Source organism: Phyllobates terribilis, unplaced genomic scaffold (assembly GCF_046119375.1).
Source record: "Phyllobates terribilis strain yellow unplaced genomic scaffold, ASM4611937v1 Scaffold_10__3_contigs__length_209671492, whole genome shotgun sequence".
NCBI classification, from domain to species: Eukaryota; Metazoa; Chordata; class Amphibia; order Anura; family Dendrobatidae; genus Phyllobates; species Phyllobates terribilis.
The window spans coordinates 180062780-180134868 of NW_027362770.1; the positions used below are offsets into that span (position 1 = coordinate 180062780).

Sequence of the window (72089 nt, forward strand, 5' to 3'; positions counted from 1 at the left end):
AGAAAAACATCGCCGGATTCAGGAGAACAGCGGCATTTACACCAGATACGAAAACTGATATATTTACGACATGCGAAAAATCCTTTAAGGACCGTTGAGAGGTGGGGAGGTTAAAAACAGACAGAAATCTCATCAGGAAAAGGGAGACTCCGAGATGTGATATCCTCGCACCAAGATGAGCTGGTAGGTAGACACAGCAGAAAATCTGAGTAAGCAGTGCTGCAGTATAAAGCATGGCGGACGGAGAGAAAAGCAAGCACCGATCGTGGCCGTTGTGTCGAAATCTTTCACCCTTGATCCAAATTACGTATCATGTGACTTCAGAACCCTTCCCCAAGGAAATAAGTGAGAGTCACTGGGGGGTGACGGCGGTGTGGGGCATGCTGGGACTTATAGTTCTGCACAGGTTGTATTTAAAGGCGCAGACGGGATAAAGGGCATTGGTACTAGACTCACCCAGACATCCTAAACCAGAGCAGAGCATCATGGTCATAGTTGGGTTTCTGTTACACTGGGTCAGTGCAGAATAGAAAGTTCTGCAAGTTTCTGATAGACTTTCTGCAGCAGTTTCTCCCCACTGTGAGGACTCTGCTCGCTGTTAAGAGGGTTTGTTACAGTGTATCAGCCCTGTCCACAGCAGATTCAACTGTAGCAAACCCTCAGCTTCCATAGGGCCTGTACATGAAGTCAGAATGGCATTGGGAATGGCAGAATGCAAGAGGTTGTGCGGCGGCTGCGGCTGGCTGCAGTGGGGGCGGCTCCTCCAGCAGCGGCGGCCGGGGGAGGAGGAGGAGGAGGCTCCGGCGCTGACAGGGGAGGAGGAGCCGCGCTGCACCGCATTGACATCGCACAGCCCGGGCTCAGCAGCAGCAGCAGCTCCGACACAGAGCGGCGGCAGGAACTTTACTAACTCCCCCGGAGCCCGGACTGTGCGCCCCCCGGAGCCCGAACTGTGCGCCCCCCGGAGTAGTGCGGAGCGGAGAGGAGTCTGCACTGTGAGTACAAGCGGGGGGAGAAATGTCCCCGGGGGTCTGTACCGTCTACTTGGGGTCTGTACTGCGTACTGGGGAGTGTGTGCCGTGTATTGGGGGTCTGTACTGTGTACCCCAGTGTATGAGCCGTGTACCCCAGTGTGAGTGTTGCTCCCAAATAGCTTAGCTGTACTACCAAACATGTGAACCTCAATATATGAGCTGTGATTCTCTGTCCCCTGTACCGGCCCTCCTGTGCCGTGCTGTCCCCTCCTGTGCCGTGCTGTCCCCTCCTGTGCCGTGCTGTCCCCTCCTGTGCCGTGCTGTCCCCTCCTGTGCCGTGCTGTCCCCTCCTGTGCCGTGCTGTCCCCTCCTGTGCCGTGCTGTCCCCTCCTGTGCCGTGCTGTCCCCTCCTGTGCCGTGCTGTCCCCTCCTGTGCCGTGCTGTCCCCTCCTGTGCCGTGCTGTCCCCTCCTGTGCCGTGCTGTCCCCTCCTGTGCCGTGCTGTCCCCTCCTGTGCCGTGCTGTCTCCTCCTGTGCCGTGCTGTCTCCTCCTGTGCCGTGCTGTCTCCTCCTGTGCCGTGCTGTCTCCTCCTGTGCCGTGCTGTCTCCTCCTGTGCCGTGCTGTCTCCTCCTGTGCCGTGCTGTCTCCTCCTGTGCCGTGCTGTCCCCTCCTGTCCCGTGCTGTGCCGTGCTGTCCCCTCCTGTCCCGTGCTGTGCCGTGCTGTCCCCTCCTGTCTCCTCCTGTGCCGTGCTGTCTCCTCCTGTGCCGTGCTGTCTCCTCCTGTGCCGTGCTGTCTCCTCCTGTGCCGTGCTGTCTCCTCCTGTGCCGTGCTGTCTCCTCCTGTGCCGTGCTGTCTCCTCCTGTGCCGTGCTGTCTCCTCCTGTGCCGTGCTGTCTCCTCCTGTGCCGTGCTGTGCCCTCCTGTGCCGTGCTGTGCCGTGCTGTGCCCTCCTGTGCCGTGCTGTGCCCTCCTGTGCCGTGCTGTCCCCTCCTGTGCCGTGCTGTCCCCTCCTGTGCTGTCCCCTCCTGTCCTGTGCTGTCCCCTCCTGTCCTGTGCTGTCCCCTCCTGTCCTGTGCTCTCTGTCCTGTGCTGTGCCGTGCCGTCCCGTCCCCTCCTGTGCTGTGCCGTCCCGTCCCCTCCTGTGCTGTCCCGTCCCCTCCTGTGCTGTGCTGTCCCGTCCCCTCCTGTGCTGTCCCGTCCCCTCCTGTGCTGTCCCGTCCCCTCCTGTGCCGTGCTTTCCCGTCCTGTGCTGTCCCGTCCCCTCCCGTCCTGTGCTGTCCCGTCCCCTCCCGTCCTGTGCTGTCCCGTCCCCTCCCGTCCTGTGCTGTCCCGTCCCCTCCCGTCCTGTGCTGTCCCGTCCCCTCCCGTCCTGTGCTGTCCCGTCCCCTCCCGTCCTGTCCCGTCCCCTCCCGTCCTGTGCCGTGCTGTCCCGTGCTGTCCCCTCCTGTGCCGTGCTTTCCCCTCCTGTGCTTCCTGTGCTGTCCCCTCCCGTCCCCTCCTGTGCTGTCCCCTCCTGTCCTGTCCCCTCCTGTCCCGTGCTGTCCCGTCCCCTCCCGTGCTGTCCCGTCCCCTCCTGTGCTGTCCCCTCCTGTGCTGTGCCGTCCCCTCTGCACTGTTCTCTCCTGTACTGTTCCCATATACTGTGCTCCCCCATCCCCCACATATACCCTTGTGCACAGCTGTACTGTACCCTGCACCACGGCGCTGCTCCTCCCAGTCCTGCCATGTCCATGTGTGCCCGCTCAGCACCCCGCTACGAGCTATTGGTGTCGTCTATTTGCCTAACCTGCCACTGTCCATAGAAGTAAAGTGTGTGCACTGTGCCCCCCCGTTCTCCATCCTCCCACCTGTACTGTACTATAAAACATCCCATCCTCAGGGGCTGACCCCCACCCTTCGCAGGACTGTGCCGCTCATGTATTTGGGGGCCCCAGGCAGTCCTCACATGTGATGCCCCCTGTGGACAGGAAGCCACGATTGTTCTCACTCTGCAACTTTGTTACACAACAGTCAGAAAACAATTGTGTGTTGTTTGGAGCGGCTGGAGGAGCCAGAACATCCGACTACAGTAATCTGGAGGCCAGACGGCAAGTAATCCCGGAGAGGGATCAACTCACACCCCTTCACTGCCAGACCCGAGGCGAGAGACGGAAATGTGTGTTCCCCATGGTGTGCACCTGTATGTGTGTTCCTCATGATGTGTGAGTGTGCCCGATAGTGTGCTAATCTCTGTGTATTCCCCACCGTATGCGGCTCTATTTGTATTCACCTTAGTGTGTGCACCTCTGTGTTTTCTTCAAGGTGTGTGCATCTGTGTGTTCCCCAAGGCACGCCCCTCTGCGCGCGCGGGTTCCCCCATGGCGCGCCCCTCTGCGCGCGCGGGTTCCCCCATGGCGCGCCCCTCTGCGCGCGCGGGTTCCCCCATGGCGCGCCCCTCTGCGCGCGCGGGTTCCCCCATGGCGCGCCCCTCTGCGCGCGCGGGTTCCCCCATGGCGCGCCCCTCTGCGCGCGCGGGTTCCCCCATGGCGCGCCCCTCTGCGCGCGCGGGTTCCCCCATGGCGCGCCCCTCTGCGCGCGCGGGTTCCCCCATGGCGCGCCCCTCTGCGCGCGCGGGTTCCCCCATGGCGCGCCCCTCTGCGCGCGCGGGTTCCCCCATGGCGCGCCCCTCTGCGCGCGCGGGTTCCCCCATGGCGCGCCCCTCTGCGCGCGCGGGTTCCCCCATGGCGCGCCCCTCTGCGCGCGCGGGTTCCCCCATGGCGCGCCCCTCTGCGCGCGCGGGTTCCCCCATGGCGCGCCCCTCTGCGCGCGCGGGTTCCCCCATGGCGCGCCCCTCTGCGCGCGCGGGTTCCCCCATGGCGCGCCCCTCTGCGCGCGCGGGTTCCCCCATGGCGCGCCCCTCTGCGCGCGCGGGTTCCCCCATGGCGCGCCCCTCTGCGCGCGCGGGTTCCCCCATGGCGCGCCCCTCTGCGCGCGCGGGTTCCCCCATGGCGCGCCCCTCTGCGCGCGCGGGTTCCCCCATGGCGCGCCCCTCTGCGCGCGCGGGTTCCCCCATGGCGCGCCCCTCTGCGCGCGCGGGTTCCCCCATGGCGCGCCCCTCTGCGCGCGCGGGTTCCCCCATGGCGCGCCCCTCTGCGCGCGCGGGTTCCCCCATGGCGCGCCCCTCTGCGCGCCCGGGTTCCCCCATGGCGCGCCCCTCTGCGCGCCCGGGTTCCCCCATGGCGCGCCCCTCTGCGCGCCCGGGTTCCCCCATGGCGCGCCCCTCTGCGCGCCCGGGTTCCCCCATGGCGCGCCCCTCTGCCCCCATGGCGCGCCCGGGTTCCCCCATGGCGCGCCCCTCTGCGCGCCCGGGTTCCCCCATGGCGCGCCCCTCTGCGCGCGCGGGTTCCCCCATGGCGCGCCCCTCTGCGCGCGCGGGTTCCCCCATGGCGCGCCCCTCTGCGCGCGCGGGTTCCCCCATGGCGCGCCCCTCTGCGCGCGCGGGTTCCCCCATGGCGCGCCCCTCCGCGCGCGCGGGTTCCCCCATGGCGCGCCCCTCCGCGCGCGCGGGTTCCCCCCCTGTGATCTGTCGTATACTGTACAGATGTGGTCCCCACAGCAGTGATTCGGCGGTGAGGGCGCTCTGCCCTCCTGGCACGTGGTAGAGGGCACTGCAGTCATTGCCAGCCACCTTGTAATCACGGGGGCGGCTGACGACGGGCTGTAAGGAGCCGAGCTTGTGATCTTCACAGTAACACTGGTCCTGTTCCCATTCCTGGTGGTCCACGCCTGGTGGTCTGTGCTCCACCCGTCACCGGATGACCTTCACTCTGGTGCAGGGTGTGATTGGGGTGTTGTACCCGCAGCTCTGACACAGTCTGCGATTGTAACAAACCCTCAGCTGTGAGGTCTCGCAAGATTTTTTAACCCCTCGATGTAAACAATAATGATTCCATTCACTCGACAGCGAGCGGAGTTTTTGAAAACGATGAAGAATTATATATTATTTCATCCGATATCTAATCCAGAAAGTCATCGACCGACCGATAATCCAGAATATTGACGGCCGCCCATCAGTTCGGTGCACATTATAGTGGGTTTATTATTTTGAACGGTGTATAATTCACATATTTCTACTCAGAAACCACTTTGAAGTCTTTTACTCCCTTCCATGTTTCTGGCGCGGCTGTCGTCCGTTACTATGGAGCGATAATTACTGGTATCTGCTTCATTTCAACATGTCTGCCACATCGGCCAATCAGAGCTCAGTTTTCATTCTGAAACCTGCACTGGAAAATTGAAACATGGGCTCTGATTGGTTGCTATAGGCAACGAGGCCTATAGCATTCCTGAGGCCCTGTCTGTATCTTAGGTTGCAAGTCTGGCAAGAATCACATCAGAAGGTGACCACATTGGACTCCTCAAGACCATGGAGCTCTGGAGTGGTCACCGGTGATGGCTGGGGACTGTTGCTAGGCAACCTGACTTGTCTGGTTTACTACTATTAGCAATGAAATAAAATTCTTAATTGACCCGTCCCTCTATTATTCCTCCTGGACATATCAGTAAATTGACAATTGAGCGTTACCACTTTACCCCTTTAATTGACAGATTCGGTTACACTTTGTTTTCTGGAGTTCCCCTCGCATTCGTAGTTAATAATCGTGTCCATATAATGTATAGTTCTGCCATCACCTTCCTCCCGCCACGTTACGTGTGAGTCTGCGTCCTGAGTAATATGGCGGCACTGGATTACGGCGGGGGGAGGGGAGCTCGGCCTCGGTGGAAGACACCTGTATAACTGTTTTGGCAGAAACCTACATTTAGGTGAAATCGATGTTTCTGTTTTGTTTTCGTACTTTGCATTTCCATGGCAGCGCGGCGTCCTGTGTACAAGGAGCAGGAGCTAATCTGCTGGACAAGGTGACTGGTGTCTTGTTGCCAGCTATGCGCTAATTCCAAATCCCATTGTTCTTGGCCGGAGAAGGAATTCTGAGATTACCATTAGTCAAAGTCAGAGAGCAGCGAGGAAAGAGACCACAGGGGGGCTACAAGCCGCAGTCTCCTGACATATCCCGGGAAGTTATACACAGGTGAAAAGTGTTTGTGTAATACTGCCCCTATGGACAAGAATATAACTACTATAATACTGCCCCCTATGTACAAGAATATAACTACTATAATACTGCCCCCTATGTACAAGAATATAACTACTATAATACTGCCCCCTATGTACAAGAATATAACTACTATAATACTGCCCCCTATGTACAAGAATATAACTACTATAATACTGCCCCCATGAACAAGAATATAACTACTATAATACTGCTCCTATGTACAAGAATATAACTACTATAATACTGTCCCCTATGTACAAGAATATAACTACTATAATACTGTCCCCTATGTACAAGAATATAACTACTATAATACTGTCCCCTATGTACAAGAATATAACTACTATAATACTGTCCCCTATGTACAAGAATATAACTACTATAATACTGTCCCCTATGTACAAGAATATAACTACTATAATACTGCTCCCTATGTACAAGAATATAACTACTATAATACTGCCCCCTATGTACAAGAATATAACTACTATAATACTGCCCCTATGTACAAGAATATAACTACTATAATACTGCCCCCTATGTACAAGACTATAACTACTATAATACTGCCCCTATGGACAAGAATATAACTACTGTAATACTGCCCCTATGGACAAGAATATAACTATTGTAATACTGCCCCTATGGACAAGAATATAACTACTGTAATACTGCCCCTATGGACAAGAATATAACTACTGTAATACTGCCCCTATGGACAAGAATATAACTACTGTAATACTGCCCCTATGGACAAGAATATAACTACTGTAATACTGCCCCTATGGACAAGAATATAACTACTGTAATACTGCCCCTATGGACAAGAATATAACTACTGTAATACTGCCCCCTATGTGCAAGAATATAACTACTATAATACTGCCGCTATGTGCAAGAATATAACTACTATAATACTGCCCCTATGTACAAGAATATAACTACTATAATACTGCCCCTATGTACAAGAATATAACTACTATAATACTGCCCCCTATGTACAAGAATATAACTACTATAATACTGCCCCCTATGTGCAAGAATATAACTACTATAATACTGCTCCTATGTACAGGAATATAACTACTATAATACTGCCCCTATGTACAAGAATATAACTACTATAATACTGCCCCCTATGTACAAGAATATAACTACTATAATACTGCCCCTATGTACAAGAATATAACTACTATAATACTGCTCCCTATGTACAAGAATATAACTACTATAATACTGCTCCTATGTACAGGAATATAACTACTATAATACTGCTCCTATGTAGAAGAATATAACTACTATAATACTGCCCCTATGTACAAGAATATAACTACTATAATACTGCTCCTATGTACAAGAATATAACTACTATAATACTGCCCCTATGTACAAGAATATAACTACTATAATACTGCCCCTATGTACAAGAATATAACTACTATAATACTGCCCCCTATGTACAAGAATATAACTACTATAATACTGCCCCCTATGTACAAGAATATAACTACTATAATACTGCCCCCTATGTGCAAGAATATAACTACTATAATACTGCTCCTATGTACAGGAATATAACTACTATAATACTGCCCCTATGTACAGGAATATAACTACTATAATACTGCCCCCTATGTACAAGAATATAACTACTATAATACTGCCCCTATGTACAAGAATATAACTACTATAATACTGCTCCCTATGTACAAGAATATAACTACTATAATACTGCTCCTATGTACAGGAATATAACTACTATAATACTGCTCCTATGTAGAAGAATATAACTACTATAACACTGCTCCTATGTACAATGTCAGTACTGTGTTATTAGATGTGGCTCTGGGTTGTGATGTCGGTGAGGTGTTGTAGCAGAGTTGGTTGTGTTCGGTGTACTATATCGCGGTGTCCTTGGTCCACTGCGGAAATGACTTTAACACTTGTGCTTTCTCTGGAACAAGGGAAGGTCAGCTGTAAATTAGTTGACATTGTCCATTGCTTACCACTTCTAGATTTAAAGGGCCAGTAGCCTTAAAGTTGGTAGCCTATAATAGTGCAGTAACATAAGTGTCAGCTTTGGACTTGCTATGACACTAAAGAGAGCCTGAAATGGCTGATAACAGTGAACAATAGACTGCATTGACCTGCACAGTCTGGATGGTAATGTGCTACAGTGGTGGCCAAAAGTATTGGCACCCCTGCAATTCTGTCAGATATTTCTCAGTTTCCTCCTGAAAATGATTGTAATCACAAATTCTTTGGTATTATTCTCTTCATTTAATTTGTCTTCAATGAAAAAACACAAAAAGAATTGTCCTAAAGCCAAATTGGATATAATTCCACACCAAACCTAAAGAAGGGGGTGGACAAAAGTATTGGCACTGTTTGAAAAATCATGTGATGCTTCTCTAATTCGTGTAATTAACTGCACCTGTAACTTACCTGTGGCACCTAACAGGTGTTGGCAATAACTAAATCACACTTGCAGCCAGTTAACATGGATTAAAGTTGACTCAACCTCTGTCCTGTGTCCTTGTGTGTACCACATTGAGCATGGAGAAAAGAAAGAAGACCAAATAACTGTTTGAGGACTTGAGAAACCACATTGTTAGGAAGCATGAGCAATCTCAAGGCTACAAGTCCATCTCCAAAGACCTGAATGTTCCTGTGTCTTCCGTGCGCAGTGTCATCAAGAAGTTTAAAGCCCATGGCACTGTGGCTAACCTCCCTAGATGTGGACGGAAAAGAAAAATTGACGAGAGATTTCAACGCAAGATTGTGCGAATGGTGAATAAAGAACCTCGACTAACATCCAAACAAGTTCAAGCTGCCCTGCAGTCCGAGGGTACAACAGTGTCAACCCGTACTATCCGTCGGCGTCTGAATGAAAAGGGACTGTATGGTAGGATACCCAGGAAGACCCCACTTCTTACCCCGAGACATAAAAAAGCCAGGCTGGAGTTTGCCAAAACTTACCCGAGAAAGCCGAAAACGTTTTGGAAGAATGTTCTCTGGTCAGATGAGACAAAAGTAGAGCTTTTGGGGAAAAAGCATCAACATAGAGTGTACAGGAAAAAAAAAAAGAGGCATTCAAAGAAAAGAACACGGTCCCTACAGTCAAACATGGTGGAGGTTCCCTGATGTTTTGGGGTTGCTTTGCTGCCTCTGGCACTGGACTGCTTGACCGTGTGCATGGCATTATGAAGTCTGAAGACTACCAACAAATTGTGCAGCATAATGTAGGGCCCAGTGTGAGAAAGCTGGGTCTCCCTCAGAGGTCATGGGTCTTCCAGCAGGACAATGAGCCAAAACACACTTCCAAAAGCACTATAAAATGGTTTGAGAGAAAGCACTGGAGACTTCTAAGGTGGCCAGCAATGAGTCCAAACCTGAATCCCATAGAACACCTGTGGAGAGATCTCAAAATGGCCGTTTGGAGAAGGCACCCTTCAAATATCAGGGACCTGGAGCAGTTTGCCAAAGAAGAATGGTCTACAATTCCAGCAGAGCATTGTAAGAGACTCATTGATGGTTACCGGAAGCGGTTGTTCGCAGTTATTTTGGCTAAAGGTTGTGCAACCAAGTATTAGGCTGAGGGTGCCAATACTTTTGTCCGGCCCTTTTTTGGAGTTTTGTGTGAAATGGTCAATGATTTGATTTTTGCTTCATTCTCTTTTGTGTTTTTTCCTTGCAAGCAAATTAAATGAAGAGAATAAGACCAAAGAATTTGTGATTGCAATCATTTTCAGGAAGAAACTGCGTATTATCTGACAGAATTGCAGGGGTGCCAATACTTTTGGCCAGCACTGTATGTGACTCCTAAACTGGAGCATCTCCTGGAAGTGATGTTATTATTCCCGGTCAGGACTGGAGTAGCGGAGCCGCGCGCCCTGCTGACATGGCAGCTGCACACATATTGTCTAGACGTCTCCTCCAGAGGCTGAGATTACTTTATAATTTCATTTTGGCCATTTTCCTGCAGAGCCGCACTGTGGAAATGGCTGCAAACACCGAACAAAAAAAAAAACTAAGTCAAATACATTACGGGCACAAAAGAGCAGCACGACTGACGCTGGGTGCAAAAAAAAATATGACCTATTGCAGGAAAGCCTGTAGATTGCGGGGAAAGGGAAATATGCCGCAGCCACATTTCACGCCACCGTGTAGAGAAATTCTATAATGTGTCTGCATCCAACTGAAAAGGACTATAAGGGAGGAGCATGAGGAAGACAGTCCTGTTACTTAAGTGTTCACGGCCCATCAGTATCACTGCGAGTGTTCTTGGTTATGCTGAGAACACGCCCACTGATTCTTATTGGCTGAGGGATATTATTCTTTTTTAAGCACCTCCTTCAAGTCCTTTCCAGCTGGATGCAGACACAGTATAGGAGCTCACGGCCAATCGGCATCACTGGGAGTGTTCTTGGTTATGCTGAGAACACGCCCACTGATTCTTATTGGCTGAGGGATATGATTCTTTTTTAAGCACCTCCTTCAAGTCCTTTCCAGCTGGATGCAGACACAGTATACCACCTTTTTTTGGTAGTGCTTAATTTAAATTCTAGTCAGACCGGGAAAACTGGACAGAATTTTTTTTTTCTTGCTGCCACGATGTTCCCCCTCCTTTTGTATGTCCAGGCTGAGCATGTTGGGAGTGATAGTGCTGTCTCTATATTTGCTGGGTATTGCCCCGATTGTTTACCTCTTCCACTGCTGACGCCGGCAGAATCTTTCGGTTCAGGACAATCCTGGATTACTCTTCTGTTGCCGTCATGTTTTTTTTTTTCACAGGGCCACAATTAGAAATGACACAATGCCAACCTCTGTTTTGTGCCGTCCGTAAACGTACAGGAGCGAGTTTCTTTAGATAAAGGGTTGCACAGGATTAGAAAAACATGGCTGTTTCTGTTAGGAAACAGCGCCACACCTGTCCACAGGTTTTGTGTGGTATTGCATTTTAGCGTCACTTCTGTGGAGCTGAGCCGTAATACCAGATACAAACTATAAACTTATGGCTCTTTTCTGAAGGAAAGCCGCCATTGAAAAAAAAAAAAATCTTTGATTATCCCTTTAAGGGAGACATATCACCAGGTCAAAGTGTCCAGTCTTTGCACTTACTTTATTCCTATTCTTCCCCTGATTATTTTGTTTTTTGTTTTTTTTAAATCCGCCCTACAGTTCTAGAGATATTGACCTTTTTATTTAGGGCTAATTTTTATGATCTTTACAAAGGGGGTGTGTCTCTCACAATTCTGTGGGCGTGTCTTTAGGGGGCTCTGAGCACTACCCATGTGTAAACACCATAAAAATTAACATCCAATATCTCTGGGACCGTATGGCGGATTTAAAAAAAACAAAAAGCGGAATAATCAGGAGAACAGCGGGAATAAAATAAGAGCAGAAATTGGTCACTTTTTACCTGGTGACGGGTCCCCTTTAAATGACTTTACAACTTCATCCCGTGTGCAGTAGGTTCTTCCTCAGGATCAGGTCGGACCAGATCTTCTTGTCTTTCGTTCTTCGCTCGCCTCCTGTAATTCTCTTCCTATTTCTGGCTCGGTTTAAAGTTAAACACGAAACTCAGATTTAACGCTTCAGTGATCGAGAGAAAGACGTGGAGAGAGGGATTATGGGAGTTTTGTGCGGATCAGAATCGTTAAAAGAATACCCGCACCCTATTTGATGCGTCAAACTCAAATACACAGAGGCCAAAATTAAAAACTTGGACAAAGTCACCGACCAACCTTGATATTTATTAAAAGCAAAGTCTACAATCAAATATAACGATGAACCTTTTCATATGGAAACAAACTTAAAGGGGTCGTCCCACGAACAAAGTACATTTTAATTAATAGATCTTAAGAGTCGGATCACACGACAGGAGCATTGGGTATTTCCTCACGGGCAAGGGTGTACATAGAAATCTTGGGTCCCCATAACAGAAGCCAATAAATTATGATGCCAACAATAGTTCCCCGTCTCCCCCCAAACACGGTATTATACCCACACAGTGAGTTCTCCCATAGTATCATCCACATGCACGGTATGATGACCCTGATGTACCCCCCTTACCCCCCCGGCAAAGTATGGTGACCCCAACATTGTATGGTGCCCCAACTGTGATTCCTACATAGTCCTCCATACAGAATAATGGGCCCCACACAGAATAATGGCCCCGCATAGTCCTCCATAGAGAATAAGAATAACGGGCCCCGCATAGTCCTCCATAGAGAATAAGAATAACGGGCCCCGCGTAGTCCTCCATAGAGAATAAGAATAACGGGCCCCGCGTAGTCCTCCATAGAGAATAAGAATAACGGGCCCCGCGTAGTCCTCCATAGAGAATAAGAATAACGGGCCCCGCGTAGTCCTCCATAGAGAATAAGAATAACGGGCCCCGCGTAGTCCTCCATAGAGAATAAGAATAACGGGCCCCGCGTAGTCCTCCATAGAGAATAAGAATAACGGGCCCCGCGTAGTCCCCCATAGAGAATAAGAATAACGGGCCCCGCGTAGTCCCCCATAGAGAATAAGAATAACGGGCCCCGCGTAGTCCCCCATAGAGAATAAGAATAACGGGCCCCGCGTAGTCCCCCATAGAGAATAAGAATAACGGGCCCCGCGTAGTCCCCCATAGAGAATAAGAATAACGGGCCCCGCGTAGTCCCCCATAGAGAATAAGAATAACGGGCCCCGCGTAGTCCCCCATAGAGAATAAGAATAACGGGCCCCGCGTAGTCCTCCATACAGAATAACGGGACCCGCATAGTCCTCCATACAGAATAACGGGCCCCATGCTCCAGGATGGCGATATAATTCAAAGTGCGATGGGGGTGGCTTGCCGGCGTTGCAGGCCAAATGTGTAATCACTCTGCAGTCCAGATTTTGACATGTATGGCTTAGACCCTGCTGTCAGCACAGTCTCCCGCTGTCCCACCTGACTGAGGGAGACGTTGATATCGGAATCTCCCAGTAGTGCAGCCTCAGGCGTCGGGCCTGTATCCCCATATTATCATATTTCAGCCTAGATATAAGATATTGGGACACAGTTTTCACATTTTTAATGCACTTTAAGGGGATTTTTGTCATTTCTTCTGTCACGTCTCCTTTAAGATGATATTTTTATGGGGTATTTGCTGCACGTCCCGCAGCACGTAGCAGGCGATGCTCCCAGAGATGTTTTTATTACGCGGCATTGTATAATACGAGGCCCCCGGGTCGGTGCCAGTTCTCTCCTTGTGTCTGAAGTAAATACTTTCCACTTGGCTGCAAGTGTCTGTGTTGCTGTAAATTCCATACGCGGCCTCTCCCACCCTCCCGTGTAATGGCCGCTCACAAGAGGGGGAGCGCCGGCCTGGAGGAGCGCACCAGAGTAAACTTACCGCACCTGGGATGAATTAAGGGCAAAGATGGCTGCCAGAATTTTAACGAGGATCCGTTAACGCTGACCGCTCATCTGCAGGCGGAGGATGATGAAGTAGTAATCCTCCTCAGCTGGCAGCCGACCGGAGATATTGGGGTCTATTCACGCGTATTGGATTTTTCCCAAAGTGCTGCAAAAAAAACTTAGTTGCCCCCCATTATTGTCACCCCTTCATTTTTTGCATAGACTGTACAATATCTTCAGAAATAAATGGAAACATACCAAAGTTATATCCTCAGGATTTTTTAATTAGTGATCAAAAGTAATACAAAAATAAAACATTATCAACTTCCATGTTACAATTTTAAAGAAGAAACAGAATAAACAGCATGTGCAGCAATAAAGGCCCCCATAATTAATACATGGTTGCCCCCCTAATTAATACTTGGTTGCACACCCTTTGGCTTTGCTGACAGCCTCCAGACGTTTCTTGTAGCCATCTATAAGCTTCTTGCACTTCTCAGCTGGAGTTTTCTCCCATCTTCCTTTGCAGTTTGTTCGAGCTCTTGAATGTTTGCAGGATCTTTTTCCCAATGGCAGATTTCAGCTCACCCCAAAGATTTTCAATGGGATCGAGGTCAGGACTCATTGCTTGCCATTTTAAAACAGTCCATTTTTTCTTTCAACCATTCCTGTGTACTTTTGGATGTGTGCTTTGGGTCATTTTCTTTCTGGAGGACCCATGATCTTAAAATCTAAGTTTTCTTACACTTGGTAGGACATTTCGCTTTAAAATCTCTTGATAATTCTCTGATTTCATGATTCCTGTGATAGTCAAGGCCTCCAGTATCAGAAGCAGCAAAGCAACCCCACAGCATTATGGATCCTCCACCATGCTTAACTGTTGGTAAGGTGTTCTTTTCCTTATAAGCTTCATTGCTCTGTCTGTAAACAAACTGTTGCTTTGCATTGCCAAAAAGCTCTATTTTTGTTTCATCTGTCCCCAGAACATTTTTCCAGAAGGATTGTGGTTTGTCAAGGTATTCTTTGGCATAGATCAGTCGTTCCTTTTTATGTAATTTCTTCAGCAATGATTTCTTCCTTGGCCTTCGCCCATAAAGCTCTGCTTGGTTTAGGCGTATGGTACTTGTTGACACCATGACCCCAGACTGTTCCAGGTTGTTCCAGGTTGGCCTTCAGGTCTTTGGATGTTTGACCAACCTTTGAAGACATCTCTTGTCAATTTTCCTCTTTCCCCACTTCCAGGGAGGCTCTTGACGTTTTCATGCTTGGCAAACTTCTTAGTAACATTGCACACAGTTGAAACTGGGATCACTTTGGAGATGGCCTTATACCCTTTGGAAGTCTTGTATTTGCTAGTAATAGCACTTCTGATGTCCTCAGACAGCTCCTTTGTCTTCACCATTTTGACAAAGGAACAGGGCCTACCATGTGGCTTTTTAAAACACCAAAGTCATCATTCATTGGCTAATTCATGTCACATGGGCACCGACAATCACAGGTGAATATTTTTTTGTGATTTCTCACAGGTGAGTCTATAATAATAAATAATAATAATAATAATAAATGTGTTTCCATACTAAATTAATGTAAAGGTTCCAATACCAGTGACACAGCAAGCTTTAGGTTTTTCTATTTTTCCCTCCCATTGTTTTTTGTTTTAAATTGTTTATCATTTGCTCTTTTGTATTTAGCACGAGTCTCTACACAAAACAATGATTCATTTTTTTCAGGAGATATTTCACGTTATGTACTTAAACTTCAAGGGTGCCAATAACGATGAGCAGGACTGTACGGTATTCAGAGAAATAACGCCTGTGTAGTAGCGCCGCTCTCTGCTGTAGCACCTGTGTAATAGCTCTGGTCTCTGCTGTAGCACCTGTGTAATAGCTCTGGTCTCTGCTGGAGCGCCTGTGTAATAGCGCTGGTCTCTGCTGGAGCGCCTGTGTAATAGCGCTGGTCTCTGCTGGAGCGCCTGTGTAATAGCGCTGGTCTCTGCTGGAGCGCCTGTGTAATAGCTCTGGTCTCTGCTGGAGCGCCTGTGTAATAGCGCTGGTCTCTGCTGGAGCGCCTGTGTAATAGCGCTGGTCTCTGCTTTAGCGCCTGTGTAATAGCGCTGGTCTCTGCTGTAGCGCCTGTGTAATAGCGCTGGTCTCTGCTGGAGCGCCTGTGTAATAGCACCACTCTCTGCTGTAGCGCCTGTGTAATAGTGCTGGTCTCTGCTGTGGCGCCTGTGTAATAGCGCTGGTCTCTGCTGTGGCGCCTGTGTAATAGCGCTGCTCTCTGCTGTAGCACCTGTGTAATAGCACCGCTCTCGCCTGTGGCGCTTGTGTAATAGCGCTGGTCTCTGCTGGAGCGCCTGTGTAATAGCGCTGGTCTCTGCTGTGGCGCCTGTGTAATAGCGCCGCTCTCTGCTGTAGCGCCTGTGTAATAGCGCTGCTCTCTGCTGTGGCGCCTGTGTAATAGCGCCGGTCTCTGCTAGAGCGCCTGTGTAATAGCGCTGCTCTCTACTGTAGCGCCTGTGTAATAGCACCGCTCTCTGCTGTAGCTCCTGTGTAATAGCGCTGGTCTCTGCTGTGGCGCCTGTGTAATAGCGCTGCTCTCTGCTGTAGCACCTGTGTAATAGCACCGCTCTCGCCTGTGGCGCTTGTGTAATAGCGCTGGTCTCTGCTGGAGCGCCTGTGTAATAGCGCTGGTCTCTGCTTTAGCGCCTGTGTAATAGCGCTGGTCTCTGCTGTAGCGCCTGTGTAATAGCGCTGGTCTCTGCTGGAGCGCCTGTGTAATAGCACCACTCTCTGCTGTAGCGCCTGTGTAATAGTGCTGGTCTCTGCTGTGGCGCCTGTGTAATAGCGCTGGTCTCTGCTGTGGCGCCTGTGTAATAGCGCTGCTCTCTGCTGTAGCACCTGTGTAATAGCACCGCTCTCGCCTGTGGCGCTTGTGTAATAGCGCTGGTCTCTGCTGGAGCGCCTGTGTAATAGCGCTGCTCTCTACTGTAGCGCCTGTGTAATAGCACCGCTCTCTGCTGTAGCTCCTGTGTAATAGCGCTGGTCTCTGCTGGAGCGCCTGTGTAATAGCGCTGGTCTCTGCTGGAGCGCCTGTGTAATAGCTCTGGTCTCTGCTGGAGCGCCTGTGTAATAGCGCTGGTCTCTGCTGGAGCGCCTGTGTAATAGCTCTGGTCTCTGCTGGAGCGCCTGTGTAATAGCGCTGGTCTCTGCTGGAGCGCCTGTGTAATAGCGCTGGTCTCTGCTTTAGCGCCTGTGTAATAGCGCTGGTCTCTGCTGTAGCGCCTGTGTAATAGCGCTGGTCTCTGCTGGAGCGCCTGTGTAATAGCACCACTCTCTGCTGTAGCGCCTGTGTAATAGTGCTGGTCTCTGCTGTGGCGCCTGTGTAATAGCGCTGGTCTCTGCTGTGGCGCCTGTGTAATAGCGCCGCTCTCTGCGGGAGCGCCTGTGTAATAGCGCCGGTCTCTGCGGCAGTGCCTGTGTAATAGCGCTGGTCTCTGCGGGAGTGCCTGTGTAATAGCGCCGGTCTCTGCGGCAGTGCCTGTGTAATAACGCCGGTCTCTGCTATAGCACCTGTGTAATAGCGCCGGTCTCTGCTATAGCACCTGTGTAATAGCGCCAGTCTCTGCGGGAGCGCCTGTGTAATAGCGCCGGTCTCTGCGGCAGTGCCTGTGTAATAGCGCTGGTCTCTGCGGGAGTGCCTGTGTAATAACGCCAGTCTCTGCGGGAGCGCCTGTGTAATAGCGCCAGTCTCTGCGGGAGCGCCTGTGTAATAGCGCCGGTCTCTGCGGCAGTGCCTGTGTAATAGCGCTGGTCTCTGCGGGAGTGCCTGTGTAATAGCGCCGGTCTCTGCGGCAGTGCCTGTGTAATAACGCCGGTCTCTGCTATAGCACCTGTGTAATAGCGCCGGTCTCTGCGGGAGCGCCTGTGTAATAGCGCCGGTCTCTGCGGCAGTGCCTGTGTAATAGCGCTGGTCTCTGCGGGAGTGCCTGTGTAATAGCGCCGGTCTCTGCGGCAGTGCCTGTGTAATAACGCCGGTCTCTGCTATAGCACCTGTGTAATAGCGCCGGTCTCTGCGGGAGCGCTTGTGTAATAGCGCCGGTCTCTGCGGGAGCGCTTGTGTAATAGCGCCGGTCTCTGCGGGAGCGCCTGTGTAATAGCGCCGGTCTTTGCGGGAGCGCCTGTGTAATAGCGCCGGTCTTTGCGGGAGCGCCTGTGTAATAGCGCCGGTCTCTGCGGGAGCGCTTGTGTAATAGCGCCGGTCTCTGCGGGAGCGCCTGTGTAATAGCGCCGGTCTCTGCGGGAGCGCCTGTGTAATAGCGCCGGTCTCTGCTCCGGTGTCTGCGGGAGCGCCTGTGTAATAGCGCCGGTCTCTGCTCTAGCGCCTGTGTTTTTTTTTTTTACAGTGTAGATACCCAGTGCTGGGATTTAGAGGTCTAGTGCTGGGGGCACTGGGGATTAATCTACTTGAATGAGTCTTAAGTGTTTCCTGCTGCTTCTTCTCTCCCATGACAGGTAGCCGGATTGTGGGGAGATTAGGACGGTGTCTCTAGAGCCGCTGTCGCCACTGTCTGCCATTATTTGCCCAGTAGCCCGGTGACCACTCCGCAGGGTCAATCTCCATTATTCCCGTTAGTTTTCCTAAGCCGGACAACACTGAGCCCGTAGCTCGGATTCTTCACCCCGCAGTGTTTTCTCAGTAAACCGCCCTCGCCCCCGGCCTACAGGGGGGGAATAAAAAGCTTTTGTTTCAATCAGCCATTGTCACAATTGTATTTGGTGGTTGGCGATTTAAAGGACAGCTTCACTTATTATTATTATTATTATTATTATTAGCAAATAATTCCAATTAGAAATGTAGTCTAGCTCTTCTGATTAACGATGTTGCTTACCCCATGTGCAGGGCATTGCAGTAGCTTAGGTATCCATGGTTGCGACCACTTGCATAGTGACAGTTACCTGTTAATGGTCATAACCATGGATATCTAAGCCACTGCAATGCCCTGCACATGGGGTAAGCGACATAGCTAATCAGATGTACTAGACTACATTTCTAATTGGAATTATTTGCTAATATTTTTATCATTACACCTGTTACATATTGGGATAGGGTCTTAGAAAAGGGAATACTTCTTTTTTAACTCCCAAAGTTCTCCGTTCACATCTAAAGCCACTTTTCATAATTTTTCTGAGAGCAGTGCATTGTGGGAGATGAGATAACACCCCGTTATAGCCGTTAAGTCATATGTCTGACAACTCTGAGGAAATAAATTATACTTGACAACCCTCCCCGGATAAAAAGAGGAGTCTTTGTTGTTTCTAAGGGCAACTATTCAATTTGTGAACGCAGCTCTGGATGTGACTGGAGTAATGTGGCTACAAAATGGCGATTGTGTGGTAAATTCACGGATCAGACAGTAAAATATATTCATTTTTTGGGGGATTTTCATGGTGTTACGTCGGCGGCTGCTATATATGGGGGTCTCTGGGGAAAGCGTTGATCACGGCTCAGTATGGCGGCAGATGGTTCATCTAGATTAGGATTTATCCGTGAAGAATGAGGAGCTCAACAAAAATGAACATATTAAGCTTTTACGTCTGGAAATCGGTCATTTTTGCGGCTGTTGTGGAACTACAACTCCCATCAGAGCGTAACATCGATTAATGGAGACTCACGCCCCCCCTGTTGCTGCAGCCAAAGTCCCCCGGGTGGCCCGATCCTATAAAGTTGGGTCATACATTTTGCGCCCCTTTTAAATATATAATCCCAAATTATAGCCAAAAATAATTGTTCAGCTCAGTTTAAATAAAGTTTATTGAGAGGAACACAGCTGGCTTTGTTGCTTTTAGCAGCCAATAGGAGATCAGCTTTCATTTTCTAAACTGCAGTGGTAAAATGAAACATGGATTCCGATTGGTATCAAACTGGTTACTATGGGAAACCAGGCCTGTGGTGTATTGTGTAGTTTCCAACCTTCCTATAGTGTGAATGGTGGTCGTGCTGGAACTTGTAGTACACTAATCACTAGTGCACGACCTACCATGCCATGTTGGGGCCTCATGACAGCTTGTAATTCATGTATTGCTTCCAATCCAACTCTCATATAATGTGGAGTTCCCCTTTAAGCGACTTATTACATAACCCGGCAGTCAGGATGGTAATGAGACGCGCGTTCATCATTCTCGTCACGTCCGTTAACGCTCGTGAGCCATGCGGCTGCGAGAGGACGAGACGCTGGAGGCTTTATCCTAGTCAGAGCTTTAAATATGAATGAAATGGCTGATAGTACAGAATGTTCTCCATAGGCGAGCGCTGCTCTGGAGGATAATACAGGAGGTAACTCAGGGTCAATAATGTAATGTATGTACACAGTGACTGCACCAGCAGAATAGTGAGTGCAGCTCTGGAGTATAATACAGGATGTAACTCAGGATCAGTAATGTAATGTATGTACACAGTGACTGCACCAGCAGAATAGTGAGTGCAGCTCTGGAGTATAATACAGGATGTAACTCAGGATCAGTAATGTAATGTATGTACACAGTGACTGCACCAGCAGAATAGTGAGTGCAGCTGTGGGGTATAATACAGGATGTAACTCAGGATCAGTAATGTAATGTATGTACACAGTGACTGCACCAGCAGAATAGTGAGTGCAGCTGTGGGGTAGTACAGGATAAATAATGTGTGGAGAAGGGACTATTCTTGTATAATCCTTTTCCAAAAATTGGAGACAGGTTATCCGGTTTATTTTCGGCCTCGGTCGCCCTGAGCTGGAACATGGGATCAGATCCTACTACAAGTGACCTCACGTCTCAGGAATGACTCGTGTCTTCACGTTCTTCACTTATGTCTCATCCTCCAGTTTCCATCCTGACAGAGTCCATCACTAGTAAGGTTTTGGCTGTTCTGTCCGACCATCTTTGTGTTTTTACACTTCTCCACAATCCTCTTTTGCTATTCAGGATTCTGGGAAAGATGGGTGACCCTCGGGACGTGTTCAGACAGACTTCATGTTGCTGTGTGCACTTGGGGGGCTGTGACTGGCAAAACCCAACATCTGTACCGTAGGATACGAGCTCTGCAGATAACACGGGGGAGGAAAGACTGAGTCAGCGCCATGTCTGCGGCTCCCATATAAAGAAGGAAATCTGGAGCGGAGAGATCAGGAAATCCATTCACATACGTATCCGCATTCAAACATGGCCCCCCACATCATGTAATCGCTGGGGGGGGGGGGGGGGGTGTAGGCGGCAGGACTTAAAGGAGAAAAAGTTCAGGGGAAATGAGCAACCGATCCTGAGAATGATGGAATTTGCAAGCAAAATGGCAGGGGCCTGAGAAAGGGTTAAAAATTAACAAATGCTCATTTTCTCGAGTCCTGTCTGCGCTTCAGCTCTGCAGCCTCGCGCCGCTTCAGTTCCGCAGCCTCGCGCCGCTTCAGTTCCGCAGCCTCGCGCCGCTTCAGTTTCGCAGCCTCGCGCCGCTTCAGTTTCGCAGCCTCGCGCCGCTTCAGTTCCGCAGCCTCGCGCCGCTTCAGTTCCGCAGCCTCGCGCCGCTTCAGTTCCGCAGCCTCGCGCCGCTTCAGTTCCGCAGCCTCGCGCCGCTTCAGTTCCGCAGCCTCGCGCCGCTTCAGTTCCGCAGCCTCGCGCCGCTTCAGTTTCGCAGCCTCGCGCCGCTTCAGTTTCGCAGCCTCGCGCCGCTTCAGTTTCGCAGCCGCCCGCCGCTTCAGTTCCGCAGCCTCGCGCCGCTTCAGTTCCGCAGCCTCGCGCCGCTTCAGTTCCGCAGCCTCGCGCCGCTTCAGTTCCGCAGCCTCGCGCCGCTTCAGTTCCGCAGCCTCGCGCCGCTTCAGTTCCGCAGCCTCGCGCCGCTTCAGTTCCGCAGCCTCGCGCCGCTTCAGTTCCGCAGCCGCCCGCCGCTTCAGTTTCGCAGCCGCCCGCCGCTTCAGTTCCGCAGCCGCCTGCCGCTTCAGTTTCGCAGCCGCCCTCTGTGCCCCATGTGACCATATGGGGGTGACATGCGTCGTGCCTGGAACAAATTTTGGGAGATTTGCTTGTTTCTTTCTTTTGAGGTCACCTCCATAAATCCGTCAGAATTCGCCATCATATGATTTGGGGCGGCGCAGAACTCCCCGTTGTTTTCCACAGGGCCGCGGGGTGACGTTTTCCATCTGCAGCAGTCACATCTGTTAGACATTTCCACTTCCCGCACGCTGCAGTCTTCTCTATTTTTAGGATTTCAACGCTCCGAATGAGGTTTTACCAGAAAGACCCAAAACACGTGTTCCACCCCGATCAGGGAGGGACTGGGGTGACGACTCACCTGTCCTTTACCGGGAGGGACTGCTCATTAATATCCATTATGAAATTATCACCTAAAAATAGACCTGGTTGCACCATTTATTCACCGCCCCTCCCTGTATCTTATTTAGGGCGTAAGAGCCCTTTAAATCTTTCTTAAAGAGACAGTGCACGTGTATTCTTGTCTTCAGAGCGTGATCTATTTCTCTGTTATCAGCTGTTTCTAGCTGGCAGATAGTGTGCTTCTCCGCTTTATTACGCTCTTACACTATTATAACCTGCTGAGTTTATAAACAACTTTTAAATTGTTGGTCATGTGACCGTTCAAGTAACAGTCACTGATCTCCGCGATCGATGTCAACCCCGACATCTAGGGACATTAACAGCGGCCCCAGAAACTACCGGGGGCCCTTTTAAAGGTCATTTCATAAAAGCAATAGGGGCAGATTTATCAACACTGCATTTGTTGCTCCTAGCAACCAATCACGGAGCAGCTTACATTTTGCCAGAGCTGTTTAAGGAATGTAAGCTGCGCTGTGATTGGTTGCTATGGGAAACAAAGGCCATTTTGATCAATGAGGCCTAAATGCATGAAACCTTGTTACTATGATTGCGTACGACCGTCATGTCACAATTTTTAGGTCATTTTTCCAAAATGGCTTCCCATAGTTATATCTGTTTATGAGAATTCTGCGTGACAACTAACATGGCCGCCACTCCAACCGTCACACTTATGGCGGCCATCTTCCCCAGAGTTTGAATTGGCAAATTTAGTCTGATATTATGAGTCATGTAGGAGTGAAGCGACTTGCGTAACTAGGCCCGATGACCGTGGAGAGGGACTGGTGGCCATATTGGCTTCTGCATTTCCTTATATACTGCGATACGTCGTCCATATTGTCCCATCATCACTAATAGATCATCATCTACTAAAACCACAAGTGAATGTTGGGGTGATCACAAGTATATGCAGATAGCAGCCCCCCCGAAATAGCAGCCTGAAGTGGAGAGCGGCCCCAGCCGCCGGAGATAACTGAGTATTAATACCGCCATTATCTCCCCCTCTGCCGTGTTACATACACAAGTTTAGAAGAAACTTCCACTGATAACTTCTCCAGATGGAGATGGCGGATGAGTCACTGATTGTGTGCCAGAGCTTAATATAGATCCCCCCGGAGAAGATGAGCGATCGGAGATGGAGAAAGCTTCTATGTATATATCCCAACATATGGCGGTATTATAGTAGTTATATTCTTGTACATAGGGGGCAGTATTATAGTAGTTATATTCTTGTACATAGGGGGCAGTATTATAGTAGTTATATTCTTGTACATAGGGGGCAGTATTATAGTAGTTATATTCTTGTACATAGGGGGCCGTATTATAGTAGTTATATTCTTGTACATAGGAGGCGGTATTATACTAGTTATATTCTTGTACATAGGAGCAGTATTATAGTAGTTATATTCTTGTACATAGGGGGCAGTATTATAGTAGTTATATTCTTATACATAGGGGGCAGTATTATAGTAGTTATATTCTTGTACATAGGAGCAGTATTATAGTAGTTATATTCTTATACATAGGGGGCAGTATTATAGTAGTTATATTCTTGTACATAGGGGGCAGTATTATAGTAGTTATATTCTTGTACATAGGGGGCAGTATTATAGTAGTTATATTCTTGTACATAGGGGGCAGTATTATAGTAGTTATATTCTTGTACATAGGGGGTAGTATTATAGTAGTTATATTCTTGTACATAGGGGCAGTATTATAGTAGTTATATTCTTGTACATAGGGGGCAGTATTATAGTAGTTAAATTCTTGTACATAGGGGCAGTATTATAGTAGTTATATTCTTGCACATAGCAGCAGTATTATAGTAGTTATATTCTTGTACATAGGGGCAGTATTATAGTAGTTATATTCTTGTACATAGGGGGCAGTATTATAGTAGTTATATTCTTGTACATAGGAGCAGTATTATAGTAGTTATATTCTTGTACATAGGGGGCAGTATTATAGTAGTTATATTCTTGTACATAGGAGCAGTATTATAGTAGTTATATTCTTGTACATAGGAGGCGGTATTATACTAGTTATATTCTTGTATATAGGGGGCAGTATTATAGTAGTTATATTCTTGTGCATAGGGGGCAGTAGTATAGTAGTTATATTCTTGTATATATGGGGGTGTCACATGACTCACTGACCATTATGGGATGATTTGTCCTCGTCTTGCTCGCACAGCTGTAGTTTGTGTCAGTGTGTCAGAGACAGAATACCTGTGCACCCGTCACATGTGGCACCTTGTTTATTTGTGAAGGTTTGAAGGTTTTTGACAGGATTGTTGTAAAATTCACAAAGAAAAACTTGATGGGACCTCACAGTGTGAATACCCCCTTATGTGCCCCCGCATTACTGGCTGTTCCCATCCCCCTCATCCTCATCTTCACCATAAATTAGACACTGCTCCCACTTACCCCCCTTCCCGGGATCCCATTAGATGTGCTGAGGCAGCAGGTCTGTGGCCCGGGCCGGGGGTCCGCAGTAATAAGTGCGGCCCTATAGTGAACAGTCAGGACTCTGAAATTGTTGGAAGAGGATCTATAAGAAATTATATAAAGGCTGGATGAAAGTGGGAAAGCTGGGTGACAACCAACATGGCCGCCACGGGTCTAGTTCCTCTGTTAACAGGCGATCGCCCATGTAAGGTTAATGATTGAATTACGGGGTGTTGACAAGTCCTGATCCATTGTCATGGCTCAGCACTGTCTGCAGTAGGGGGCGACCATTGTGACATTTTATTTCACTTTCCACTCTCTATTACGAGGATCTTCGGTCCTAACACATCTGCTGGGATTTGATTTATGGGGAGAGGAATTATTAACGGAGCCCGGTAGCGAGAGGTACAGCTTCAAAATTCTGCCCCCTCGTGGCGAAAGTTTCATCCACGGCCACAGGTGTGGCTGAGTTACCTAGGGGCAAAGAATATGGCCTCTGCTCTAATCCCAGCAGGTTAGTCCCTTAGATGGCGCCGTTGGGATTAGAGGCTGTATACAGGAGCCGAGGAGCGATGTACTGCAGGTGGAGGCTGTATACAGGAGCCGAGGAGCGATGTACTGCAGGTGGAGGCTGTATACAGGAGCCGAGGAGCGATGTACTGCAGGTGGAGGCTGTATACAGGAGCCGAGGAGCGATGTACTGCAGGTGGAGGCTGTATACAGGAGCCGAGGAGCGATGTACTGCAGGTGGAGGCTGTATACAGGAGCCGAGGAGCGATGTACTGCAGGTGGAGGCTGTATACAGGGGCCGAGGAGCGATGTACTGCAGGTGGAGGCTGTATACAGGGGCCGAGGAGCGATGTACTGCAGGTGGAGGCTGTATACAGGAGCCGAGGAGCGATGTACTGCAGGTGGAGGCTGTATACAGGAGCCGAGGAGCGATGTACTGCAGGTGGAGGCTGTATACAGGAGCCGAGGAGCGATGTACTGCAGGTGGAGGCTGTATACAGGAGCCGAGGAGCGATGTACTGCAGGTGGAGGCTGTATACAGGAGCCGAGGAGCGATGTACTGCAGGTGGAGGCTGTATACAGGAGCCGAGGAGCGATGTACTGCAGGTGGAGGCTGTATACAGGAGCCGAGGAGCGATGTACTGCAGGTGGAGGCTGTATACAGGAGCCGAGGAGCGATGTACTGCAGGTGGAGGCTGTATACAGGAGCCGAGGAGCGATGTACTGCAGGTGGAGGCTGTATACAGGAGCCGAGGAGCGATGTACTGCAGGTGGAGGCTGTATACAGGAGCCGAGGAGCGATGTACTGCAGGTGGAGGCTGTATACAGGGGCCGAGGAGCGATGTACTGCAGGTGGAGGCTGTATACAGGGGCCGAGGAGCGATGTACTGCAGGTGGAGGCTGTATACAGGGGCCGAGGAGCGATGTACTGCAGGTGGAGGCTGTATACAGGAGCCGAGGAGCGATGTACTGCAGGTGGAGGCTGTATACAGGAGCCGAGGAGCGATGTACTGCAGGTGGAGGCTGTATACAGGAGCCGAGGAGCGATGTACTGCAGGTGGAGGCTGTATACAGGAGCCGAGGAGCGATGTACTGCAGGTGGAGGCTGTATACCGGGGCCGAGGAGCGATGTACTGCAGGTGGAGGCTGTATACAGGAGCCGAGGAGCGATGTACTGTAGGTGGAGGCTGTATACAGGGGCGGAGGAGCGATGTACTGTTGGTGGAGGCTGTATACAGGGGCGGAGGAGCGATGTACTGTTGGTGGAGGCTGTATACAGGGGCGGAGGAGCGATGTACTGTTGGTGGAGGCTGTATACAGGGGCGGAGGAGCGATGTACTGTTGGTGGAGGCTGTATACAGGGGCGGAGGAGCGATGTACTGTTGGTGGAGGCTGTATACAGGGGCGGAGGAGCGATGTACTGTTGGTGGAGGCTGTATACAGGGGCGGAGGAGCGATGTACTGTTGGTGGAGGCTGTATACAGGGGCGGAGGAGCGATGTACTGTTGGTGGAGGCTGTATACAGGGGCGGAGGAGCGATGTACTGTTGGTGGAGGCTGTATACAGGGGCGGAGGAGCGATGTACTGTTGGTGGAGGCTGTATACAGGGGCGGAGGAGCGATGTACTGTTGGTGGAGGCTGTATACAGGGGCGGAGGAGCGATGTACTGTTGGTGGAGGCTGTATACAGGGGCGGAGGAGCGATGTACTGTTGGTGGAGGCTGTATACAGGGGCGGAGGAGCGATGTACTGTTGGTGGAGGCTGTATACAGGGGCGGAGGAGCGATGTACTGTTGGTGGAGGCTGTATACAGGGGCAGAGGAGTGAGCCCCTGAAGGAGGGGGATGGAAACTGATTAAAGATTGAGCAGGGCCCCCAGTAGCACAGAGCATTTCAGGAGAAAAGTGTTATCAGGAGTGGACATATTAGAAGAGCAGGACAATGAGGGAAGGCGGGAATGCCATGAGGCGAGAAGGAAAGAGCAGCACAGAGTATTTCAGAAGAGGCTTGTGCTGATCATTGAAGCTTTGGGCACCCAGCAGAACAGAGTATTTCAGCAGAGGGGTGAGCTAGTCTTCTGGGGGGAGGGTTGTCATTGGCCTGTGTGATCTGAATGGTGTAAGGGTGGACAGGCCTGTATGTGACATCAGAGGGGGGGCATGGAGGTAGATGTGAGGTTACACAGCAGCACAGAGTACTTCAGCAGAGCAGTTTGCTGACAGCTTGCAGGAGAAGGACGTGTGATGATAGGAGGGGAACACACAAGGTTGTAATTGCCAAAACAGATGTCACAGCAGCACAGAGTGTTTCAGGAAAGGGCCGTTTCCTCTGGTTTTGCACTATAGGGGATGTTGTGAAGATTCGGCGCTTGCCCTGTAACATGTCAGAGGAAGAGGGAGAAAAGACAGAACTCCGGTCCCCATAGCAACCGGCCGACAACGGAGCGAGCGGTGATTCAAAAACAAGAGTCCGAGGTCGTCCATAACGAGTACGGGTAGAGGGCCCCGGACCTGCCGGACAGGGAGGTGGTGCCTCTATGGGTGTTATGGGAGAATGGCGCCTCCACTGTCCACAGGTCGTGTGCGGTATTACACCTTTTCTGGCAGAAGGCCTTGCAGGCGGCCACACGCGGGGCGGCTCCATCACTGTGGGGTCTCCCCTCCATATTGTGCAGTACAGATAACTGCGCCCCTAGATGACCGGCATATCTCAGCAGGGCGCCCCCCGCTGGCGGCAGCCCAGGAATGCCGCGGTTTATCTGACAGCCCCTTCATAGGAGTTAACACGTGCGAACGCACCCTGCAGATCTCGCCTCTGTGATATACAGCTCAGCCCCGCGCTTTAGTTACGCTGTGCTGAAATCCTCTGTGCTGCTGTGAGGCTGACAGTCCGGGATGCATACGGCACAGATATCCCCTCTTCTCCCGTGTCGCCCCCTCCACCCCTCGATCTCGGGGCTGTTTGTTTAGGATCCTGGAGCGCAGGATTGAATTGCAAGATGTCAGCAAAGTGGACCGGGGTGTGGGGTGAACGCGGGGCGCTGCCTGCTCACGGAAACGGCCTCACCCCGGTCGGCCGGCGCACCGCTGCTCTTGGCAGGTAGAAGGATCCTTAATTTCCTCCAGATGGTTGTCAGCAGAGGCCTGCGTTAGTGTGTCGGGGGCGGACGGACGGGTTTTAGGGGCGACTCCCCGCACCTCATCCCTCTAATCTGCATTTATTATACTGGTCATGAATCAGGAGGATCAGGAAAAAAGAAGAAAAATTACTAAAAAGTAACTGTCCTGTTTTATCTCCGCAGATTTGACATGACGTGAGCGCCAGACTGTGATCCTCATCATGGAACTCAAAGTGTGGGTGGACGGGGTCCAGAGGATCGTCTGCGGGGTGACGGAGGCCACCACCTGCCAGGAAGTCGTCATCGCCCTGGCACAGGCCATAGGTGAGTCTGGGCTGGAGGGGGAGGGGGGTTACGTAATATAACTGTGCCAGTGACTGGGAAGTTCAGGGGTTAAGTGGAATGCCGGAGCCCCAAGAAGAGAAGCAAAACCTCTGATCCGACGTCCGAGCTACGACTGGTGGAATATGCCAATGGCAGAAGAAGCAGATGGCGTCCAGACTCACCGAGCGCAGCTGTGGAGCACCAGACGGGCGCACGGGCCCTCGTGTTCTAATCTTGTCAAGGTCCAGTTGGACACCTGCTCCCAGAACGCGGGCGGGATACCGGGGGTACAGCCTCATATGTATTCCAGCTCTCATCTCCTAGTAGACATCAATCATCTCTCCTGATCTCCTCGTAGACCGCCATCTATCTCTCCTGATCTCCTCGTAGACCGCCATCTATCTCTCCTGGTCCCCTCGTAGACCGCCATCTATCTCTCCTGATCTCCTCGTAGACCGCCATCTATCTCTCCTGATCTCCTCGTAGACCGCCATCTATCTCTCCTGGTCCCCTCGTAGACCGCCATCTATCTCTCCTGATCTCCTCGTAGACCGCCATCTATCTCTCCTTGTCCCCTCATAGATCGCCATCTATCTCTTCTGATCTCCTCGTAGACCGCCATCTGTCGCTCCCAATCTCGTAGACCGCCATCTATATCTTCTGATCTCCTCGTAGACCGCCATCTATCTCTCCTGGTCCCCTCGTAGACCGCCATCTATCTCTCCTGGTCCTCTCATAGCCCGTCCTCTCATAGCCCGCCATCTGTCGCTCCCGATCTCGTAGACCGCCATCTATATCTTCTGATCTCCTCGTAGACCGTCACCTATCTCTTCTGATCTCCTCGCAGACCGCCATCTGTCGCTCCGGTCTCCTCGCAGACCGCCATCTGTCGCTCCCGGTCTCCTCGCAGACCGCCATCTGTCGCTCCCGGTCTCCTCGCAGAGCGCCATCTGTCGCTCCCGGTCTCCTCGCAGAGCGCCATCTGTCGCTCCCGGTCTCCTCGCAGAGCGCCATCTGTCGCTCCCGGTCTCCTCGCAGAGCGCCATCTGTCGCTCCCGGTCTCCTCGCAGAGCGCCATCTGTCGCTCCCGGTCTCCTCGCAGAGCGCCATCTGTCGCTCCCGGTCTCCTCGCAGAGCGCCATCTGTCGCTCCCGGTCTCCTCGCAGAGCGCCATCTGTCGCTCCCGGTCTCCTCGCAGAGCCGCCATCTGTCGCTCCCGGTCTCCTCGCAGAGCGCCATCTGTCGCTCCCGGTCTCCTCGCAGAGCGCCATCTGTCGCTCCCGGTCTCCTCGCAGACCGCCATCTGTCGCTCCCGGTCTCCTCGCAGACCGCCATCTGTCGCTCCCGGTCTCCTCGCAGACCGCCATCTGTCGCTCCCGGTCTCCTCGCAGACCGCCATCTGTCGCTCCCGGTCTCCTCGCAGACCGCCATCTGTCGCTCCCGGTCTCCTCGCAGACCGCCATCTGTCGCTCCCGGTCTCCTCGCAGACCGCCATCTGTCGCTCCCGGTCTCCTCGCAGACCGCCATCTGTCGCTCCCGGTCTCCTCGCAGACCGCCATCTGTCGCTCCCGGTCTCCTCGCAGACCGCCATCTGTCGCTCCCGGTCTCCTCGCAGACCGCCATCTGTCGCTCCCGGTCTCCTCGCAGACCGCCATCTGTCGCTCCCGGTCTCCTCGCAGACGCCATCTGTCGCTCCGGGTCTCCTCGCAGACCGCCATCTGTCGCTCCCGGTCTCCTCGCAGACCGCCATCTGTCGCTCCCGGTCTCCTCGCAGACCGCCCATCTGTCTCCTCGGGCCACTGTGTATCTCCCTTTTTCTTTTGTCGTAATCATTGGATTTGCCAGACTTTACTACAATATTTCTGGACAACTTTACCGCCCCCCTCGTTGGCTGGGACCCCGGCAGTCACAAGCCGAGTCCGTCTCCTTTTCATCTCCGCGTTTGTTCCAACAACTGAGCCCAACTAAATAAACATTTCTGAGAATGCGAACATCAAAATGTCGGCCATGTTTGTTTTTCAGGTCACATGAATGGGGGTCAGCGCTTTGTTCTCATAAAAAGCTGTGGGATTTCATTACACAGACACACATCCCTCCTCATTAAAGCCCAACCTTAAATCCGGGGGCACTGTGCACAACGTAAAAAAAAACCTCACAAATATGTTGTGCCACTTGCATGCCTGCATATTAATGAGCACTTCCCCTTTAATGATCACTTCCCTTTAAAGAGCACTAGTGACCAGTCAAGGGTCCAGTTTTGCTCCCATTTTATTACTGCTGCTCCTAGGAGTATTCCACTTTTTGTTTTTTTTCTAAATCCGCCATATGGTTCCAGAGATATGAGCCTTTTTCTATGTTTTTTTTTTTAAGGGGGCGTGGCTTACAGGATCCTCAGGGGCGTGTGTCTAGCGCGGCATAATTACCCTTTGAGCCACGCCCACTTAGTAAAGACAATAAAAAGTCCCATATCTCTGGAACCGTATGGCGGATTTTAAAGCACCGAAAAACGGAATACTGAGGGCAACTGCGGGAATAAAATAAAAACAAAAATTAGAAACTTTTGACCAAGTGAAGAGCGAGTCCATGAGAAGCCTACTGGGGAGGACTGGGAGCACCCTGTTGTGACTACTGGCGAATCTGACTCTCAGTACCCCCACGATCGACTGATTACTAAAGCAGCTCCCCGAAAGCAGAATGGCGCCACCAATGTTTACAGGATGGAGCAGCTCGCGGGGTGGGGGCGGGGCTTCAGCGTGATTGACAGCTCCCCTTTTATTCCACAGCCAGACCAGAAAGGGTTAATTTAAAGAGGTCTTCTCTGTCCATCTGCACTCCACAGCCCTGGCTCTCCGCAAAACGACAACTCCCAACAATTGGGGGGGAGAAGACACAGTCGCTACAGATATTCTGGACTCGGATATTTTCGGGGCAACCTTTGCCCTCACTCTCCCTGAGATCCATGGTCCCTGGCTTCAGAGGATTAGAGGGGCCTGATCAGGGACTGATTACTCAGCCTGGATGGGGGGAGGGGGCTTCAAAATCTGCTGGACCTTTTTATAATTATCACAAAATCTTCTTAAAGAGGAATTTTACCCCCAAAAAGTTGCTCCCAAAACTTTTAGATTAGTTTCTGTACATGTAGCGCTCCTTTATGCTGGCACCAATTTTTTTTTATAATTTATTTAGATTCTATAAACCATTTTATTATTTTTTTTTTAGCCTTTATTATTTTTTTATTTATTTTCATTATAATTATTTCTTTTTTAGCTTTTCATAATTTTTTTTATTATATTAAATGTTTTTTATTTTTTATTTTATTACTATTTTTATTTTTTTTATTATATAAATCATTATTATTTTTATATATTTTTTATCCTTTTTTATTTTCATTATTTTTTTTATCCTTTTTTATTTATTTTCATTATTATTATTTTTTAGCTTTTATAATTTTTATTTATTATATAAATAATTTTTTATTTTTTATTTATAATTTTTTTTTTTATCCTTTTTAATATTCTTTCTAACCACCGACCTAATAAACCTCCTCGATGAGGAATCTCACGTTGCACAATCTCGGGGGGCTTTTCCCAGAAATTGGCCTGAAAATCCTGTAAATCGCTGAAGCGTAATTTTCACTGATAAAACAGGAGAGGTCTTAAAGGGAATGTACATCATAAAAGAAAATTCCTTTAGATTAGGACTTTCCTATCAAAACTAAGCCAGAGGGGGCAATAATAATCACTATAATGGTCCCCCAAAGTGGGGAAAAAGGGCCAAAAGTAGAATTCTCCACCTCTGTCTTCAATTTTTAAAGGGTTTGTCCACAAAGCCAGGATAGCTGATAAATATGAGAGTGTTGGTGGCCCCTTTCACAAACGCACGGCTTTTTATTTATATAAAAAAAAAAAAAAATTGCTAAATTTTCGCACGGGTTTGATCTCACGGTGCAGTTACGTCACAAAATTGCCATCCGGTTATACAGGCTGCTGATTTAGGCACAGAAATTAAATTATCGATCAATAGCTCCAGGTCTATTTGTCTCACGAGACCACGGCATGTACTGCACTCCCGCAGCGCCACCTGCTGGTGTCGTTTCGTTTCATCCATCGCTCTGGGAGTCATATATTCTGCATCAGTGAACTCCAGCTTCCGGCTCTCCCGCTGTTGCAGCACTACAATTTCCAGCATGGCCTGACAGTCAGAAGCCACCTTTAACGGGGGTCCTTTGGGGATTACACCCTTTCCTCTAGTATTGACAGTGTCCACGGGAAGCCCAACACTGCTGTTTCCCGAGGAAACCATCAGAATTCTAAAAGGGAGGAGCTACGCTGCTGTTTCCAGGGGAAACCATCAGAATTCTAAAAGGGAGGAGCTAAACTGCTGACTTTTTCAGGTGGAAACCATCAGAATTCTAAAAGGGAGGAGCTAAACTGCTGACTTTTTCAGGTGGAAGCCATCAGAATTATAAAAGGGAGGGTCCAGAAGTAATAATTCTCCACCTCTGTCTTCAAATTTAAAGGGGTTGTCCCACTACCACAGGATAGATAAGTGTGCGACCACTGCCGATCCCCACGGTTTCGGGGGGGTGAAACCTTCATAAATATAAAATGTTGGAGCTACATTATTGACGGCTTCCAGGAGAAACCATCAGAATTATAAAATTCCTGGGTGTAAACACGGGGATCATATTCAATGAGTGTGAAAATGTAGAAGGCACCATTCATTGAAAAAAAAATAATAATTTGACATGTCATCGAGACATCAGTGTGTGTTCAGGTGTGGAGACCTCTCCACCCCCCACCCCCCCGCGATCACTATAAAGAAGGGGCAGAAGAAAGTAGCCGGGTGCTCGGCCCCTGATCGGCTGCCCGGCCCCTGATCGGCTGCCCTCTGTGAGCAGGTTGATGTATGGGGTTCATGAAAAGCCTCCGAGAGAGCAGGTCAGAAACGACTGAGCGCAGCAATCGACTGATCAGTTTCGACCCCTTTGTTTTAGTGATCTGTGGGGGTCTTGACACCTGGACCTCCTCTGACATTTTACTGACACATTTTGGGCAACTTTTAAACTTTTTTTTTCGGTGCTGAGGGACGGGATGTTGAGACACGTCGGTAAAACAAAGGAACCTAAGCGATCAGCCGATTGCTGCGTCAAACGGTTCCCGCTCAGCTCCCCTCTTAAGACTTTTCTTTGAGCCTAACATCGACCTGCTCTCGGAGGATCTGAGACGATCAGATGGGGCAGAGTGCTCTGGGACTAGAGCGGCGATCAGTAACGGTTCTGATCCTTGGAGAGCTGACCGATTTATAGGCTTCATAGAAAGTCTCCAAGAAGAGCCGACCAGACTTGATGGGGCAGAGTGAACTGCCGGTTGCTGTACCGCACTGTTTCTCTCCTCGGATACTTTCTACAAAGCCTGTACATTGACTCTATGGGGCTTCTAACCAAACCATATACCGTTAGGTTCGTAAATTAACCCTCTCCTCCTTTTATTTGGTAGGTCGCACTGGGAGATACACTTTGATAGAAAAATGGAGAGACTCGGAGAGCACTTGGCTCCCCACGAGAACCCGGTGATCTCCCTGAACAAGTGGGGACAGTACGCGAGCGACGTGCAGCTCATCCTGAGGCGCACCGGGCCGTCTCTCAGCGAACGTCCTACATCTGACACCATCGCCCATGTGCCAGAGAGGAACCTTTACCGGCAGAGCCTTCCCCCTCTGGCCAAGCTGAGGCCGCAGAACGATAAGTCCTTAAAGAGCGCGCGAACCAAAGAGGAAATCGTTGACTTTTACCGGCGGGGCCAAAGGACTTATTGACATTTTCGGTAAAGGCAAAGAGTCCGAATTTAAGCAAAAAGTGCTGAATAACTACAAGACGACAGGCGAGGAGCTGAAGAAGCTCATCCACTTACAGTCCGAAAAGCTCCGGACCCTGGAGAAGCAGTTGGACTCCAGCGACGCTGAGGTGCGGTACTGGAGCAGAAGCACAAGTCCGGCTTGGAGGACGAAATTGGGAAATGGGAGCAGAAGATCAAAAGGAACGACGTGGAGATCGGGGAAGAGGAGTTCTGGGAGAACGAGTTCCAGATCGAGGTGGAAAATGAGAAACAACTCCAAGAACAACTCGATGAGCTGACCCAGCGCATGCGCCAGTGCGAGGGCCAGCTGAAGGACCACCTGAGCCAGATGCAGAGCATCGAGAGCGGCATCGAGGCTGAACGGTTACAGATGGTCATGCAAGAGGCGCAGATCAACGAGGAGATCGTCAGGGGGAAGATCGAGAAGATCAAAGGGGAGCTGGACATCCAAGGGCAGGAAAGTGTCCGGCTGGAGAACGGGACCAAGGCTGTGGAGCGGTCACTGGGGCAAGCGGCAAAGAGGCTATTGGTGAGTGGTGACAGCAATTATGGCGCCATTACAGCCTACGCTCAGGTTGTCTGCTGTTGACAGGTTACCAAGATAATTGAGAGGGAATGGGAAGGTTCATGTATGCAGCTCCTGTGCACAGGTATGTGTCTCCATATGCTCCCTAATTCACAGTCTAAAGGTGGCTGCAAAAGAGATCAGTGAGAGTGGAGACCTACATGACTCCAATCATGCTCCAGGATAGAGTTCAGACTCCATATTCTCTTTAAGCATGGGAGAGCTTTCTACCATTTGCTCCCACCACTGCAGAGTCAGGTAGTTTGTGTGAGCTGGCTATAGTACCTTGGGTAAGAGAAATGACCTCTCCTCGGCGAGCTCTTTTCTACCTTACAAAAATGCGTCCGCTTTCAGGACAATTTTTTTGTTGTTTTTTTTTATTAAAATTGATTGTCCTCCCCCCCCCCCCTCCCCCCAGGAGCGAGAACAGGAACTCGAACAACTGACCAAAGAACTCCGACAAGTGAACCTCCAGCAGTTTATCCAGCAGACTGGTACTAAGGTGACAGTGCTGCCCGCTGAGCCCAGCGAAGCTGAGTTCCCACAGCCAGAAAAAGGTAAACTTTCTTTGGATCGCCATGATTTTAGTATTTTTTTTTTTTTTATTTTATTTTTACATTTTTGCCGTGTCGCCATATTGTCCAGTGTGAACAGTGCACTTTTCCGAGTCTATGACCACCTGGGTAAGGCCAATTTTCAGACAACCATAGATAATATAGTGGCCTATAAATGACCTAGATTTTGGCCTATTTTAATATCTGTATTTTTTTTCTGCTAAGCCCGCCCCCGAGGTTTCATTTTATTCCCTATAGAACCCTTTTACATTAAATAAATTGATTAAAATGTTTGTAGCACTGCCAGTGGGCAGAAGGTATTGTTCTTTTAACCATTTCGTTTTGCCCTTTTTTTTTTTTTAGAGCCAGCATTCCAGTCCGGTCTCTAAAACGGCCCATGACTTCAAGACAGCTTCCAAGCAACTTACGGATCCTCCAGAACGCCTTGTCTTCAGGGTTCAACCCCGAGGGCATCTACGTATAACTTGCACATTGCTTTCGGATGGACCAACTGCGAATTTTTCTTAGATTTCTAAATCTCCTACCTTGGAGGGTTGTGAGTTCTCTCCTTCGCTTCGGGCTCCTCCCTTTTACTTAAGGAGTCATCCTTTTTTTTGCCACTCTACGTGAGGAGACCACAGATGGAAACCATCAACAAGTATCGAGCAATAGGACTTTGCTGGCCCGTGTTGACCTGAGGTTGACACTTTTTTTGCTTATTGAATACTATTTTTGGAGTATTATTTTGAATAGAAATGTCCACGGAAGGATAGAAAGTGATATAAATATCTATTTTTCCACCAGTTTAGAAATTTTTCTATCTCATACCGTTGCTAAGACGTTGATGTGTTTCTTACGTATGTCCTGTATTTCATTGTACTTTTTTTGTTTTTTTTTCTGATCTATCATTAACCAGAACAGTGTTACGATGAAGCACGTTGAAACTTTTTGGAAAAAAAAACTTTTGGTTCACAGTATTATCCTGTTGGGCACAATAATAGTTACAGCACGATAACATGATCTATGGGTCTATCAGATTTTCTGGACCATTTTCCATACAATTCCGTTTGATACGCTCTGGCATTCATACTCGAACCAGGGTGCCAGATTATCGGACTTCTACTTCATATAGATTTGTGATGCCAAATTGCTTTTTTTCATATTATGGGTTAGCCGACACTTTCAAACCATTCCATATTGTGAGGACCGCTTCTAATTCTGAGGGCTAATCAAAAAGATGAATGAAACCCCAATATTTTGTGTTAAAGGGGACATTACAGTGGAATTTTTTAATTAAAATTGTGTGCCTCCTCTAATTGCCACTGCTCCACTGATTCCAGAACAGTTTTTCGTTTTCTTCTGTGACCCTCCGTTCCAAAGTTATGCCCTACGATAATAAAGATGCAAATTTTTCCATCAGAACTCTGTGGGCGTGGCTGTGTTTTGACAGCCACGCCCACAGAGAAGTTAGCTGAAAGGAAAATTTGCATCATTATTACCTGGGGGCATAACTTGGGAACGGAGGGTCGCAGAAGAAAAAGAAAAACTGTTCCGGAATCAGTGGAACAGCAGCAATTGGAGGAGGTGATGAGTTTAAATTTAGAAATCCAGTGAGAGGCCCCCTTTAAGGTTTTCAGGTTAAAAAAAAATTGTAATCTGGTATATATGGTCAATATTAAGATGTTTTTGTGCCTGGGGGGCAATAGGTCACATTCCTACGGGCATTTTTTTTTTTTTTTATAATGTTACATGATAGAGAACCGACAGCGATGTAGGTTCATCTAATTTGGTTCAAACAGGCCTAAAGTGTTCTAGATTACCAGGCAGCCGTTGAAAGTGACAAAAACCAAAGCAGTATGGCAGGGAACTCTTGTGATTGGTTGTCCCTCTATTGAATCAGAATTTCCGGACAGTCAGATGCCGGATTACGGGACTGTTACTGATAAAAGGAACACTCCAGAGCGTTATTTCTAAAATAAAATATATATATTTGTTTTTCTCACCATAGAATGTAGTTCTATACATTCACGTGTACTATCGCCAAATAGCGGACAATCTGCGTACTCCTGCCCCCCGCCCCGCCATATCGCCAAAGGTTTGAAGCGCATCCCAAAAGCTAATGACAACCTGGGAGGGCGGCGAAGAAATATTCACGTCCCACGCGGTCCACTAAAATGGCGCCATAGCTTTATAGATTCAGAACGCAGACACTTTTTGTATTGGTATTTTTTTACCACATTTTTGTTTATTTTTGCATATTTATAACAAAATGGAGGATGTTTTGTATTCTACATCCCTTGGTTTTGTCTATTATACATTCATCCGGAAGCCATTTTGTCGAAATGAGTGATTCAAAATGGCCGCTGTGGGGATTGTTTGTTACAGCGCTTGACTAAAATATGGAACTTGCATGTAGTATTATTTTTTTTTTTTCCTTAGGTCTAGCTATCAGTAGGGGTCCCCCGCTGTCACTGGAATCCCCCTTTAATTTTAGTTGATTAGTAAAATGATTCAGTTGTAGACTAGGCCTCATCAGGGCGATGCAGCCTTGTCTCCCCTAGCAACAAATCAGAAGCCAGCTTTCATTTCCCCACTGCTGTCTAGAGAATGAAAGGTGATCCCTGATTGGTTGCTATGAAAAACACGGCAACTAGTTCCTCTGTGGTCAGAGACTCGACCAGAATGTTTTTATTTCTGTATTCATTGCTTGTTGCTGCCTTAACAACCAGCATTTCTGACTAAAAAAAAATAAAAATCTCCACGCAATCGAAATAGGGTCAAATTAACCGGCGGAAAAAAAACAGCGGCAATAACAACATGTCGATTTATTTTTATTTTTTTTTGTGGAGATTTTCTGAAAATCGGGACAAAACGCCACATAAAGACGCGACGTGTGGCCTTTACCCTAACGCACAGTATTAGCCGGCCTGACGAGGAGCGAATGGCGCACGTTATGTGTCGAGTGTAGAAGGACGTGTGAGAATTACCGTGAAAACCGCGGCCAAAAAAATAAAAAAAAAATTCACGTGTGAGAAATTTATAACTTTTATGTATAAAAATAACAAAAATCTGGGAAATGAAAAGGTGAAACCGGTCCAATGGACTGCGCGTATCGGTGTCAGCCATTTTGAAATTTCGATATTAAAGGTGACCGTGACCTTAGGGGACACACACACACACACACACACACACACACACACACACACACACACACACACACACACACACACACACACACACACACACACACACACACTCATAATATCTCTATCATATATGGAGCATCATCACAAAATGGCTGCCCCCCCAACGCGCGCTTATTGGCTAATTGAAGGAAACGTACTTGTACTAAGTATTGTGAAAGGACTCTTGTGCGTTCTGATTGGACGACGATATATGCAGTATATATATATATTTTAGGCGACTGCAATTTTGGACAGAAACTGTGAATGATTTAAGCTCTGCTTTTTGCTTCAGTGCAAACCCTGTATTATATGTAATTACCTATTTTTTTTTTCTGTTACGATATTATATATTTTCTGACGTTACCCACACATTGTTAAATATTGTTATGAAACGCAAAAAAGGAAAAAAAAAAAATGGTTTTGTTGCATACAATATATTCCCGCACACATTGGGAAGGCTGTCTTCTGTCTTTATTATTCACTGCAATGTATCGAGAGAGACATTCATGTCGTGTGACCTATTTTTCTGTATTATCTATGTCCTTCCCCTTCTGGCAGCTATTAATATAATCCCACATTAGTTCCCTAGCTAATCGTATTCCTCTTACGGCAGCTGTCAATACAGTTCTTCCATTATTTCCCTGGTCATTCTCCTATGGCAGCTGTAAATTGCCTAGTCTCCTTCCCCCTCTGGCAGCTGTAAATATACGTATTGTAAATTACCTAGTCAGCCTTTTCTCTCACTGTTATTAACACAGTTCCCCATTGGTTACATAGTCTCCTTCCCCATCTGGCAGCTGGCAGTATAATCCCATATTAGTTCCCTAGCTGGTCATCTTACTCTTATGGCAGCTGTCACAACAGTTCTTCCATTAGTTCCCTAGTTATTCTCCTTACTCCTCGGGCAACTGTAAATATAGTTATAGTAAGTTACCTTGTCAGTCTCCTTCCCCCTCTGGAAGCTGTTAATATAATTCCAAATTAGTTCCATAGCTAGTAGTCTTCCTCTTATGGCAGCGGTCAATACAATCCCTCCATTAGTTCCCTAGTCATTTTCCTTCCTCTGGCAGCTGTAAATTATATTTATTGTAACTAACTAGTTAATCTTCTTCCCCCTCTGGCACCTGTAAATATAAATATTGTAAGTTACCTAGTCCATCTTTTCTCTCACTGTTGTTAATCTAGTTCCCCATTGGTTACCTAGTCAGTCTCCTTCGACCTCTGGCAGCTGTCAATATAATCCCACATTAGTTCCCTAGCTAGTAGTCTTCCTCTTATGGCAACTGTCACAACAGTTCCTCCATTAGTTCCCTAGTCTGTCTCCTCCTTCCTTTGGCAGCTGTCAATATAGTTCCACCATTCGTTCTCTAATCAGACTCCTAATTCCTCTGGCAGCTGTAAATATAGTTATAGTAAGTTACCTAGTCAGTCTCCTTTCCCTCCTGGCAGCTGTAAAAAATAGTCTACTATGGAACTTGTAATGACTAAATTCACAATTTCCAGGGTAATGGGAATGACTAGGCAACACGATAACTATATTTACAGCTGCCAGAGGAATCAGGAGACTGATCAGAGAACAAATGGTGGAACTATATTGACAGCTGCCAAAGGAAGGAGGAGACTGACTAGGGAACTAATAGAGGAGTATATTGACAGCTGCCAGGGGAGAAAGGAGACCGACTAGGGAACTTGTGATGGTCTTTTGTTCTTCCTTGGCAGCTGTAAAAATAGTCTCATATGCCAATTGTCTCATATGCCAATCTCAAGCTCCCAATCAATCTCCTTCCCCCTCTGGCAGCTGCAAATTTAGTACCTGGTAAATTCCCTGTTATTTTTTTCCGGGAATGTTCCTTGTGGGCCTAGTCTTGAAATGAAGGGTATAAATTATGAGCAGCAACACGTCGTAGCCCCTCACCTCATATTACTGGCCACCGATGCAGCCTTTTTCACACGCGATTCGCCGACCTCTAGGCGCCTGCTGAACCTGGAGTGCTGGAAGAATATTCTTTGGCGGTGTTACAGCTTCTTAGCCACTAGGGGGAGCTATTTTTTATGGTGATAATAGATATACATTTAATTCTAATTTATAGCCAAAACCGAGAACAACTTTCGAGATCGTGTGACATCACAGGACCTTGACGCGACGTCCCAGTTAATAAATCTTGATCACCACCACATCTTCACCGCTGTGCGACGACCTTATGGAAGGAGTGCAAAGAAGAACGGGAAGAAAATCCAATAATCCACAATATTTGATAATCCAGACATTATTTACAGCATATGTGGTCTAGGGATACTTTGGCAGCTGTCTATATAGTAATCACAAGTTTCTTAGTAAGTGCCCTTCCCCTTCTGGCAGCTGTAACTATAGTCATTGAAATTCTATAGTCTGTTATAATAGGGGTAAGTTTATTAAGACTGGTATTTCATATGCGAGTTGTAAACCAAAACTCTCTGCACTGCAGTGTTGTGTGCTCATGCCTCCGTAAATTTGACAGATTTATTGTGTACATTGTATTAATTCATTGCACACTCTCCATTTGCTAAATCTCTTTTTAGAAAAGTGTCAGGACTTGGTGTAATACAGCATACATAGTCTCCTTCCACCTCTGGCAGCTGTAAATATAGCCACTGCACGTACCCTGGTCAGTCTCCTTCCCCCTCTGGCAGCTGTAAATATTCTCAAGTTCCCTAGTCAGTCTCCTCCCCCATCTTTCCTCCTTTGGGGAACTTGCAATGACTTTATTCAAAGGTGGAAAGAGACTGACCAGGTAACGTGCAGTGGCCATATTTACAGCTGTCAGATGGGGGAGGAAACTGACTAGGAAACTTGAGAATATTTACAGATGCCAGAGGGGGAAGAAGACTGACTGGAGAACTTGCAATGACTTTATTCAAAGCAGCCAGTCAGTCTTCTCTGGTCAATGTCCTTCCCTCTCTGGCAGCTGTAAATTTAGTAATAGCAAGTTTCCTAATCAGTATCCTCTCCCCTCTTGCAGCTGTACATATACTTACCTCAAGTTTCTTAGTCTTCTTTCCCTTCTAGCAGTTCTCAATATAGTCATAGCAAGTTGCCTAGTTTGTCTCCTTACTCCTCAGGCAGCTGTAAATATAGTAAGTTACCTAGTCAGTCTCCCTCCCCCCTGGCAGCTGTAAAAATAGTCTACTATGGAACTTATAATGACTATATTTACAATTGCCAGGGGAATGAGACTGACTGGGTAACTTACGATAGCTTTATTTACAGCTGCCAGAGGAGTAGGGAGACTGACTAGGGAACAAAGGGTAGAGCTATATTGACAGCTGCCAAAGGCGGAAGGAAACTGTCTAGGGAATTATTGGGGGACTATATTCACTGTGAATATAGTTATAGCAAGTTCCCTAATCAGTCTCTCTCCCCATCTAGCAGCTATAAATATAGTCATTGCAAGTTCCTTCATCACTCTCCTTCCCCTTCTGGCAATTTTAAATATAGTCATTGCAATTTCCCCAATTTGTCTCCTTTCCCCTCCGGCAGCTATGAATATAGTCATCGCAAGTTCCTTAGTTTCCTTCCCCCTCTTACAGCTATAAATATAGTCATCATTGGTTCATTCATGAGTCTCCTTTCCCCTCTGACTAGGGAACTTGCTATGACTATATTCATAGCTGCCAGAGGGAGAAGGAGACTCATGAATGAACCAGCAATGGCTATATTTCTAGCTGTGAGAGGGGGAAGATGACTGACTCTCACAGCTATAAATATAGTCATCGCTGGTTCATTCATGAGCCTCCTTCCCCTTCTGACTAGGGAACTTGCTATGACTATATTCATAGCTGCCAGAGGGGGAAGGAGACTCCTGAATGAACCAGCAATGACTATATTTATAGCTGTGAGAGGGGGAAGAAGACTGACTAGGGAACTTGCTATGACTAAATTCATAGCTGCCAGAGGGGAAAGGAGACTCATGAATGAACCAGCAAAGACTAGGTTTATAACTGTATGAGGGGGAAGAAGACTGACTAGGGAACTTGCTATGACTAAATTCATAGCTGCCAGAGGGGGAAGGAGACTCCTGAATGAACCAGCAATGACTATATTTCTAGCTGTGAGAGGGGGAAGATGACTGACTAGGGCACTTGCTATGACTATATCCATAGCTGTCAGTCTCCTTTCCCCTCTGTCAGCTATAAGTATAGTGGGACAATTATTAAGGCTGTGAATGTAGCTATGGTAACTAGCTTACAAAAACTCCATGCTTTACACTGCAGGCTACACTTAAAGAAAAAAATACTAAAAAATAGAAATAAATTTATTTTACAAGGACTGAAGGGCTTATAATAAGGTTTTGGCCATTAGCGATTAGCGACCCAGTGATTAGTCACGGGATGACTACTGACTGATCATAATGGTGTCAGGCAGCAGAAAATCCAACAAAGTTTACAGCCCCATTCACACCCGGGTTGTTTATAAACCGACAATAACTTTGTAGCTAATTCATAGAAGTGAACTATAAAATGCCGCTGTAACGTAATAATGTAATATAGTAATAATAATAATAATGTCATAATAGAACGTAAAAAGCGATTATAGTCCAATGTCCTGCAGTTCACTGTGTTGCCACAAGGTGGCGAATGTAAACTAATTTTATCTATTGTTATGTCACCAGTTGGACAGCAGGGGGCACAAGAACCATACAGATGGGATTATTCTGTCCTGCTCAGTTGTTGAGGGTGCAGAGATCACTTGTGTTGTCCCAGCAGCAGAGGAGTCTGTAATAAAGACTGACTGCTATGTTATGGATTGATCCAGCAGATATTGGCCTGTATACGGTCCCTGGAGCCGGTGGACGGGGGTGACGTCAGTACCCAAAATCCTAAATTAGTTCAGGGGTCTGATCCTAATATATGAGATCTAAATATATTTGTGGGGTCTAGTTAAGGGTATGAAAAGGGTATGGCTTGGGGTCTGAAAATAATCTAGGGGTCTGTTCTTTAGTCTGATGCTAATATGTGAGGTCTGAATATATTTAGAGGTTCTGGTCTGGGGGCTGACTATATTTAGAGGGTCTGGTCCGGGGGGCTGAATATATTTAGGGGTTCTGGTCTGAGGGCTGAATATATTTAGAGGTTCTGGTCTGGGGGCTGACTATATTTAGAGGGTCTGGTCCGGGGGGCTGAATATATTTAGGGGTTCTGGTCTGAGGGCTGAATATATTTAGAGGTTCTGGTTTGGGGGCTGAATATATTTAGAGGTTCTGGTCTGGGGGCTGAATATATTTAGAGGTTCTGGTCTGAGGGCTGAATATATTTAGGGTTTCTGGTCTGGGGGCTGAATATATTTAGGGTTTCTGGTCTGAGGGCTGAATATATTTAGAGGTTCTGGTTTGGGGGCTGAATATATTTAGGGTTTCTGGTCTGAGGGCTGAATATATTTAGAGGTTCTGGTCTGGGGGCTGAATATATCTAGAGGTTCTAGTCTGGGGGCTGAATATATTTAGAGGTTCTGGTCTGAGGGCTGAATATATTTAGGGTTTCTGGTCTGAGGGCTGAATATATTAAGAGGTTCTGGTCTGGGGGCTGAATATATTTAGAGGTTCTGGTTTGGGGGCTGAATATATTTAGGGTTTCTGGTCTGAGGGCTGAATATATTTAGAGGTTCTGGTCTGGGGGCTGAATATATTTAGGGTTTCTGGTCTGAGGGCTGAATATATTTAGAGGTTCTGGTCTGGGGGCTGAATATATTTAGAGGTTCTGGTCTGGGGGGCTGAATATATTTAGGGGTTCTGGTCCGGGGGGCTGAATATATTTAGAGGTTCTGGTCTGGGGGCTGAATATATTTAGAGGGTCTGGTCTGGGGGCTGAATATATTTAGAGGTTCTGGTCAGGGGGCTGAATATATTTAGGGGTTCTGGTCTGGTGGTTGAATATATTTAGGGGTTCTGGTCTGGGGGCTGAATATATTTAGGGGTTCTGGTCTGGGGGCTCAATATATTTAGAGGTTCTGGTCTGGGGGCTGAATATATTTAGAGGGTCTGGTCCGGGGGGCAGAATATATTTAGGGGTTCTGGTCTGGGGGCTGAATATATTTACGGGTTCTGGTCTGAGGGCTGAATATATTTAGAGGTTCTGGTCTGGGGGCTGAATATATTTAGAGGTTCTGGTCTGGGGGGCTGAATATATTTAGGGGTTCTGGTCCGGGTGGCTGAATATATTTAGGGGCTCTGGTCTGGGGGCTGAATATATTTAGGGGTTCTGGTCTGGGGGCTGAATATATTTAGAGGGTCTGGTCTGGGGGCTGAATATATTTAGAGGTTCTGGTCTGGGGGCTGAATATATTTAGGGTTTCTGGTCTGAGGGCTGAATATATTTAGAGGTTCTGGTTTGGGGGCTGAATATATTTAGAGGTTCTGGTCTGGGGGCTGAATATAATTAGGGCTTCTGGTCTGAGGGCTGAATATATTTAGAGGTTCTGGTCTGGGGGCTGAATATATTTAGAGGTTCTGGTCTGAGGGCTGAATATATTAAGAGGTTCTGGTCTGGGGGCTGAATATATTTAGGGTTTCTGGTCTGAGGGCTGAATATATTTAGAGGTTCTGGTTTGGGGGCTGAATATATTAAGAGGTTCTGGTCTGGGGGCTGAATATATTTAGGGTTTCTGGTCTGAGGGCTGAATATATTTAGAGGTTCTGGTTTGGGGGCTGAATATATTTAGGGTTTCTGGTCTGAGGGCTGAATATATTTAGAGGTTCTGGTCTGGGGGCTGAATATATCTAGAGGTTCTAGTCTGGGGGCTGAATATATTTAGAGGTTCTGGTCTGGGGGCTGAATATATTTAGAGGTTCTGGTCTGAGGGCTGAATATATTTAGGGTTTCTGGTCTGAGGGCTGAATATATTAAGAGGTTCTGGTCTGGGGGCTGAATATATTTAGAGGTTCTGGTCTGGGGGCTGAATATATTTAGGGTTTCTGGTCTGAGGGCTGAATATATTTAGAGGTTCTGGTCTGGGGGCTGAATATATTTAGGGTTTCTGGTCTGAGGGCTGAATATATTTAGAGGTTCTGGTCTGGGGGCTGAATATATTTAGAGGTTCTGGTCTGGGGGGCTGAATATATTTAGGGGTTCTGGTCCGGGGGGCTGAATATATTTAGAGGTTCTGGTCTGGGGGCTGAATATATTTAGAGGGTCTGGTCTGGGGGCTGAATATATTTAGAGGTTCTGGTCAGGGGGCTGAATATATTTAGGGGTTCTGGTCTGGGGGCTGAATATATTTAGGGGTTCTGGTCTGGGGGCTGAATATATTTAGGGGTTCTGGTCTGGGGGCTCAATATATTTAGAGGTTCTGGTCTGGGGGCTGAATATATTTAGAGGGTCTGGTCCGGGGGGCTGAATATATTTAGGGGTTCTGGTATGGGGGCTGAATATATTTACGGGTTCTGGTCTGAGGGCTGAATATATTTAGAGGTTCTGGTCTGGGGGCTGAATATATTTAGAGGTTCTGGTCTGGGGGGCTGAATATATTTAGGGGTTCTGGTCCGGGGGGCTGAATATATTTAGGGGCTCTGGTCTGGGGGCTGAATATATTTAGGGGTTCTGGTCTGGGGGCTGGATATATTTAGAGGGTCTGGTCTGGGGGCTGAATATATTTAGAGGTTCTGGTCTGGGGGCTGAATATATTTAGGGTTTCTGGTCTGAGGGCTGAATATATTTAGAGGTTCTGGTTTGGGGGCTGAATATATTTAGAGGTTCTGGTCTGGGGGCTGAATATAATTAGGGCTTCTGGTCTGAGGGCTGAATATATTTAGAGGTTGTGGTCTGGGGGCTGAATATATTTAGAGGTTCTGGTCTGGGGGCTGAATATATTTAGAGGTTCTGGTCTGGGGGCTGAATATATTTAGAGGTTCTGGTCTGAGGGCTGAATATATTTAGAGTTTCTGGTCTGGGGGCTGAATATATTTAGAGGTTCTGGTCTGAGGGCTGAATATATTTAGAGGTTCTGGTCTGGGGGCTGAATATATTTAGAGGTTCTGGTCTGGGGGCTGACTATATTTAGAGGTTCTGGTCTGGGGGCTGAAAATATTTAGGGTTTCTGGTCTGAGGGCTGAATATATTTAGAGGTTCTGGTCTGGGGGCTGACTATATTTAGAGGTTCTGGTCTGGGGGCTGAATATATTTAGGGTTTCTGGTCTGAGGGCTGAATATATTTAGGGTTTCTGGTCTGAGGGCTGAATATATTTAGAGGTTCAAGGGGGGCTGAATATATTTAGAGGTTCTAGTCTGGGGGCTGACTATATTTAGAGGTTCTGGTCTGGGGGCTGAATATATTTAGGGTTTCTGGTCTGAGGGCTGAAAATATTTAGGGTTTCTGGTCTGAGGGTTGAATATATTTAGGGTTTCTGGTCTGAGGGCTGAATATATTTAGAGGTTCTGGTTTGGGGGCTGAATATATTTAGAGGTTCTGGTCAGGGGGCTGAATATATTTAGGGTTTCTGGTCTGAGGGCTGAATATATTTAGAGGTTCTGGTCTGGGGACTGAATATATTTAGAGGTTCTGGTCTGGGGGCTGACTATATTTAGAGGTTCTGGTCTGGGGGCTGAATATATTTAGGGTTTCTGGTCTGAGGGCTGAATATATTTAGAGGTTCTGGTCTGGGGGCTGAATATATTTACGGGTTCTGGTCTGAGGGCTGAATATATTTAGGGGTTCTGGTCTTGGGGCTGAATATATTTAGGGTTTCAGGTCTGGGGGCTGAATATATTAAGAGGGTCTGGTCTGGGGACTGAATATATTTAGAGGTTCTGGCTTGGGGGCTGACTATATTTAGGGTTTCTGGTCTGGGGGCTGATTATATTTAGGGTTTCTGGTCTGGGGGCTGAATATATTTAGAGGTTCTGGTCTGGGGGCTGACTATATTTAGAGGTTCTGGCCTGGGGGGCTGAATATATTTAGGGGCTCTGGTCTGGGGACTGAACATATTTAAGAATTCTGTTCTGGGGGCTGAATATATATAGGAGTTCTGGTCTGGGACTGAATATATGTAGGGGTTCTGGTCTAGGGCTGAATATATTTAGAGGTTCTGGTCTGGGGGCTGACTATATTTAGAGGGTCTGGTCTGGGGGCTGAATATATTTAGTGGTTCTGGTCTGGGGGCTGAATATATTTAGGGGTTCTGGTCTGGGGGCTGAATATATTTAGAGGTTCTGGTCTGGGGGCTGACTATATTTAGAGGTTCTGGTCTGGGGGCTGAATACATTTAGGGGTTCTGGACAAGGGTAGAATATTAATATGGGGTGGGGATATATTTATGGGGTCTGGATTGGGGGGTCTGATGTTAATATAGGGGTCTAAATATATTTATGGGTCTGCTCAGGGACCAGATGTTAATATAGAGGGTCTTATTGTATTTTAGAGTTTAGGGTATTTTAGGGTCTCATGTTAATTTTTTTCATCTGGTCTGGGGTCCAATATTAATAAAGAGGTCCGAATATATTGAAGGGGGTTGGCTTGCGGTTTGATATTAACATCTTACACGTATGATCACTATTCGATAGGATTCATACAACGATGCTGGCAAGAAAAATATTAAAAAAACTGACAGCATTTGGAAGAAAATACTAAAGGACGAAAACTAAAACTCGCCCCCACCCCCGTTCCTTAAAGGGTTATTATGAGACCACACCACCCTCCCCCCCCAAAACAGTCCTGAGAGCAGAGATAAAGAAAGGTTACGACATAACATTCCCATAATCCAAAAATGCCGCCATAAATTTGAGAGAGGGGCTGAAGTTTACATCAGATAAAATGGAAGAACTGGCGGCGGAGTGTCCCGACACCAATAGTGCTGGAGGGTATAGTAGATATTCTGAGAATATCTGTTTTCAAAATGACAGGTGCTTATAAATAATCACCTCTTTTTGTATAATGCAGGTCTGAGGCAGAGGAAACATCAAAATATTAAGTATATGAATCCCCCCCAACACTCACACGTGGGGCCGGGACGGTCTAACTTTAGGTGTAATGAAAGGTATGTCTGATTGATGCCGCGCAGCCTCCCCACCGCGTGAGGTGACATTTAGGAGACATGTAAAATCGGATGGGTCACGGCTCTGGTGCGTGCAGCCTGATTTCACCCTGTCCCAAAAATAGACAGATCAGTGCAATGATCTGCAAAGGCTTCTGGGAATATTTTTTTTAACCCTTTAATGTCCATTGCAGATGTCAAAGGAAACCTGAGCAACGTCCAATAATCCTCCGCAGTCACAGAGAAAGTGTAATAATATCTGATGCCGAGCAGCAAAACCGTCCACACAGGAGAAAACCGCCCTGTACATGCACCGCCATCATATCCTACATAGGGCAGTATTATAGTAGTTATATTCTTGTACATAGGGAGCAGTATTATAGTAGTTATATTCTTGTACATAGGGGGCAGTATTAAAGTTGTTATATTCATGTACATAGGGGGCAGTATTATAGTAGTTATATTCTTGTACATAGGAGCAGTATTATAGTAGTTATATTCTTGTACATAGGAGCAGTATTATAGTAGTTATATTCTTGTACATAGGGGGCAGTATTATAGTAGTTATATTCTTGTACATAGGGGCAGTATTATAGTAGTTATATTCCTGTACATGGGGGGGCAGTATTATAGTAGTTATATTCTTGTACATAGGGGCAGTATTATAGTAGTTATATTCCTGTACATAGGGGGGCAGTATTATAGTAGTTATATTCTTGTACATAGGGGGCAGTATTATAGTAGTTATATTCTTGTACATAGGGGGCAGTATTATAGTAGTTATATTCTTGTAGATAGGGGGGCAGTATTATAGTAGTTATATTCTTGTACATAGGGTCAGTATTATATTAGTTATATTCTTGTACATAGGGGGCAGTATTATAGAAGTTATATTCTTGTACATAGGGGCAGTATTATAGTAGTTATATTCTTGTACATAGGGGCAGGATTATAGTAGTTATATTCTTGTACATAGGGGGCAGTATTATAGTGGTTATATTCTTGTACATAGGAGCAGTATTATAGTAGTTATATTCTTGTACATAGGGGGCAGTATTATAGTAGTTATATTCTTGTACATAGGGGGCAGTATTATAGTAGTTATATTCTTGTACATAGGGGGCAGTATTATAGTGGTTATATTCTTGTACATAGGAGCAGTATTATAGTAGTTATATTCTTGTACATAGGGGGCAGTATTATAGTAGTTATATTCTTGTACATAGGGGGCAGTATTATAGTAGTTATATTCTTGTACATAGGGGGCAGTATTATAGTAGTTATATTCCTGTACATAGGGGCAGCATTATAGTAGTTATATTCTTGTACATAGGGGGCAGTATTATAGTATTTATATTCTTGTACATAGGAGCAGTATTATAGTAGTTATATTCTTGTACATAGGGACAGTATTATAGTAGTTATATTCTTGTACATAGGGGGCAGTATTATAGTATTTATATTCTTGTACATAGGAGCAGTATTATAGTAGGTATATTCTTGTACATAGGAGCAGTATTATAGTAGTTATATTCTTGTACATAGGAGCAATATTATAGTAGTTATATTCTTGTACATAGGGGCAGTATTATAGTAGTTATATTCTTGTACATAGGGGGCAGTATTATAGTAGTTATATTCTTGTACATAGGAGCAGTATTATAGTAGTTATATTCTTGTACATAGGAGCAATATTATAGTAGGTATATTCTTGTACATAGGAGCAGTATTATAGTAGTTATATTCTTGTACATAGGAGCAATATTATAGTAGTTATATTCTTGTACATAGGAGCAATATTATAGTAGTTATATTCTTGTACATAGGAGCAGTATTATAGTAGTTATATTCTTGTACATAGGAAGCAGTATTATAGTAGTTATATTCTTGTACATAGGGGGCAGTATTATAGTAGTTATATTCTTGTATATAGGGGCAGTATTATAGTAGTTATATTCCTGTACATAGGGGGCAGTATTATAGTAGTTATATTCCTGTACATAGGGGGTAGTATTAAAGTAGTTATATTCTTGTACATAGGGAACAGTATTATAGTAGTTATATTCTTGTACATAGGGGGCAGTATTATAGTAGTTATATTCCTGTACATAGGGGGCAGTATTATAGTAGTTATATTCCTGTACATAGGGGCAGTATTATAGTAGTTATATTCTTGTACATAGGGGCAGTATTATAGTAGTTATATTCTTGTACATAGGGGGCAGTATTATAGTAGTTATATTCTTGTACATAGGGGCAGTATTATAGTGGATATATTCTTGTACATAGGGGGCAGTATTATAGTAGTTATATTCTTGTACATAGGGGGCAGTATTATAGTAGTTATAGTCTTGTACATAGGGGGCAGTATTATAGTAGTTATATTCTTGTACATAGGGGGCAGTATTATAGTAGTTATATTCTTGTACATAGGAGCAGTATTGTTGTAGTTATATTCTTGTACATAGGGGACAGTATTATAGTAGTTATATTCTTGTATATAGGAGCAGTATTATAGTAGTTATATCCTTGTACATAGGGGGCAGTATTATAGTAGTTATATTCTTGTACATAGGGGGCAGTATTATAGTAGTTATATTCTTGTACATAGGGGTCAGTATTATAGTAGTTATATTATTGTATATAGGAGCAATATTATAGTAGTTATATTCTTGTATATAGGAGCAGTATTATAGTAGTTATATTCTTGTACATAGGGGCAGTATTATAGTAGTTATATTCTTGTACATAGGGGCAGTATTATGGTAGTTATATTCTTGTACATAGGGGGCAGTATTATAGTAGTTATATTCTTGTACATAGGGGGCAGTATTATAGTAGTTATATTCTTGTACATAGGGGCAGTATTATAGTAGTTATATTCTTGTACATAGGGGGCAGTATTATAGTAGTTATATTCTTGTACATAGGGGGCAGTATTATAGTAGTTATATTCTTGTATATAGGAGCAGTATTATAGTAGTTATATTCTTGTACATAGTGGCAGTATTATAGTAGTTATATTCTTGTACATAGGAGCAGTATTATAGTAGTTATATTCTTGTACATAGGGGGCAGTATTATAGTAGTTATATTCTTGTACATAGGGGGCAGTATTATAGTAGTTATATTCTTGTACATAGGGGGCAGTATTATAGTAGCTATATTCTTGTACATAGGAGCAGTATTATAGTAGTTATATTCTTGTACATAGGGGGCAGTATTATAGTAGTTATATTCTTGTACATAGGGGGCAGTATTATAGTAGTTATATTCTTGTATATAGGAGCAGTATTATAGTAGTTATATTCTTGTACATAGTGGCAGTATTATAGTAGTTATATTCTTGTACATAGGAGTAGTATTATAGTAGTTATAGTCTTGTACATAGGGGGCAGTATTATAGTAGTTATATTCTTGTACATAGGGGGCAGTATTATAGTAGTTATATTCTTGTACATAGGAGCAGTATTGTTGTAGTTATATTCTTGTACATAGGGGACAGTATTATAGTAGTTATATTCTTGTATATAGGAGCAGTATTATAGTAGTTATATCCTTGTACATAGGGGGCAGTATTATAGTAGTTATATTCTTGTACATAGGGGGCAGTATTATAGTAGTTATATTCTTGTACATAGGGGTCAGTATTATAGTAGTTATATTATTGTATATAGGAGCAATATTATAGTAGTTATATTCTTGTATATAGGAGCAGTATTATAGTAGTTATATTCTTGTACATAGGGGCAGTATTATAGTAGTTATATTCTTGTACATAGGGGCAGTATTATGGTAGTTATATTCTTGTACATAGGGGGCAGTATTATAGTAGTTATATTCTTGTACATAGGGGGCAGTATTATAGTAGTTATATTCTTGTACATAGGGGCAGTATTATAGTAGTTATATTCTTGTACATAGGGGGCAGTATTATAGTAGTTATATTCTTGTACATAGGGGGCAGTATTATAGTAGTTATATTCTTGTATATAGGAGCAGTATTATAGTAGTTATATTCTTGTACATAGTGGCAGTATTATAGTAGTTATATTCTTGTACATAGGAGCAGTATTATAGTAGTTATATTCTTGTACATAGGGGGCAGTATTATAGTAGTTATATTCTTGTACATAGGGGGCAGTATTATAGTAGTTATATTCTTGTACATAGGGGGCAGTATTATAGTAGCTATATTCTTGTACATAGGAGCAGTATTATAGTAGTTATATTCTTGTACATAGGGGGCAGTATTATAGTAGTTATATTCTTGTACATAGGAGCAGTATTATAGTAGTTATATTCTTGTACATATGGGCAGTATTATAGTAGTTATATTCTTGTACATAGGAGCAGTATTATAGTAGTTATATTCTTGTACATAGGAGCAGTATTATAGTAGTTATATTCTTGTACATAGGAGCAGTATTATAGTAGTTATATTCTTGTATTTAGGGGCAGTATTATAGTAGTTATATTCTTGTACATAGGAGCAGTATTATAGTAATTATATTCTTGTACATAGGGGGCAGTATTATAGTAGTTATATTCTTGTACATAGGGGGCAGTATTATAGTAGTTATATTCTTGTACATAGGGGGCAGTATTATAGTAGCTATATTCTTGTACATAGGAGCAGTATTATAGTAGTTATATTCTTGTATATAGGGGCAGTATTATAGTAGTTATATTCTTGTACATAGGGGGCAGTATTATAGTAGTTATATTCTTGTACATAGGAGCAGTATTATAGTAGTTATATTCTTGTACATAGGGGGCAGTATTATAGTAGTTATATTCTTGTACATAGGAGCAGTATTATAGTAGTTATATTCTTGTACATAGGGGCAGTATTATAGTAGTTATATTCTTGTACATAGGGGCAGTATTATAGTAGTTATATTCTTGTACATAGGAGCAGTATTATAGTAGTTATATTCTTGTACATAGGAGCAGTATTATAGTAGTTATATTCTTGTACATAGGAGCAGTATTATAGTAGTTATATTCTTGTATATAGGAGCAGTATTATAGTAGTTATATTCTTGTACATAGGAGCAGTATTATAGTAGTTATATTCTTGTACATAGGAGCAGTATTATAGTAGTTATATTCTTGTACATAGGGAGCAGTATTATAGTAGTTATATTCTTGTACATAGGAGCAGTATTATAGTAGTTATATTCTTGTACATAGGAGCAGTATTATAGTAGTTATATTCTTGTATATAGGAGCAGTGTTATATTAGTTATATTCTTGTACATAGGGGCAGTATTATAGTAGTTATATTCTTGTACATAGGGGGCAGTATTATAGTAGTTATATTCTTGTACATAGGGGCAGTATTATAGTAGTTATATTCTTGTACATAGGGGCAGTATTATAGTAGTTATATTCTTGTACATAGGGGGCAGTATTATAGTAGTTATATTCTTGTACATAGGGGCAGTATTATAGTAGTTATATTCTTGTACATAGGGGCAGTATTATAGTAGTTATATTCTTGTATATAGGGGGCAGTATTATAGTAGTTATATTCTTGTACATAGGAGCAGTATTATAGTAGTTATATTCTTGTACATAGGGGGCAGTATTATAGTAGTTATATTCTTGTACATAGGGGCAGTATTATAGTAGTTATATTCTTGTACATAGGGGCAGTATTATAGTAGTTATATTCTTGTACATAGGGGGCAGTATTATAGTAGTTATATTCTTGTACATAGGGGGCAGTATTATAGTAGTTATATTCTTGTACATAGGGGCAGTATTATAGTAGTTATATTCTTGTACATAGGGGGCAGTATTATAGTAGTTATATTCTTGTACATAGGAGCAGTATTATAGTAGTTATATTCTTGTACATAGGAGCAGTATTATAGTAGTTATATTCTTGTACATAGGAGCAGTATTATAGTAGTTATATTCTTGTATTTAGGGGCAGTATTATAGTAGTTATATTCTTGTACATAGGAGCAGTATTATAGTAGTTATAGTCTTGTACATAGGGGGCAGTATTATAGTAGTTATATTCTTGTACATAGGGGGCAGTATTATAGTAGTTATATTCTTGTACATAGGAGCAGTATTGTTGTAGTTATATTCTTGTACATAGGGGACAGTATTATAGTAGTTATATTCTTGTATATAGGAGCAGTATTATAGTAGTTATATCCTTGTACATAGGGGGCAGTATTATAGTAGTTATATTCTTGTACATAGGGGGCAGTATTATAGTAGTTATATTCTTGTACATAGGGGTCAGTATTATAGTAGTTATATTATTGTATATAGGAGCAATATTATAGTAGTTATATTCTTGTATATAGGAGCAGTATTATAGTAGTTATATTCTTGTACATAGGGGCAGTATTATAGTAGTTATATTCTTGTACATAGGGGCAGTATTATGGTAGTTATATTCTTGTACATAGGGGGCAGTATTATAGTAGTTATATTCTTGTACATAGGGGGCAGTATTATAGTAGTTATATTCTTGTACATAGGGGCAGTATTATAGTAGTTATATTCTTGTACATAGGGGGCAGTATTATAGTAGTTATATTCTTGTACATAGGGGGCAGTATTATAGTAGTTATATTCTTGTATATAGGAGCAGTATTATAGTAGTTATATTCTTGTACATAGTGGCAGTATTATAGTAGTTATATTCTTGTACATAGGAGCAGTATTATAGTAGTTATATTCTTGTACATAGGGGGCAGTATTATAGTAGTTATATTCTTGTACATAGGGGGCAGTATTATAGTAGTTATATTCTTGTACATAGGGGGCAGTATTATAGTAGCTATATTCTTGTACATAGGAGCAGTATTATAGTAGTTATATTCTTGTACATAGGGGGCAGTATTATAGTAGTTATATTCTTGTACATAGGAGCAGTATTATAGTAGTTATATTCTTGTACATATGGGCAGTATTATAGTAGTTATATTCTTGTACATAGGAGCAGTATTATAGTAGTTATATTCTTGTACATAGGAGCAGTATTATAGTAGTTATATTCTTGTACATAGGAGCAGTATTATAGTAGTTATATTCTTGTATTTAGGGGCAGTATTATAGTAGTTATATTCTTGTACATAGGAGCAGTATTATAGTAATTATATTCTTGTACATAGGGGGCAGTATTATAGTAGTTATATTCTTGTACATAGGGGGCAGTATTATAGTAGTTATATTCTTGTACATAGGGGGCAGTATTATAGTAGCTATATTCTTGTACATAGGAGCAGTATTATAGTAGTTATATTCTTGTATATAGGGGCAGTATTATAGTAGTTATATTCTTGTACATAGGGGGCAGTATTATAGTAGTTATATTCTTGTACATAGGAGCAGTATTATAGTAGTTATATTCTTGTACATAGGGGGCAGTATTATAGTAGTTATATTCTTGTACATAGGAGCAGTATTATAGTAGTTATATTCTTGTACATAGGGGCAGTATTATAGTAGTTATATTCTTGTACATAGGGGCAGTATTATAGTAGTTATATTCTTGTACATAGGAGCAGTATTATAGTAGTTATATTCTTGTACATAGGAGCAGTATTATAGTAGTTATATTCTTGTACATAGGAGCAGTATTATAGTAGTTATATTCTTGTATATAGGAGCAGTATTATAGTAGTTATATTCTTGTACATAGGAGCAGTATTATAGTAGTTATATTCTTGTACATAGGAGCAGTATTATAGTAGTTATATTCTTGTACATAGGGAGCAGTATTATAGTAGTTATATTCTTGTACATAGGAGCAGTATTATAGTAGTTATATTCTTGTACATAGGAGCAGTATTATAGTAGTTATATTCTTGTATATAGGAGCAGTGTTATATTAGTTATATTCTTGTACATAGGGGCAGTATTATAGTAGTTATATTCTTGTACATAGGGGGCAGTATTATAGTAGTTATATTCTTGTACATAGGGGCAGTATTATAGTAGTTATATTCTTGTACATAGGGGCAGTATTATAGTAGTTATATTCTTGTACATAGGGGGCAGTATTATAGTAGTTATATTCTTGTACATAGGGGCAGTATTATAGTAGTTATATTCTTGTACATAGGGGCAGTATTATAGTAGTTATATTCTTGTATATAGGGGGCAGTATTATAGTAGTTATATTCTTGTACATAGGAGCAGTATTATAGTAGTTATATTCTTGTACATAGGGGGCAGTATTATAGTAGTTATATTCTTGTACATAGGGGCAGTATTATAGTAGTTATATTCTTGTACATAGGGGCAGTATTATAGTAGTTATATTCTTGTACATAGGGGGCAGTATTATAGTAGTTATATTCTTGTACATAGGGGGCAGTATTATAGTAGTTATATTCTTGTACATAGGGGCAGTATTATAGTAGTTATATTCTTGTACATAGGGGGCAGTATTATAGTAGTTATATTCTTGTACATAGGAGCAGTATTATAGTAGTTATATTCTTGTACATAGGAGCAGTATTATAGTAGTTATATTCTTGTACATAGGAGCAGTATTATAGTAGTTATATTCTTGTATTTAGGGGCAGTATTATAGTAGTTATATTCTTGTACATAGGAGCAGTATTATAGTAGTTATAGTCTTGTACATAGGGGGCAGTATTATAGTAGTTATATTCTTGTACATAGGGGGCAGTATTATAGTAGTTATATTCTTGTACATAGGAGCAGTATTGTTGTAGTTATATTCTTGTACATAGGGGACAGTATTATAGTAGTTATATTCTTGTATATAGGAGCAGTATTATAGTAGTTATATCCTTGTACATAGGGGGCAGTATTATAGTAGTTATATTCTTGTACATAGGGGGCAGTATTATAGTAGTTATATTCTTGTACATAGGGGTCAGTATTATAGTAGTTATATTATTGTATATAGGAGCAATATTATAGTAGTTATATTCTTGTATATAGGAGCAGTATTATAGTAGTTATATTCTTGTACATAGGGGCAGTATTATAGTAGTTATATTCTTGTACATAGGGGCAGTATTATGGTAGTTATATTCTTGTACATAGGGGGCAGTATTATAGTAGTTATATTCTTGTACATAGGGGGCAGTATTATAGTAGTTATATTCTTGTACATAGGGGCAGTATTATAGTAGTTATATTCTTGTACATAGGGGGCAGTATTATAGTAGTTATATTCTTGTACATAGGGGGCAGTATTATAGTAGTTATATTCTTGTATATAGGAGCAGTATTATAGTAGTTATATTCTTGTACATAGTGGCAGTATTATAGTAGTTATATTCTTGTACATAGGAGCAGTATTATAGTAGTTATATTCTTGTACATAGGGGGCAGTATTATAGTAGTTATATTCTTGTACATAGGGGGCAGTATTATAGTAGTTATATTCTTGTACATAGGGGGCAGTATTATAGTAGCTATATTCTTGTACATAGGAGCAGTATTATAGTAGTTATATTCTTGTACATAGGGGGCAGTATTATAGTAGTTATATTCTTGTACATAGGAGCAGTATTATAGTAGTTATATTCTTGTACATATGGGCAGTATTATAGTAGTTATATTCTTGTACATAGGAGCAGTATTATAGTAGTTATATTCTTGTACATAGGAGCAGTATTATAGTAGTTATATTCTTGTACATAGGAGCAGTATTATAGTAGTTATATTCTTGTATTTAGGGGCAGTATTATAGTAGTTATATTCTTGTACATAGGAGCAGTATTATAGTAATTATATTCTTGTACATAGGGGGCAGTATTATAGTAGTTATATTCTTGTACATAGGGGGCAGTATTATAGTAGTTATATTCTTGTACATAGGGGGCAGTATTATAGTAGCTATATTCTTGTACATAGGAGCAGTATTATAGTAGTTATATTCTTGTATATAGGGGCAGTATTATAGTAGTTATATTCTTGTACATAGGGGGCAGTATTATAGTAGTTATATTCTTGTACATAGGAGCAGTATTATAGTAGTTATATTCTTGTACATAGGGGGCAGTATTATAGTAGTTATATTCTTGTACATAGGAGCAGTATTATAGTAGTTATATTCTTGTACATAGGGGCAGTATTATAGTAGTTATATTCTTGTACATAGGGGCAGTATTATAGTAGTTATATTCTTGTACATAGGAGCAGTATTATAGTAGTTATATTCTTGTACATAGGAGCAGTATTATAGTAGTTATATTCTTGTACATAGGAGCAGTATTATAGTAGTTATATTCTTGTATATAGGAGCAGTATTATAGTAGTTATATTCTTGTACATAGGAGCAGTATTATAGTAGTTATATTCTTGTACATAGGAGCAGTATTATAGTAGTTATATTCTTGTACATAGGGAGCAGTATTATAGTAGTTATATTCTTGTACATAGGAGCAGTATTATAGTAGTTATATTCTTGTACATAGGAGCAGTATTATAGTAGTTATATTCTTGTATATAGGAGCAGTGTTATATTAGTTATATTCTTGTACATAGGGGCAGTATTATAGTAGTTATATTCTTGTACATAGGGGGCAGTATTATAGTAGTTATATTCTTGTACATAGGGGCAGTATTATAGTAGTTATATTCTTGTACATAGGGGCAGTATTATAGTAGTTATATTCTTGTACATAGGGGGCAGTATTATAGTAGTTATATTCTTGTACATAGGGGCAGTATTATAGTAGTTATATTCTTGTACATAGGGGCAGTATTATAGTAGTTATATTCTTGTATATAGGGGGCAGTATTATAGTAGTTATATTCTTGTACATAGGAGCAGTATTATAGTAGTTATATTCTTGTACATAGGGGGCAGTATTATAGTAGTTATATTCTTGTACATAGGGGCAGTATTATAGTAGTTATATTCTTGTACATAGGGGCAGTATTATAGTAGTTATATTCTTGTACATAGGGGGCAGTATTATAGTAGTTATATTCTTGTACATAGGGGGCAGTATTATAGTAGTTATATTCTTGTACATAGGGGCAGTATTATAGTAGTTATATTCTTGTACATAGGGGGCAGTATTATAGTAGTTATATTCTTGTACATAGGAGCAGTATTATAGTAGTTATAGTCTTGTACATAGGGGGCAGTATTATAGTAGTTATATTCTTGTACATAGGGGGCAGTATTATAGTAGTTATATTCTTGTACATAGGGGCAGTATTATAGTAGTTATATTCTTGTACATATGGGCAGTATTATAGTAGTTATATTCTTGTACATAGGGAGCAGTATTATAGTAGTTATATTCTTGTACATAGGAGCAGTATTATAGTAGTTATATTCTTGTATATAGGAGCAGTATTATAGTAGTTATATTCTTGTACATAGGAGCAGTATTATAGTAGTTATATTCTTGTACATATGGGCAGTATTATAGTAGTTATATTCTTGTACATAGGGGGCAGTATTATAGAAGTTATATTCTTGTACATAGGGGCAGTATTATAGTAGTTATATTCTTGTACATAGGGGCAGTATTATAGTAGTTATATTGTAGTATATATTGGGTATTATATAATTACATGTCTGCAGTGTCAGATGCTTCATATCATCTTAGCAGTTCTTGTATTTGCTGCTCTTCCTCTGACTATCCGTTCCTGACATCTGTCATATACATCTTTTCTGAATGGTGATCTCACCTGTGACATGTCCATGTTACCCTCCTGTTCTGTCCACCTGATTTCTATGTCCTCTATATTTCCCTGACAATATGTTCTGCAGCAGATTATTTCGGGTGTGACCCCCTATTATATGGGGCCATCGTGACTGAAAATAATCACGTGGTTCTGGTAGAGCAGCCGAGCCTGTATAATCTGCCAGGGATCTGTGTGAAATCCCTTGTTAATTGCTTGACTCCGGGGGGTCGGGAGCCCGCTGCATGTGATGGGAGATTATTTTTGGATAGGGGTATATTCCAGCATCTCGTGATAAGCGCTCACGTGGAAAGTCACTCCAAAGGAACGTGGCTGACCTCCCACACTAGACTAATGTGTGACCTGCTGTCTGCCACCCAGTAATAATCATTTCACCATCTCTCATGGTACTTTGTCACACTTGCACTTGTCCAGCTACAAAGGTAACTGTATAATTCATCTTCTCCAACCATTAAAACACTACAATATATAAACATTAACTACTATAATACTGCCCCTATGTACAAGAATATAACTACTATAATACTGCCCCTATGTACAAGAATATAACTACTATAATACTGCTCCTATGTACAAGAATATAACTACTATAATACTGCCCCCTATGTACAAGAATATAACTACTATAATACTGCTCCTATGTACAAGAATATAACTGCTATAATGCTGCCCCTTATGTACAAGAATATAACTACTATAATACTGCCCCTATGTACAAGAATATAACTACTATAATACTGCCCCCTATGTACAAGAATATAACTACTATAATACTGCTCCTATGTACAAGAATATAACTACTATAATACTGCTCCTATGTACAAGAATATAACTACTATAATACTGCTCCTATATACAAGAATATAACTACTATAATACTGCCCCTATGTACAAGAATATAACTACTATAATACTGCCCCCTATGTACAAGAATATATCTACTAATAACTACTATAATACTGCCCCCTATGTACAAGAATATAACTACTATAATACTGCTCCTATATACAAGAATATAACTACTATAATACTGCCCCTATGTACAAGAATATAACTGCTATAATACTGCCCCTATGTACAAGAATATATCTACTAATAACTACTATAATACTGCCCCCTATGTACAAGAATATAACTACTATAATACTGCCCCCTATGTACAGGAATATAACTACTATAATACTGCCCCTATGTACAAGAATATAACTACTATAATACTGCTCCTATGTACAAGAATATAACTACTATAATACTGCTCCTATATACAAGAATATAACTACTATAATACTGCCCCTATGTACAAGAATATAACTACTATAATACTGCCCCTATGTACAAGAATATATCTACTAATAACTACTATAATACTGCCCCCTATGTACAAGAATATAACTACTATACTACTGCCCCCTATGTACAAGAATATAACTACTATAATACTGCCCCCTATGTACAAGAATATAACTACTATAATACTGCCCCTATATACAAGAATATAACTACTATAATACTGCCTCTATATACAAGAATATAACTACTATAATACTGCCTCTATATACAAGAATATAACTACTATAATACTGCCCCTATATACAAGAATATAACTACTATAATACTGCCCCTATATACAAGAATATAACTACTATAATACTGCTCCTATGTACAGGAATATAACTACTATAATACTGCCCCTATATACAAGAATATAACTACAATAATACTGCTCCCTATGTACAAGAATATAACTACTATAATACTGCTCCTATGTACAAGAATATAACTACTATAATACTGCTCCTATGTACAGGAATATAACTACTATAATACTGCTCCTATATACAAGAATATAACTACAATAATACTGCTCCCTATGTACAAGAATATAACTACTATAATACTGCTCCTATGTACAAGAATATAACTACTATAATACTGCTCCTATGTACAGGAATATAACTACTATAATACTGCTCCTATATACAAGAATATAACTACAATAATACTGCTCCCTATGTACAAGAATATAACTACTATAATACTGCCCCTATGTACAAGAATATAACTACTATAATACTGCTCCTATGTACAAGAATATAACTACTATAATACTGCTCCTATGTACAGGAATATAACTACTATAATACTGCTCCCTATGTACAAGAATATAACTACTATAATACTGCTCCTATATACAAGAATATAACTACTATAATACTGCCCCCTATGTACAAGATTATAACTACTATAATACTGCTCCTATGTACAGGAATATAACTACTATAATACTGCTCCCTATGTACAAGAATATAACTACTATAATACTGCTCCTATGTACAGGAATATAACTACTATAATACTGCCTCCTATGTACAAGAATATAACTACTATAATACTGCTCCTATGTACAAGAATATAACTACTATAATACTGCCTCCTATGTACAAGAATATAACTACTATAATACTGCTCCTATGTACAAGAATATAACTACTATAATACTACCCCCTATGTACAAGAATATAACTACTATAATACTGCTCCTATGTACAAGAATATAACTACTATAATACTGCCCCCTATGTACAAGAATATAACTACTATAATACTGCTCCTATGTACAGGAATATAACTACTATAATACTGCTCCCTATGTACAAGAATATAACTACTATAATACTGCTCCTATGTACAGGAATATAACTACTATAATACTGCCTCCTATGTACAAGAATATAACTACTATAATACTGCTCCTATGTACAAGAATATAACTACTATAATACTGCTCCTCTGTACAGGAATATAACTACTATAATACTGCTCCCTATGTACAAGAATATAACTACTATAATTCTGCTCCTATGTACAAGAATATAACTACTATAATACTGCTCCTATGTACAGGAATATAACTACTATAATACTGCTCCCTATGTACAAGAATATAACTACTATAATACTGCTCCTATGTACAGGAATATAACTACTATAATACTGCTCCTATGTACAAGAATATAACTACTATAATACTGCTCCTATGTACAAGAATATAACTACTATAATACTGCTCCTATGTACAAGAATATAACTACAATAATAATGCCCCTATGTACAAGAATATAACTACTATAATACTGCTTCTATGTACAAGAATATAACTACTATAATACTGCCCCTATGTACAAGAATATAACTACTATAATACTGCCCCTATGTACAAGAATATAACTACTATAATACTGCTCCTATGTACAAGAATATAACTACTATAATACTGCCCCCTATGTACAAGAATATAACTACTATAATACTGCCCCTATGTACAGGAATATAACTACTATAATACTGCTCCTATGTACAGGAATATAACTACTATAATACTGCCCCTATGTACAGGAATATAACTACTATAATACTGCCCCCTATGTACAAGAATATAACTACTATAATACTGCCCCCTATGTACAAGAATATAACTACTATAATACTGTCCCCTATGTACAAGAATATAACTACTATAATACTGCTCCTATGTACAAGAATATAACTACTATAATACTGCCCCTATGTACAAGAATATAACTACTATAATACTGCTCCTATGTACAAGAATATAACTACTATAATACTGCCCCCTATGTACAAGAATATAACTACTATAATACTGTCCCCTATGTACAAGAATATAACTACTATAATACTGCTCCTATGTACAAGAATATAACTACTATAATACTGTCCCCTATGTACAAGAATATAACTACTATAATACTGTCCCCTATGTACAAGAATATAACTACTATAATACTGCTCCTATGTACAAGAATATAACTACTATAATACTGCCCCTATGTACAAGAATATAACTACTATAATACTGCTCCTATGTACAAGAATATAACTACTATAATACTGTCCCCTATGTACAAGAATATAACTACTATAATACTGCCCCTATGTACAAGAATATAACTACTATAATACTGCTCCTATGTACAAGAATATAACTACTATAATACTGCTCCCTATGTGCAAGAATATAACTACTATAATACTGTCCCTATGTACAAGAATATAACTACTATAATACTGCCTCTATATACAAGAATATAACTACTATAATACTGCTCCTATGTACAAGAATATAACTACTATAATACTGCTCCTATGTACAAGAATATAACTACTATAATACTGCTCCTATGTACAAGAATATAACTACAATAATACTGCCCCCTATGTACAAGAATATAACTACTATAATACTGCCCCCTATGTACAAGAATATAACTACTATAATACTGCTCCTATGTATAAGAATATAACTACTATAATACTGCCACCTATGTACAAGAATATAACTACTATAATACTGCTCCTATGCACAATAATATAACTACAATAATACTGCCCCCTATGTACAAGAATATAACTACTATAATACTGCCCCTATGTACAGGAATATAACTACTATAATACTGCCCCCTATGTACAAGAATATAACTACTATAATACTGCCCCTATGTACAGAATATAACTGCTATAATACTGCTCCTATGTACAAGAATATAACTACTATAATACTGCCCCTATGTACAGGAATATAACTACTATAATACTGCCCCTATGTACAAGAATATATCTACTATAACACTGCCCCTATGTACAAGAATATTACTACTATAATACTGCCCCTATGTACAAGAATATAGCTACTATAATACTGCCCCCTATGTACAAGAATATAACTACTATAATACTGCCCCTATGTACAAGAATATAACTGCTATAATACTGCTCCTATGTACAAGAATATAACTACTATAATACTGCCCCCTATGTACAAGAATATAACTACTATAATACTGCACCTATGTACAGAATATAACTGCTATAATACTGCCCCTATGTACAGGAATATAACTACTATAATACTGCCCCTATGTACAAGAATATATCTACTATAATACTGCCCCTATGTACAAGAATATAACTACTATAATACTGCCCCTATGTACAAGAATATAACTACTATAATACTGCCCCCTATGTACAAGAATATAACTACTATAATACTGCTCCGATGTACAAGAATATAACTACTATAATACTGCCCCTATGTACAAGAATATAACTACTATAATACTGCCCCTATGTACAAGAATATAACTACTATAATACTGCCCCTATGTACAAGAATATAACTACTATAATACTGCCCCCTATGTACAAGAATATAACTACTATAATACTGCCCTTTTATGTATTATATCATGGTTATGTGTACTGTGATAATGATGGGATTATATCGGCCTCTTGCACTGACCGGCAGAGATTGCGCTGATGTTCTGGCAGCAGATATTACACCGCTACGCTCTGTGCTCTCTGGTTCTGGTGTCGCTACGGTGAGTTTCATCTCGGAGCTGAGTACGTGGGTGAGAATATATTTGTAGCAATAAAATACTTTCATTGTCTCAGGTCTCAGACTTTTCCACTCTTTTAAAACAACATAAAAACTTTTACAATTTAGATTTTTTTTTTTCAAATAACAAAGAAAACCCTAAAAAGGTGATAGAAAAAATAAAAGATGTCATAACCTGGCAGAGTGACGGGAATAATGTGATGCTTTTCCTTGGGGTCTCCTATAACTGCACATTTCCAGCCCCTGTTACTTCACACCGGCATTTTGTCTGTGCGCTGCTCCTATCCTCTGAGGTGCTGCCCCTTTTATATCCTTCCATTGTTTTTTTTATTATTTTTGACTGTTTTTTGCTGCAACCAAGACAATTTCACAGCGTGGCGGCAACAAGCTTGGTTTACACCCCAATCGTTCTTGTCAAGGCTGTATGTAAAAAGTCAGCACAGTCAAGGCAAATCCAGGACTTTTAGATAGCTAGATAGATATAAAGAGTAGGAAGGTAGACTAGGGCTAAACCCTAGCGCTACAGGTCCTGATTAGGTGCACCTTACTAGCTATGACTAGAACCAGGCCATGTGTTCACTGGTCAGTCAGCTGGGGAAGCTGAGCAGAGTGGATTAGTGTTGGAGATGGAGAGAGACAAGCCGAAATCTCTCTGAGAAGAGACGGCACAGACCATGGGCACCAAACTGCAAGAATCAGTGGTTATTATGGACAATCGCTGTTTTGTGACCCGACTGGGGCTAGCTCATCTGTGTATGATTAGTCAGAGACCATGTTGTTTAGTTAGCGCCTGGACAAGGCCGGGATTAATGTTTATGGTTTTATTTGGTTCTGTGCAAGCTGTGGAAATAAACAATATTCCTTGTGTAATAGAAAAATCTGGTGGCTTCATAGCCCAAGTGGCTACCTGCGAGAGTGAACCCCTCCAATAGAAATAGAAAGATAGATAGGTAGATAATAGATAGATGATAGATAGATAATGATAAATAATAGATAGATAATAGATAGATGATAGATAATTAATAGATAGATAATAGATGATAGATAGATAATATATTGATAATAGATAGATAATAGATAGATAAATAGATAATTAATAGATAGATGATAGATAATAGACAGATAATAGATAGATAATAGATAGATAATAGATAAATAGATAATTAAAAGATAGATTGTAGATAATAGATAGATAATAGATGATAGATAATTAATAGATAGATGATAGATAATAGACAGATAATAGATAGATAATAGATGATAGATAATTAATAGATGGATAATAGATGATAGATAATAGATAGATAATAGATAGATGATAGATAATAGATAGATAATAGATAGATGATAGATAGATAGATAATAGATAGATAGATAGATAATAGATAGATAATAGACAATAGGTAGATAATAGATAGATAATTAATAGATAGATAATATATTGATAATAGATAGATAATAGATATATTATAGATAATTAATAGAAAGATGATAGATAATAGACCGATAATAGATAGATAAAGATAGATGATAGATAGATAATAGATAGATAATAGATAAAGATAGATAGATAATGGATGAAGACATATTGGAGCAGGATGTGGGACATTATTACTATAGGGGTTAATGTCACTGGTGATCCCTATATTACCTGTACACTGTCACTATATACAGAGCTCCTGTGTATAATGTCACTGGTGATCCCTGTATTACCTGTACACTGTCACTATATACAGAGCTCCTGTGTATAATGTCACTGGTGATCCCTGTATTACCTGTACACTGTCACTATATACAGAGCTCCTGTGTATAATGTCACTGGTGATCAATGTATTACCTGTACACTGACACTATATACAGAGCTCCTGTGTATAATGTCACTGGTGATCCCTGTATTATCTGTACACTGACACTATATACAGAGCTCCTGTGTATAATGTCACTGGTGATCCCTGTATTACCTGTACACTGTCACTATATACAGAGCTCCTGTGTATAATGTCACTGGTGATCCCTGTATTACTTGTACACTGACACTATATACAGAGCTCCTGTGTATAATGTCACCGGTGATCACTGTATTACCTGTACACTGACACTATATACAGAGCTCCTGTGCATAATGTCACCGGTGATCACTGTATTACCTGTACACTGACACTATATACAGAGCTCCTGTGTATAATGTCACTGGTGATCCCTGTATTACCTGTACACTGTCACTATATACAGAGCTCCAGTGTATAATGTCACTGGTGATCACTGTATTACCTGTACACTGACACTATATACAGAGCTCCTGTGTATAATGTCACCGGTGATCACTGTATTACCTGTACACTATACCCTATATACAGAGCTCCTGTGTATAATGTCACTGGTGATCACTGTATTACCTGTACACTGACACTATATACAGAGCTCCTGTGTATAATGTCACTGGTGATCACTGTATTACCTGTACACTGACACTATATACAGAACTCCTGTGTATAATGTCACCGGTGATCACTGTATTACCTCTACACTGACACTATATACAGAGCTCCTGTGTATAATGTCACCGGTGATCACTGTATTACCTGTACACTGACACTATAAACAGAGATCCTGTGTATGTCACCGGTGATCACTGTATTACCTGTACACTATACACTATATACAGAGCTCCTGTGTATAATGTCACCAGTGATCACTGTATTACCTCTACACTGTCACTATATACAGAGCTCCTGTGTATAATGTCACTGGTGATCCCTGTATTACCTGTATACTGACACTATATACAGAGCTCCTGTGTATAATGTCACTGGTGATCCCTGTATTACCTGTATACTGACACTATATACAGAGCTCCTGTGTATAATGTCACTTGTGATCCCTGTATTACCTGTATACTGACACTTTATACAGAGCTCCTGTGTATAATGTCACTGGTGATCACTGTATTACCTGTACAGTATACACTATATACAGAGCTCCTGTGTATAATGGTACTGGTGATCACTGTATTACCTGTACACTGTCACTATATACAGAGCTCCTGTGTATAATGTCACTGGTGATCCCTGTATTACCTGTACACTGACACTATACACTGTATACTATCTACAAAGCTCCTGTGAATAATGTCACTGGTGATCCCTGTACACTGACACTATATACTGAGCTCCTGTGTATAATGTCACTGGTGATCCCTGTATTACCTGTATACTGACACTATATACAGAGCTCCTGTGTATAATGTCACTGGTGATCACTGTATTACCTGTACACTGTCACTATATACAGAGCTCCTGTGTATAATGTCACTGGTGATCCCTGTATTACCTGTACACCGTCACTATATACAGAGCTCCTGTGTATAATGTCACTGGTGATCACTGTATTACCTGTACACTGTCACTATATACAGAGCTCCTGTGTATAATGTCACTGGTGATCCCTGTATTACCTGTACACTGACACTATATACAGAGCTCCTGTGTATAATGTCATTGGTGATCACTGTATTACCTGTACACTGACACTATATACAGAGCTCCTGTGTATAATGTCACTGGTGATCTCTGTATTACCTGTACACTGACACTATATACAGAGCTCCTGTGTATAATGTCACTGGTGATCCCTGTATTACTTGTACACTGACACTATATACAGAGCTCCTGTGTATAATGTCACTGGTGATCCCTGTATTACTTGTACACTGACACTATATACAGAGCTCCTGAGTATAATGTCACTGGTGATCACTGTATTAACTGTACACTGACACTATATACAGAGCTCCTGTGTATAATGTCACCGGTGATCACTGTATTACCTGTACACTATACACTATATACAGAGCTCCTGTGTATAATGTCACTGGTGATCCCTGTATTACCTGTACACTATACACTATATACAGAGCTCCTGTGTATGTCACTGGTGATCCCTGTATTACCTGTACACTGACACTATATACAGAGCTCCTGTGTATGTCACTGGTGATCCCTGTATTATCTGTACACTGACACTATATACAGAGCTCCAGTGTATAATGTCACTGGTGATCCCTGTATTACCTGTACACTAACACTATATACAGGGCTCCTGTGTATAATGTCACTGGTGATCCCTGTATTATCTGTACACTGACACTATACACTGTATACTATGTACAGAGGTCCTGTGTATAATGGCATTTATGGTAATGATAGTATTGTGTTTTTTTTTATTAATGATCAGTATTGTAGTATTCGGTCACTATGTGGTGGTAATATGTGGTCTCGTCATGTTGTGGTGGCATTTGTTCCTTGTATGTGATATTATTGATCATTTAAGAAAAAAATGAATGTGATGCATTCCCCTAAAGAAAAAAAAAGACATAAAAAGAGTATAGGGTGTTTTAACAAATGTTTAATAGGTTAGAGTAGAGTAGGGCCCGGTCAGAAGAGTCTACCTTGTTGTGGTGGCGGCTTAAAAAATCTTTTGGCCAAAAAGCTGCTGGCTATGTATGTGATCTGTTGTTCGAGGGGAACTGTTAATGTGTGATTGGTGAGGACGGGGTGCAGAAGTGGAGTTTTTCCAAGAGTGGGCGGTGTGACTGTGGAAGGTTCGTGGGGTGGAGGCGGAGCTGAGGTGGAGCCTGGGCGGAGTCTCAAGCGGGCTCGAAAATGTTGCCAGCATTGGACCCTGAAATTCCTGGTGGCCGCCCTGGATAAATAAATGATAGATGATAAAGTTATAGATAATGATGGAGGAGTAGATAATATCAGACATCAGAGGCCGACGTGTTTTTTCCTCACTTGTTTTCCTTATGTTTCGAACATTTATGGCAGCGCACAGTAAAGACCAAGCAAGAAGCATCGCGGCAAAAAGTACAACTTCTGTCACCGCAAATCCTTCCAGATAACACATATTAAATCACAAAAAAAAATTTTTTTGCTTTTGTGTTTTTTTTTATCCCGTTTACAAAAATATCTCATCAGACATCATTTGTTTCGGACGTCATTTCACACCTATTTCCAAAAAAAATAAAAAATTCATCGGCGGTAACGGGCCGTAAAGTTTCTAGAACGCTGTTTAAACGCAGCGTCAGAAAGCAGCGGAAAATACAAAAAAAATAAATAAATAAAATAAAATAGAACCCCAAATCACTGGGGATTCTTCACCCTCCGTCACTCTCTGTCGCGCCTCTTACATAACAATGAGGTGCGATTTCTCGCGGTGCTGCCTTGGCAACAACCTATAAATATCTAGACAAGGTCTTTCTTTAAGTCCTATTAAAAAAAAAAAAAAAAATCACCGCCGCTTCCTCCGTCATTATCTGCGCTGTCTGGAGGCCGCCAGGACGGGGTCTCACGACGTAAAACTTGTAAAACGCTGCGTGGCGGCAAATTCTGTGGAGAGAAATAAAAAAAATGTAAAAAAAAGTGAAATGTTTTTGAAAAAATAAAAAAAATTGAGCGGGGTATGAGGCCGAATCTCGGGGGTGTGAGGTTAAATATCGTGGGTGTGAGGCCGAATCTCGAGGTGTGATGCCGAATCTCGAGGTGTGAGGCCGAATCTCGGGGGTGTGAGGCCGAATCTCGGGGGTGTGAGGTTAAATATCGTGTGTGTGAGGCCGAATCTTGAGGTGTGAGGCCGAATCTCGGGGGTGTGAGGTTAAATATCGTGGGTGTGAGGCCGAATCTCGAGGTGTGAGGCCGAATCTCGGGGGTGTGAGGCCGAATCTCGGGGGTGTGAGGTTAAATATCGTGGGTGTGAGGCCGAATCTCGAGGTGTGAGGCCGAATCTCGGGGGTGTGAGGCCGAATCTCGGGGGTGTGAGGTTAAATATCGTGGGTGTGAGGCCGAATCTCGAGGTGTGAGGCCGAATCTCGAGGTGTGATGCCGAATCTCGAGGTGTGAGGCCGAATCTCGGGGGTGTGAGGCCGAATCTCGGGGGTGTGAGGCAGAATCTCGGGGGTGTGAGGTTAAATATCGTGGGTGTCAGGCCGAATCTCGAGGTGTGAGGCCGAATCTCGGGGGTATGAGGCTGAATCTTGGGGGTATGAGGTTAAATATCGTGGGTGTGAGGCCGAATCTCGATGTGTGAGGCTGAATCTCGAGGTGTGAGGCCGAATCTCGGGGGTGTGAGGCCGAATCTCGGGGGTGTGAGGTTAAATATCGTGGGTGTGAGGCCGAATCTCGAGGTGTGAGGCTGAATCTCGAGGTGTGAGGCCAAATCTCAGGGGTGTGAGGCCAAATCTCAGGGGTGTGAGGCCACATATCGTGGGTGTGAAGTCGAATCTCGGGGGTGTGAGGCCAAATTTCGAGGGTCTGAGGCCAAATATCATAGGTGTGAGGCCGAATCTCGGAGTGTGAGGCCGAATCTCGGGGGTGTGAGGCAGAAACTCAGGGATGTGAGGCCGAATCTTGGGGGTGTGAGGCCAAATATCGTGGGTGTTTGGCTGAATATCGAGGAGTGAGGACAAATCTCGGGGGTATGATGCCGAATCTCGGGGTGTGAGGCCGAATCTCAGGGGTGTGAGGCAGAATCTCAGGGATGTGAGGCTGAATCTTGGGGGTGTGAGGCCAAACATCGTGGGTGTGACGCTGAATATCGAAGAGTGAGGCCGAAT

The 72089-nt window shown here is 43.6% G+C and overlaps 1 protein-coding gene across 1 annotated transcript; it reads left to right on the forward strand.

Moving 5' to 3' along the window:
- The first annotated feature begins 806 nt into the window (after positions 1–806).
- Positions 807–36708, forward strand: RASSF8 (Ras association domain family member 8). Its single transcript, XM_073650265.1, is given in 9 exon segments — positions 807–995; positions 28078–28218; positions 33717–33761; positions 33764–33975; positions 33977–34193; positions 34196–34605; positions 35060–35198; positions 35559–35576; positions 35579–36708. Coding segments are annotated over 8 exon segments (1245 nt in total). The 5' UTR covers positions 807–995; positions 28078–28115; the 3' UTR covers positions 35680–36708.
- Positions 36709–72089: the final 35381 nt, after the last annotated feature.